This window comes from Convolutriloba macropyga, chromosome 6 (assembly GCF_964194025.1).
Source record: "Convolutriloba macropyga chromosome 6, txConMacr16.3, whole genome shotgun sequence".
Taxonomy (NCBI): Eukaryota; Metazoa; Xenacoelomorpha; order Acoela; family Convolutidae; genus Convolutriloba; species Convolutriloba macropyga.
This window is the reverse complement of record NC_134473.1, coordinates 30369289-30440047: the sequence shown is the minus strand read 5'-3', so window position 1 is coordinate 30440047 and position 70759 is coordinate 30369289. Positions and strand designations below refer to the sequence as shown.

Genomic DNA, 70759 nt, shown 5'->3' with positions numbered 1-70759 from the left:
GAATAATCAGGGATAATAATGTCGATAACTTTCCTTTCAAAGTGTTAAATGCATAGTTTTGCCGGAGGCAAGTTTGGAATGGTTGGTGTTCATTCAGTGTGCAAAATAGTTAATTGAGGAAAGGAATATATGAACATAGTCGTTTTCAAATTATTCAGTGTTTTATAGAAATAATGTTATAGTAATGAAAATAGGATAAGTATTTGTAAGAAAAACGTCTTAACTAGATTGAAAATGTTGTGTCTGCTTCCTGACACGACCATATTGTGAAACTGTGTTTGCAACTTGTGGTGATGGTTGTTGAACTTGTACTGATACAGTTGTTTGAACTGGTTTTTGGGCTGTTGTAAGTACAGTTGAATTACTACTACTCGACTGCGCTGCTCTTTCAGCTCTTTTTTCTGCAATTATTTTAGACAAATTCGATACAGGTGCTTTTGGTTCAGATGGGGGAACAATATTTCTAATATTGGTCGATTTTGGACTTGAAATTTCTGAATTTGGTGTTGAATGAACTTGATCGTTTCCAATTGATTCTGGAGTCTTAAAGATTAAATTTGATGATTGAGTACTTGATTGTGTTGCGCTATTAGAAACACTTGATTCAGTTGTTCTTCTTTCTGGAGTGTTTTCGTTTTGTTGCTCATTCAATTTAAGTTGTGGTATTTTTGTTTCGACTTTGGTTACTCTATTTAAATCCCATGGATTATAAAGCATATCTTCTAAACTATTGTCGAAAAGTTCTGGTTCTCGTAATGCTTCAGGCACTAATGGATCTGGAATAAATTGTTTACTGTCAATATTAGTAAGGTCTTTTACTTCATACTGTGGTATAATAGGTTTTAATCGAACTCTATGGACTATTTGCGTATGGTTGGTATTAACTTTTCTGACTACATAATTGCTTCTGGAAAAAACTTTCTCAATGCGGTATAATCCATTCCATTTACATTGTAAGTTGCTGATTTTCTCGTGTTCGTTAGACAGTTTTGGGCTTAGCATAACACAATAGTCATTTAATTTGAGTGGCACAGCTGCTGCTTTTCTGTCATAGTATTCCTTATACTTATTAAAAGATTTCACAAGTAATTCTTTTGTTTGCCCGAAAAGTGTCATCATTTTGCTCTGTAAATCTGATATGTAGTCATATTTGCTACTGTGATGATACAATGTTCTGTTGTTAAACCTAATATCTATTGGGTTTATTGGTATTCGACCATGAAAAAGTAGAGTTGGTGGGCAACCAATAGTTGTATGGTAACTAGTATTATGTTGGAATACTGCTAGATCTATGTGCTTATGCCAATCGTGTTGTAATTGATTTTCATAAATCCTTAGATAGCGTTTCAGTGGTCCATGGGATCGTTCGTTGACATATTTGACAAGTCGCAACCGAATTCGTATTTGCTCCAAGCATTTGATAATGTTGTTGTTAGATATTTAATTTGCTCGTCAATTGTTTCATTTAGTTTTGGCAAGGGAACCAAAAATTGAACGTTAATAAATTTTTCAGCTAACAAAAGTTTTTGTTGATAAACAAATTCTATGCCGTTGTTCTGATATTCGCAATGACTTGATAAAATATTTGCTGTAACTATTAGACTCAGGTAAACTATGGAAACCATTTTGAGAGATTATGACAGTGTTTTGGTAGGATTTAAATTTGATCCTTAGGTGGCCAGGCTAAGAAAAGTTTATGACCTACTGAGTTTTCATCAAGCCATTTTAATTAGAAATAATGACCTCAAACTATGAGACTTTCAAGAAAATATCTCTGGGCTCTGTTAATAACATCTGTAGGTGATCAGACTTTTTGAATAAATATCCTGCAGTATTAATTTTGTTTCCAAAATAGCTCTAGGATTAGTTTTTCGCATTCCATTTGCCAAAAGCCCTCTTGTTTAAGCGTAGCGTGTAACTTTGCTGTTTCGTCGAAGATGTTTAATCAGCGAATTTTAGTGTTTGTTTTTGTAGTATTCTAAGAATAGTGTTGGTCTAGACAAGACCTCACCTTGTAACATGTAGTTTGCACAAAAATCCAAATATTTTGTTAATTGATGAATAATACGTCTCTTTTCAGTGTCTTCTGTGTTGTAACGTAAAATATGGAATTATTTTGAATTCATCACTAAGGGTAAGTATGTTTTCAGTTGAAATATGTTTCGTTTCTTTGTGTTCTTCTTTATGTTGGCTTCGGCCTGTAATGAGATTAACGTTGATAAAGAAACAAAAGTTTTGTGTTGCAAAGATGCAACTATAGTCTTGGAGTCTGGGGTGGTTGTCTTCACCGCGAATAGCGTGGAGTATCCCTGCGTGTCAGAGGAAGTGGAGTCTTCTGTCTGGCAGTATTTGTGGTTGCTTTCTCTGGCCTGTGTTCTGTGTGTCTGCTGCTGGCCATGTTTAATTGCTGCCCTTTTGTTGTACTTTTGCTAAGTACCTATGAAATTTAATCTTTCAGTGGAACTCAAATTTTCTAGAGGTTTAGTGGTAAACAGCAATATTTTTTTTTGTTTTAATGAATAACTTTCTTTAAGATAAACTATGCCAAATACACGAACTTTTTCGCTGTCCTTGTACGAAGAAATCAAATTATTTAAGGACAATTTTTATAATGAATCAACTTTACAATCAATCGGCTGGAAACCTGTGCCAATTATTGATGTTCAAGGTGCTTCAAATTGGTCTGATGTTATGACCGAGTTTAATGAGCAAGGTGTCAATAAATTAATAAATAACGGCTGGATGAAATTACCCGTTGCAATAACAAATCACGAGTTATTTAAAATTGATACTTGCTTTCTAAACGATGTGGAGAACATTAGCAATGCTAATCAATTCCGTGAAATTGTTGATAATTATTACACCCTACCTTCAACTGTGATAAACAATTGCCGTGAATCACGAATTTATCAGACTCATTCATGTCCCGATTTTGATTTAAATGAACATTCGTTTTCTGTAAGTTTTTCTATGTTGAATTTATGTACTTTTTCTATTCCTGAATCGTTAACTTTTACTAATTTTGATGCTTTGTTTCAATTTAATCCGTATTATACAGATGGTCACGTTGAAACTGGTGGTAAGGATTCAATTTCATATACCCCTGTTGGTGAAAAGTTATTCATAATTTCTAACCATGGTAAAGAAAGTGTATTGTTAGAAAGGCAACTTAGAAGTGTCAAGAATTTCATTCAATTTGTAAAGAGTGGACCAGATACATACAAACATTCCATGTACTATTACATTCCAAACAAATCTCATTTCCTTTGCCAGCCTGCTTTATGCGCGCATGCAGTTTTAACCTTCACAACCGGTCCTTCACTTGTCTTGGGTTGGGAAGCAAATACCGTAAATGATACTAGTCGCGCACAAGAAACGCTGAGTAATTATGGAAATGGTTTGCAGAACAATGCCTTCAAAAGTCTAGTTATTATTCATGGCATAAAGGGAGCTACTGAATGGAGTAGCTTTCGAGATAAACAACATGGAAAGAACAGTGGAATAACTGAACATTTACAATCTTATGCTTCGTCTGGCCAAAATGTAGTTATTACCACTAGTACAAGTAAACGCGGCCGCCCTGCGGGCCCAAGCAAAAATCGTAAACGCAGTTTCTTCCTTCCTGGTCAGAAAGCCAAATATGAAGAAAAACGAAATAAAGAAACGGGTAAAATTTGATATAGCGGAATATGTAAGTGCATATAGGAATATTATGGTGGAAAATTCAATTTTATGCTGTTTAGAAAACCTCCAATTGAGGTTACACCGTGGTGTTGGAAGAGATTGTGCAGCAGTAAATGAACTGCATTTAGTCAATTTCTACCGCGTAGAGAATATGTGGACTGCAGATCAAACCTGTCGGGCTGGAGTTGAAATTCAACAGCGGGAAAATAACCAATTTTCTCAATAAAAGTACGTTTTTATAAAGTTTTATAATTTACGCTTCTAGCACATAAAAGTTGCGATAATGAGAATAGGTTCATTAATTGCACAAAACCCTAGGCTACAATCGTATGCAGGCGGATTTTTCATTTTTTTTATTGTAACTCGAGATAATTGAATTTTTGTATGTTTTCCCAATGGAACTTTTGTTGGAAACATGAATAATCAGGGATAATAATGTCGATAACTTTCCTTTCAAAGTGTTAAATGCATAGTTTTGCCGGAGGCAAGTTTGGAATGGTTGGTGTTCATTCAGTGTGCAAAATAGTTAATTGAGGAAAGGAATATATGAACATAGTCGTTTTCAAATTATTCAGTGTTTTATAGAAATAATGTTATAGTAATGAAAATAGGATAAGTATTTGTAAGAAAAACGTCTTAACTAGATTGAAAATGTTGTGTCTGCTTCCTGACACGACCATATTGTGAAACTGTGTTTGCAACTTGTGGTGATGGTTGTTGAACTTGTACTGATACAGTTGTTTGAACTGGTTTTTGGGCTGTTGTAAGTACAGTTGAATTACTACTACTCGACTGCGCTGCTCTTTCAGCTCTTTTTTCTGCAATTATTTTAGACAAATTCGATACAGGTGCTTTTGGTTCAGATGGGGGAACAATATTTCTAATATTGGTCGATTTTGGACTTGAAATTTCTGAATTTGGTGTTGAATGAACTTGATCGTTTCCAATTGATTCTGGAGTCTTAAAGATTAAATTTGATGATTGAGTACTTGATTGTGTTGCGCTATTAGAAACACTTGATTCAGTTGTTCTTCTTTCTGGAGTGTTTTCGTTTTGTTGCTCATTCAATTTAAGTTGTGGTATTTTTGTTTCGACTTTGGTTACTCTATTTAAATCCCATGGATTATAAAGCATATCTTCTAAACTATTGTCGAAAAGTTCTGGTTCTCGTAATGCTTCAGGCACTAATGGATCTGGAATAAATTGTTTACTGTCAATATTAGTAAGGCCTTTTACTTCATACTGTGGTATAATAGGTTTTAATCGAACTCTATGGACTATTTGCGTATGGTTGGTATTAACTTTTCTGACTACATAATTGCTTCTGGAAAAAACTTTCTCAATGCGGTATAATCCATTCCATTTACATTGTAAGTTGCTGATTTTCTCGTGTTCGTTAGACAGTTTTGGGCTTAGCATAACACAATAGTCATTTAATTTGAGTGGCACAGCTGCTGCTTTTCTGTCATAGTATTCCTTATACTTATTAAAAGATTTCACAAGTAATTCTTTTGTTTGCCCGAAAAGTGTCATCATTTTGCTCTGTAAATCTGATATGTAGTCATATTTGCTACTGTGATGATACAATGTTCTGTTGTTAAACCTAATATCTATTGGGTTTATTGGTATTCGACCATGAAAAAGTAGAGTTGGTGGGCAACCAATAGTTGTATGGTAACTAGTATTATGTTGGAATACTGCTAGATCTATGTGCTTATGCCAATCGTGTTGTAATTGATTTTCATAAATCCTTAGATAGCGTTTCAGTGGTCCATGGGATCGTTCGTTGACATATTTGACAAGTCGCAACCGAATTCGTATTTGCTCCAAGCATTTGATAATGTTGTTGTTAGATATTTAATTTGCTCGTCAATTGTTTCATTTAGTTTTGGCAAGGGAACCAAAAATTGAACGTTAATAAATTTTTCAGCTAACAAAAGTTTTTGTTGATAAACAAATTCTATGCCGTTGTTCTGATATTCGCAATGACTTGATAAAATATTTGCTGTAACTATTAGACTCAGGTAAACTATGGAAACCATTTTGAGAGATTATGACAGTGTTTTGGTAGGATTTAAATTTGATCCTTAGGTGGCCAGGCTAAGAAAAGTTTATGACCTACTGAGTTTTCATCAAGCCATTTTAATTAGAAATAATGACCTCAAACTATGAGACTTTCAAGAAAATATCTCTGGGCTCTGTTAATAACATCTGTAGGTGATCAGACTTTTTGAATAAATATCCTGCAGTATTAATTTTGTTTCCAAAATAGCTCTAGGATTAGTTTTTCGCATTCCATTTGCCAAAAGCCCTCTTGTTTAAGCGTAGCGTGTAACTTTGCTGTTTCGTCGAAGATGTTTAATCAGCGAATTTTAGTGTTTGTTTTTGTAGTATTCTAAGAATAGTGTTGGTCTAGACAAGACCTCACCTTGTAACATGTAGTTTGCACAAAAATCCAAATATTTTGTTAATTGATGAATAATACGTCTCTTTTCAGTGTCTTCTGTGTTGTAACGTAAAATATGGAATTATTTTGAATTCATCACTAAGGGTAAGTATGTTTTCAGTTGAAATATGTTTCGTTTCTTTGTGTTCTTCTTTATGTTGGCTTCGGCCTGTAATGAGATTAACGTTGATAAAGAAACAAAAGTTTTGTGTTGCAAAGATGCAACTATAGTCTTGGAGTCTGGGGTGGTTGTCTTCACCGCGAATAGCGTGGAGTATCCCTGCGTGTCAGAGGAAGTGGAGTCTTCTGTCTGGCAGTATTTGTGGTTGCTTTCTCTGGCCTGTGTTCTGTGTGTCTGCTGCTGGCCATGTTTAATTGCTGCCCTTTTGTTGTACTTTTGCTAAGTACCTATGAAATTTAATCTTTCAGTGGAACTCAAATTTTCTAGAGGTTTAGTGGTAAACAGCAATATTTTTTTTTGTTTTAATGAATAACTTTCTTTAAGATAAACTATGCCAAATACACGAACTTTTTCGCTGTCCTTGTACGAAGAAATCAAATTATTTAAGGACAATTTTTATAATGAATCAACTTTACAATCAATCGGCTGGAAACCTGTGCCAATTATTGATGTTCAAGGTGCTTCAAATTGGTCTGATGTTATGACCGAGTTTAATGAGCAAGGTGTCAATAAATTAATAAATAACGGCTGGATGAAATTACCCGTTGCAATAACAAATCACGAGTTATTTAAAATTGATACTTGCTTTCTAAACGATGTGGAGAACATTAGCAATGCTAATCAATTCCGTGAAATTGTTGATAATTATTACACCCTACCTTCAACTGTGATAAACAATTGCCGTGAATCACGAATTTATCAGACTCATTCATGTCCCGATTTTGATTTAAATGAACATTCGTTTTCTGTAAGTTTTTCTATGTTGAATTTATGTACTTTTTCTATTCCTGAATCGTTAACTTTTACTAATTTTGATGCTTTGTTTCAATTTAATCCGTATTATACAGATGGTCACGTTGAAACTGGTGGTAAGGATTCAATTTCATATACCCCTGTTGGTGAAAAGTTATTCATAATTTCTAACCATGGTAAAGAAAGTGTATTGTTAGAAAGGCAACTTAGAAGTGTCAAGAATTTCATTCAATTTGTAAAGAGTGGACCAGATACATACAAACATTCCATGTACTATTACATTCCAAACAAATCTCATTTCCTTTGCCAGCCTGCTTTATGCGCGCATGCAGTTTTAACCTTCACAACCGGTCCTTCACTTGTCTTGGGTTGGGAAGCAAATACCGTAAATGATACTAGTCGCGCACAAGAAACGCTGAGTAATTATGGAAATGGTTTGCAGAACAATGCCTTCAAAAGTCTAGTTATTATTCATGGCATAAAGGGAGCTACTGAATGGAGTAGCTTTCGAGATAAACAACATGGAAAGAACAGTGGAATAACTGAACATTTACAATCTTATGCTTCGTCTGGCCAAAATGTAGTTATTACCACTAGTACAAGTAAACGCGGCCGCCCTGCGGGCCCAAGCAAAAATCGTAAACGCAGTTTCTTCCTTCCTGGTCAGAAAGCCAAATATGAAGAAAAACGAAATAAAGAAACGGGTAAAATTTGATATAGCGGAATATGTAAGTGCATATAGGAATATTATGGTGGAAAATTCAATTTTATGCTGTTTAGAAAACCTCCAATTGAGGTTACACCGTGGTGTTGGAAGAGATTGTGCAGCAGTAAATGAACTGCATTTAGTCAATTTCTACCGCGTAGAGAATATGTGGACTGCAGATCAAACCTGTCGGGCTGGAGTTGAAATTCAACAGCGGGAAAATAACCAATTTTCTCAATAAAAGTACGTTTTTATAAAGTTTTATAATTTACGCTTCTAGCACATAAAAGTTGCGATAATTAGAATAGGTTCATTAATTGCACAAAACCCTAGGCTACAATCGTATGCAGGCGGATTTTTCATTTTTTTTATTGTAACTCGAGATAATTGAATTTTTGTATGTTTTCCCAATGGAACTTTTGTTGGAAACATGAATAATCAGGGATAATAATGTCGATAACTTTCCTTTCAAAGTGTTAAATGCATAGTTTTGCCGGAGGCAAGTTTGGAATGGTTGGTGTTCATTCAGTGTGCAAAATAGTTAATTGAGGAAAGGAATATATGAACATAGTCGTTTTCAAATTATTCAGTGTTTTATAGAAATAATGTTATAGTAATGAAAATAGGATAAGTATTTGTAAGAAAAACGTCTTAACTAGATTGAAAATGTTGTGTCTGCTTCCTGACACGACCATATTGTGAAACTGTGTTTTCAACTTGTGGTGATGGTTGTTGAACTTGTACTGATACAGTTGTTTGAACTGGTTTTTGGGCTGTTGTAAGTACAGTTGAATTACTACTACTCGACTGCGCTGCTCTTTCAGCTCTTTTTTCTGCAATTATTTTAGACAAATTTGATACAGGTGCTTTTGGTTCAGATGGGGGAACAATATTTCTAATATTGGTCGATTTTGGACTTGAAATTTCTGAATTTGGTGTTGAATGAACTTGATCGTTTCCAATTGATTCTGGAGTCTTAAAGATTAAATTTGATGGTTGAGTACTTGATTGTGTTGCGCTATTAGAAACACTTGATTCAGTTTTTCTTCTTTCTGGAGTGTTTTCGTTTTGTTGCTCATTCAATTTAAGTTGTGGTATTTTTGTTTCGACTTTGGTTACTCTATTTAAATCCCATGGATTATAAAGCATATCTTCTAAACTATTGTCGAAAAGTTCTGGTTCTCGTAATGCTTCAGGCACTAATGGATCTGGAATAAATTGTTTACTGTCAATATTAGTAAGGTCTTTTACTTCATACTGTGGTATAATAGGTTTTAATCGAACTCTATGGACTATTTGCGTATGGTTGGTATTAACTTTTCTGACTACATAATTGCTTCTGGAAAAAACTTTCTCAATGCGGTATAATCCATTCCATTTACATTGTGATTTGCTGATTTTCTCGTGTTCGTTAGACAGTTTTGGGCTGAGCATAACACAATAGTCATTTAATTTGAGTGGCACAGCTGCTGCTTTTCTGTCATAGTATTCCTTATACTTATTAAAAGATTTCACAAGTAATTCTTTTGTTTGCCCGAAAAGTGTCATCATTTTGCTCTGTAAATCTGATATGTAGTCATATTTGCTACTGTGATGATACAATGTTCTGTTGTTAAACCTAATATCTATTGGGTTTATTGGTATTCGACCATGAAAAAGTAGAGTTGGTGGGCAACCAATAGTTGTATGGTAACTAGTATTATGTTGGAATACTGCTAGATCTATGTGCTTATGCCAATCGTGTTGTAATTGATTTTCATAAATCCTTAGATAGCGTTTCAGTGGTCCATGGGATCGTTCAATTACACCAATTGTTTGTGCGTGCTTTACTGTACCGTGCTCAAGTTTTATTTCTAAAATTTCCGCAAGTTCTTGGAGTAATTTTGAAACACACTGGGTACCTTGATCTGTAACTACTAAAAGCGGAATATATGAATGTCGCATGAACCATTGTACAAGATATTTTGCTACTGTTTCTGCTGAAACTGAAGTTAGTGGTTGCGCAAACATGTATTTTGTGAAAACGTCCATTCCAGTCAAAATATATGAATATCCACCGCTATGAGGTAATTTTCCTACAATGTCTATTTGAAGCATATCAGCTGGTAGGCTTGTGTTGGAACTAACTGGATTTAATGGTGGTGTTAAGTATTTGTGCTGAGGATATTTTGCTTGCGCACATGTTAAACAGTTATTAATGTACACGACTAGAAAATCAATGAAGCCTGGAAAATAGTACTTCCTGCGGAATTCACGTACTGTTTTTTGTATTCCCTAGTGTCCCTTCATTTTACTATTGTGAACACGGTACAGTAACTCTGTTCGTAAGTGTTTAGGAACAACCAACTGTTTATGGTAGTTTTGTCCTGTATGATCAAAAAACTTTCTATACAGTATACCATGTTCTAGTATTAAACGGCTAAGGTGTTTGTGGTATTTCTTCAAGTCATACGTTGAATAAGTCGTTTCCGGTTTAATTTTGTTGTGTATCCATGTTTTCACTTTTACTATGTCTGGATCATTACGTTGCTCTCTCTCTCAATATTTAGTGGTACTAAGCTTTTTCTCAAATCTAATTTATCCAGTGGGTTTCTTCCGAGACTGTACAAATTTGACTACAATGTATTGAGCTCAGTTCTGTAATTTCTTCTTCAATTTCATCTGAATTTGTAACCGTGATTTCTGGAAGTTTGTAGTGACTCGATTTCTTCGCTATTATATACAGAGGTTATTGAATTATCTGGTGTATTTGATAACACTTCAATTCGTATTTTGTGTATTGGTATTTGATCTTCTAACTTAAGTTTCATTTTTGTTGCTGGGTTTATGTGTACGCGAGACAAATAATCTGCAGCTGCATTTGCCTTGCCTGGAATATGGCCTAAGACAAAGTTGAATGAAAGCACGTAGTCAACAGCGTTCCAAAGCTTGCCCGGTAGCCGCTTGGCTTGAAAGAAACGTGTTACGCTTTTGTTGTCCGTTAGCACTATAATGGGCTTGGTTGAGACTCCCCATATGTAATGTTCAAAAGTTTCAAAAGCATACTCTACACTAAGGAATTCTTTGACATAGATTGAATGTTTTAACTGTGCTGGGGAAAACAAATGTGAACCAAAGGCTACTGGTGCGTAAGATTTTCCTGAGCTGGTATTATTGGGCATAGAGTAATCTTCAATGAGTAATACAAATCCAGCTGCATAGAAGCTTGCGTCACACAAAATAACGAATTGACAGTTTGGTTTTGCCATCTTCAATGACAATGAACACGCATTTTTGAGGTCATCTTTCAGTTTCTCAAGGCTATTATGATGTTCTGATGTTAAAATAAATGTGCTTTCTTTTCGTAGTGGCTTAAAGAACGGTTGCAATTTTTCAGCCAAATTCGGAATAAACTTTTGGAAGTATTGAAGAAAACCAATTAATCTTCTTGTTTGTTTTACAGATTTCGGTGGTTTAACTGTTTTCAGAAATTTTTCTAATTTATCTTTATTTGGTTTAATGCCATCTCCTGTTATGGTATGGCCAAGGAAATTAATTTCAGGTATTCCGAATTCGTTTTTTTCGATTGACAATTTGAATCCCAGGCTTTTTGTTTTAATAAAAATTTGTTCCAAGTTTTCAATAAGTGCATCTCCATCGATTGCTCCTGAACCTAAATCATCGAAATGAACAAAGCATCTGTCGCTTGCAACGCATGCATGAAGGTGTTGGTTTACACAAGCACTGAAGGCTGTAGGCGATCTGCTTAAGCCTTGCGCAAGTCGCTTGAAAGCAAATGTACGCCCGCCAAAATTAAATGCGAGTAATTGAATACTCAACTCATCTGCCATTTGCATCGAAAAGTAAGCTTGGCTGCAATCCATTTTTGCAAAAATTGATTTACCTGCTAGATGAGCACTGGCATCAGCCATCGTCGGAATAGGAAAATTATGATTCGAGTAGTCATGTCGAAGTAAGTGGTTTATTTTTCTAAGATCAATCAGAATTCGCAGTTTTCCACTCGACTTTCGTTCGACTAAAGATTGGCGAAGAATACTTTGAAAATGGAAGCGTTGTTATGATATCGTAGTATTGCATAAGTGCGAGTTCAATAATTAATTCATCAAGTAAATGTATCGGAGTGATCGCATTAGGAGAATATACAGGACGGTTATGCTCAGGCGTTAACTTGACTGGAATGTCGGTGTTTTTCCCTAAATCTAGTCGGTGTCGTGCGAAAATTTTATGATAGCGCACTAGCAGCTCTTCCATTTTTCGTTTTTGGCTAATGTTGAATATTGACTTATCCCAACTGAATTTACTTAGGAATTTTTTTCGGCTGGCGTCATTAATGGTTGGGTCAAGCATTTCTTCTTCCCTAAACTTCATTAGAGATTCATAGATTTTTTTCTCTACCCCAATTAATTTTGAAGCGTCTTTACAATTTTCTGGTGTTGGGAACCAAAAGCCATCAGTCCTTTCGGATAAGATTTGTCGACGTAAGTAACTTGATGTTTTAAGATAATTATTTTCGTACTCGTTATTATTAATCAGACTGCAAAGTGAAGGGTGAATTGGTTTGATAAAAGATGCTTGTTTTGATGTTAGAACCTCAAATTTAGCTACTCTTGTTTTTGCTGTAATTGTGATTTTATTCGGATTGAGATTCATGATTCCAATGTGAGTTCGGCAATTTCCATCTAATATACTAATTGAAGACATTATACAAAGGCCTGACTTACTTTCGAATTGAATTGACGGTTCTATCAGTCCCGAAGTATATTCGTAAGCTCTGTCCGGGTTAATCAACTCGCATTCAATAATTTCCTTTTGATTTGGATGTATCGTTGTTTTCGAGACTGTGTGTAAAATCTGCGATTTCGAGAGTTTTTTATTCTTTATTGGCGAAGCTAATGAGATTGTTAGGTCTGGTAAATAAAGTAGACCCTTATAAGGATGTATCACAATATTGTATTTGCGAAAGAATGGAAGGCCAAGTAACATTGAAGTCATATTTTGCAAGATCAAAAATTCTTCTGTAAACTGACAATTTCCAATAGTTATTTGAATTTGAACACATTTTTCAACACGAATAACTCTTCCATCTGCCATTTTCACTGATTCGGGGAAAGTTTCTGACGATTTGAGGATCTTGCTCGGCTCCTTTTTCAATATCAAATTAAAGAGTTTAATTGGCAGTGCACTTGAAAATGCGCCTGTGTCTAATAAAGCGTTAATGTGGAAAGTATCAAAAATAAGCGGTACATAAAAAAGTTTCTCTCCTTGTAAAGAAATTTTGCCTGTTTTACATGCTGGGACAATAGCCGTTAGATAATGTGGTTGATTCAGTTTTTCGATGGGTTGTATCTGTTGAATGGGATGTTTGTCCCACGCTCCGGTAACGTTTTAAACCAACAGTCACTTTTTTATGTCCCGGTTGTCCACAGCAGTGACAGAATAGATTTCCTCTCCCTCGGTAGGAATTTGAAGTTTGATAGCGTTGTGAGGATTGCCAACGATTAATCCAATTACCTCTGTTTTTGTACGGCCGGCTAGCAAATGAGTTTTGCCCGTGATAATCGTTTTTGTTTGGTTGTCCCCTTGAGCGCATGAAGCCCCGATATGGCCTCCTTTGTATAATGCCCCTCGGTAATCTTTGCATATTATTTCCAAGTTCTTTCTGCGTTTTAACTAGTTCGCGATTTGTATCAGCAATTGAATTGAGCGCTTCCGTCATAGGATTTGCTGAGTCATTAACCGAAAGTGCGTTAAATGCTGTACTGGTTGCTTCTTCATCTGGTAGAATGCTTTTTAACGCTAACCTCTTGGAGACAAATGTGCATAGTTCTTGAACTGTCTTTGTATCTGGCTCCATCAATAATTTAAGTCGAAGTTGGGAAGGCATGCCTTATGAATGCATCACGTATCCTTCTGGACCTCTCCTGTGATCTATCGCCGCCTGTTGGATTTGGAAAAGCTAAATTTGCTAATCTCGTCAGATCTGTCAAATAATCTTCAGGGGTCTCTCTTGATAAGTTGAATTTTCGTTCTTGAAATTTCAACTTGAATAATTCTATCCTGTTTGCACTTAAATATCGATTTTCGAGAGCTTGGATTGCTTTATCAAAAGTGTCCTTGTCTGCCGTTGGTGTTTCCAAAAAGAAAGCTAGTGCGCCGCCTGTCAAATGAAGTTTAAGGTAATCCAATTTAGCGTTGTTTGGTACTTGCTCAAGTGAGACTGAGCTTCTGATTTGTTCTTTGAAAGTTCGAAAATCTTCTGTTTCGCCACCAGAAAATGGATTGAGAACTACAGTTTGTCCTGAACTTGTTCCCGTGATGCCTGTTCGAATAGCATTTGTGATGGTCGTAGCCATTGCTGTAACGTCTGCCATATTGTCAGTTGGATAGAAGTAATTTTTTTTTTCAAAAAGCAAAGTTCACTTGAATTCGGGGATGTAAATTAATTATGCAATTTGAATTAGAGGTAATAATGGATTTAATTTCTGTAAAGTCACTCTCAATTTCAGTTGTATAAAATATATGAATGCCAGGTCGACTGTTGATTTGGTAAAATATAAAAATCGCTGTTTCTAAATTATTTATTGAATAAGATAAAATTGGACCAATATCGTTGTGAACATTAACCTTGATATTTTTATCAAGAATATTAAAAGTGTTGAAATTCGAAATATCGAACATATTTAGTCTATCAAAAAATCAGAAAGTAAAATAAACATTTTGCGTTTGAAAAATGCTATTCTCTTATTTCTAACTGCTTTTTCCTGTCACCAACTTATATTTGCAATAATAAACTAAATTATTGTTAAGTATCTGATATTATTAAGAATATATTTCAGGTCTTCGGATGTGGTTCCTGCAGTTTCCCAAAACAACGAATTCTAATAATTAATTCTCTTCTACATTCCATCTAAACTTTCTTCTTTCAAATTAAACAATATCTTTCTACAACTTCACTTCTTCTAATCCAATCCTTCTAATGGTAAGCTATTCATTCAATAATAACTCATGCATTTTTCCACCAATAAGATTTAACTAAGTTTAAATAGAAATGGCTTAACTTTACATCCAATCAAAGTTTAGACATTACTCCGACATTGATAGTTTGATCTCCTGCCAGTGATTGATAGTTTGATCTCCTGCCTCTGTGAAGCTCTCTGTGCGAGGATGAGTGCTTAGTTGACCATATAGCTTTAGGTTGACCATAGCCTGAACAATTTTGGGTTCTATCGTGGTACCACGCAAAAGTTTGACGTAAAAAAGTGGCAAAACTTTCCAGAAAGAAAAGGAGAAAGACTGCACTGCATACTAAATGTCTAATGCCGCTTCGCTGCGATTACGCAGAAACAAAGTTTTTTTTTATTTAACTGCTTACCAGCAATAAGTTTCCTTTCTGAAATGTCGGCGTGTTTTTCTCTTTGTTTTGCGATTTCTTGACTGTTTGCAGAATCGCAATAGATAACTTTTCTTGTTATTAAACTAGGTGCTAGTTAATTATTTGGAAAAAATGGAAGTTATTGCACCTTCAGTTTTCACAAGCAAATTTAAGTATAAGTAATCCTGAAGCAAATAAGAACTTCAGGATCTATATGAGGCTCTTATGAATGGCAAAACATTTAAAATGCAGTTTTAACCTTTTGTTTCCAACTTTTTTAGATTACTTCTTTTTTAATCAATGAGTTCGCTTTATAAGCATTTTTGTCTTAATATATCTGATTCAAATATAAAATTTAACAGAATCAGTTTGCTGAATTTATATTTTCATCTTTTCACGTAAAATTTTCTCCGGAAAGATGCATTTAAATGTCGCTTTGATTGTGGATCTCCTTTTCATGTCATTTGTATTTTCAGAAACTTCAGAACCTGTTCCCTTCAGATTTTAATTGAAAATGTGGGTTTTTTAAAAGCCGCACAGCGTTAGCTGGGTCTATTATTGGCCGTCTCTTGGTTTTTACAATTAAATGTTTGAACAAAAATTCGCTAGTGGTTTTTTATTCACATGCGGCAATTTCACTTTAATTTTTAATATTTTTTGTTTTTGATCGGATTTTTTCTATGTTTTCGCAATCCATTCATAGTTCATTCTAGGCTTAGTTTTTTTGAACCAAATTCCTATTTCTCGCTGGTGGTTTTTTGTTCACATGAGGCGTTTTGACATTGAGTTTGTTTTTTTTGTTTTATATCTGATTTTGATTTGTTTGGATTTTGTATTCCCAATTCTTTCATAGTCCATTCAAGTTCTAGTTATTTTTAGTTAATGAAAATTCTTCGATCTGTACGTCAAGACATGTCCTGCTATGTTTTCTATTTCGTCCTCAAGAGAAATCGACTTTTTAAAAATTTAATCCAAAGAGATGAGGTCAAGTAAGCGTATGTCACTCTATTTGAAAGTTATTTTTGAGCAGCCTTTAGAAGCAGCTATAAATTATAGAGATCCTAATCAAAATATAACATCTCAGCATTTGATGAAAAGTTTCTTTTTTGGTCTTTATTTACTATCTTTTTGAGATCAGATCTGCGAAGCTATTGCAGCTGTCTTCTGGCAATCTGCCAATTATGTTTCATTAATGTGCTTGAGCAATAAGTTTGGAAACATTTGGAAAATTATAATTGTTTGTGAAGCCAAAAAATGAATTTTTTGGTAATCGATTCGGACTACCAAGAGCTGCTTGTTCATTTTTTTCATTTCAAAACGTTATCTCGCGATATTTTCAAATCAGCGTTTTTAAGTTTTCTATCTGGTCATAATATTGCCACTCAATATTTCCCCATTAACAGATAATAATAAAAAAATACCAATGGGTTTTTGCATTATTCTTGTCTTCTGACATATCTAGTTTGAATTTGAATTTTATTTGATCAGTCCAGGTCTATAAAAATATGTCATAGTTTGTCTGACCTTCTTCTTTTAAAAGATTTGTAATTTGATATTGTTCTAAAAAGCGGCTGTGATAAATCACAAGATCGATTAAGTCTTAGAAATTGGTCTTAAGTAATCTTAATAAAATTTGGGCAATAAAGTTTTAGATTGATTACAAACTCAAAATTGCTTGGTTTCACAGAGCTCAAAATTTATTGAATTTTTTTATTTCGTTCATTTGCCTTGTAATGTAACAATCTTGAAAGATATAAAAATCGCAGTTTTTGTTAGTACACATACTAGAAGGCATTGATTGGAGGAAGTTTTTGTTTTTTGAAAGTTATGCGAATTCGGTTTACTAAATCTTAGCAGGGTTTTTGATAAATTCTCAACTTTAAAATACTATTCAATTGAAAATTTTTTCCCTCACTCTGTTCACAATTGTGTCACATTTTGTTGATTTCTGACGCTACCAAATTTGAAAGTCATATGCAGGAGGGTAAGAAAACTTGTACTTTTTTCCAAATTAGTTAGAATTTGAGAAACCCAAAAATATTAGACTGCTGTAATTATTTAGTATATTACAGATATCCGTCTCGCTTGTTTGACATCAAGTGTGTGAGTAGTTTATGAAAGAAAAATTTCGAACGTTTTTTGAGGATTTTAAGTTCAAAGTATCCTAAATTCCTCAACGACTTCGACGCGCTCTTTCAGCTAGATGTTCAGCCTGATCACTCATAGAACTTTTCTGCTTGGAAACATTTTCGAAAATCAACCGCTACTCTGAGCTAAACTTCATCAATATAAGATGTAAAGATATTTTATAACCTACTTAGATACAGTTTTCTTTGTTGCATGAGCTGATTTTGTTACATAATCTTGTGCTATCTGATAGTCTCTCAGACGCATCAATTTCTTTTGAACGCATCTTTCTTTTGTTGTGTAATCATGTCTGTCTGTTGTTTGTTTGTTGTTGTTGTTTGTTTGTTCGTCTACCAGATGTAGCATGTGGGACAGAATTGTCTGTAGCTCTCCATCTGCCCTGTTTGTGGGTCCATTAGAGTTGTGAACACAGTCAGCTGGTTCAGCACTGGGTCACTGCTCAGCACGTTGAAGATGTGGCTTTTGCTTATGGTATCATACGAGGATTCGTTCATGCATTTCTCTCCAGGGGTGCGTCTGTTATCTAAAATTTAATTAGATTTTGTTCAAATTGAGGCAGTCTTTTTGCATCTGATTAAATTTTCAGTTATGTGCAACTTTGCGTTGCGCACCAACCCACTAATTCCCCTGGAAGTATCATTTTGATATATTGTGTCAATGCTCTGGTAAAAAGATAGCTTCTGCGCTATCTTCTGGAATTTTTTTTAACTGTTCTGGCTAAAAATTGTATTTTTGAATGAAATGGCTGCCGTAAAGTTAAATGAAGCTTTTTTCAATTCGCAGCATTTTTACTTGCACTTTTGGCATACTCATATTATTTTGTTCCCATAAACCTCTGTTATTTTTCCTCTGAAAATTTTCAATTGTCCATAAGTAAACGGACAACTTTTAATTGAAAGTTAATTAAATTCAATCAAAGACACCTCGGAAAATATTTTGACAACTCTTTCATTTCAACAAATCCTGAAATACCGACCGTACATGCTGTGAAAAATGTACCAAAAAAAACTCAAGCTGAGCTGTGCTAACCTAGAAAGAATGGCTTTTTCCAGTGATCGTAGTTGGTCTCCAGGAGGTACCACCTCCCCTCTTCTGCATTCAATTGTAGAGGGTACAGGGACTCATTCAGACCGCGTGTGATCAAATGACCTTGATTGTGTTCGATTCCACTCACAATGTAATAACCTGTTACAAAAATAATTATTCACGTGCAAACTGTCAAGTGTTTTGTCAAAGGAAATCTTAATTTTGTCACTGCTATGCATTTGCAACGAAGATTGTGATAATAAAAACAAGTAAAATAACCAGTAACTTAAACTTTGCTCAAACTCATATTTTGTCAAACTTTGTCGAATTCATATTTTTTTCGCTTATCATATTTTTTGTCACTTCATTAATTTGAGGAAAACAATTCAATAAACTTTCAATAGAAGAAGCTAATAGCTTCAATTGAAGATGAACACATCTCTTCCTCAATAAAAAAGAAGGGAATAAAAACTACTAAGCGCTTTTCTATTAAAATTTAATGCGTGAAAATTGGTATATCCGGCTTAACTCACAACCATAAATTTTTTAATCTGCAATTCGAAGCTCTGCGTTGATACTTGTCACATTTAATTTGCTTAGCTAGTCCTAACCACTGAGCTAAGTGGGGACTTGTGTTAATTACCTAAAAACTAGCTTAAGTATAAAAAGCGTGTTCACTAATATGGTAATTAGCAGTTAAAAGCTACAAAATTATGACGGTTGCATGACAAAATACCCTATGCCATTATACCCAATTTATTCCCTTTGATCTTTTCGTTCAATTATCCGATTACAAATTAGCACTCGGTATTTCAAGCATGTTAGATCACAATTAAGCTGATAGTTTAATCCCATGTTCGCGTGTGATAGTTTCATAGTCTCACGGCCCGTTGAGGTATGGCTCACCACACTTTTTGGCAATTTTGTAATTCCAATTCTATGGTTACATGACAATATACCCAATGCCATTCTACCCAATGCCAAAATACCCAATGCCATTATACCCAATATGCCAATATACCCAATGCCAAAATACCCAATGCCAATATACCCAATCGTAATAATAACAATAATCACTTTGATGCTAACTTTGATAAAGAATGCTCATTTTAAGTTCAAAGGCGTAATGGTATGGCCTAATTGTGCTTTAAAGAAATGACGTCAACTTTTAGAACGCTTGCACAGAAAAACATAAAAGAGAACAAACAACTTTGACAATTGAAATGCCGCTTTTAGGTTAAACCGCCTTTTAGGTCAAACCGCCTTTTAGGTCAAACCGCCTTTTAGGTCAAATCGCCTTTTAGGTTAAATTTGTTTAAACTTAACACATAAAAGATAACAAAAAATATCACTGCAAACATCAAAGCGGAATTGGCGCGGCGGTTAATGCATGCAACAAAAAACGGCGGAGGTTCGAATTCCGGCGATACAAAAATTTTCACGAAAAATTAAAAGTTGACTTAATAAAAAGATTGGAAACTAAAAAACTGGGAAGAAGTCAGGAAAACCTGCCGATACCAGCTATGGGTGGTGTTGGGAGTGCATGGGGAGTGGAAGGTAGAAAAGTACCCCACACAGAAATTCTACTGTCAAATTATCAGCTCTCTAGCTCTTCTAGTTTTTGAGTAAAGTTTTTTTACAAAAAATTTATTCAATAACACCACCAAACGCACGAATAACAATTATAAAAGCTCAGGAATGTGTATAGTAAGCAAGTGAACGTAAATATGGGACAATATCATCAGTTTTGAAGTTTTTTGCAATATTTTTGACGTTTTCATTCAGAACTCTGTACTTCTTTCGGCTTTTGTTCTCCTTTCCGCTTAAGGCTTTAATAATATTGTTCCAATATGTTAAAGATATTGTTCCGAGAAGATATTGATTGCCGCTTTTTCAAAATCCAGGAGAATTTTTTCCGGCCAAACTTCAGTGGTAATGGCCGTAACTTTACATTTATAAGAGCTCCATTTTGAGCATTTCCAATGCGTAGTAGTTTTTGTTTCTAACTTCTTTTGAAACTCATGTCCATCAAGGATTAAAGTTAATCGGTTCTGTTGGGACGTACCCCAAGTTATTTCGCTCATGTTTAGCGTCTATATTTGGCCAAGTTTAAAGACTAGAATAACGAGTCAAGTTTCTTTGAACAATTCAGTTTCTGTGATAATTTTGCGTCTTTTACTTAAATTGCGTCTAATTAGTTAATTTGAATTTAATGGTAGACTGGTACTCTAATTGTGGGATTATACCTTAATTTCAAGGTTATAACTATTAAATTATAAATAGGGTAATAGGCATTGGGTATAATTTAATTGGGTATAATGGCATTGGGTAATTTGGCATTGGGTATTTTGGCATTGGGTATTTTGGCACATTGGGTATTTTGGAATTGGGTATTATGGCATTGGGTATTATGGTATTGGGTATATTGTCCTGACACCCCAATTCTATATAGGGCAATTAAATAGGCTAAGAGAGCAGTAACATTTCGTATACGAACATGGTGCCAGAATAGCCCTTGTCTGGAGAGTGTTGAGAGCTTCATCGTAAGTGTGGGTCTCTGTCAAGATATCCCTGGCTAGCCAGGTTGGGAAGTAGAGGTCCTCGTGTTTCACAATCCACTCGTAAAGTCCCACGAAACCCCCTTCCAGTACAAATCTCTCATTCAAAGAGATGCTGAAGCACAACAAGTTGCGTAGGCATAGGTCATTCAAATTAACTTCGCAATAACTTTTGGTGACTCAGGATTCTGTGTCATCAATCTGTGAAAAAATTGCTAGAACTGAATCCATGGCTTATGAACCTGAACCCGTGATACATGTACTGATTTTTAGCTCAATGTGGAAATCCCTGTGGAAATTAATTTGTAATCCAAATTTTTTAATAAGTAAGTAAAATCACCCGTCTGGACAACTTTCTGGAGTTCTATAATGCATGCTATCTTTTCATCTTTTTTATGATTTTCTAAGATGGTTTTCGCAGTCTTCGTATACCTGTATTTGCCCCCTTTGACTCCGTTGAGGGTGCCAACATAGCCGGCAAAACTGGACATGTTGAAGAGGGGAGCACCATCTTTGATGAACTCCACATTGAACTCCATCCGCCTCAGAATCTGACTCACCTGTCATAACAAGCATAATATAACATGTGATGAATGGAGACATTGAATCTGTTTGCTCCCTCCTTCTGCTCATTGCTGAATAACTTTTTTGTCTAGTGTTAACCTCTCAAAAAACGAATGAGTTTTTTTGGGTGTCAGGACAATTTACCCAATTCCATTTTACCCAATGCCATTATACCCAATGTCATTTTACCCAACCTGCCATTTTACCCAATGCCATTTTACCCAATGCCAACTTACCCAATTTACCCCATTGCTAAATTAACCAGAACGACTATATAGCCGACTATAAAATAATTGGCCCGTGGGACTTGATATGAAACTATCACAACCGAACATGGGATTATATTGTCCACGAATATTTTAAATCATCCTTCTAATAGCGACTGCTAATTTGTAATAGGATAATTGAACGAAAAGATCAAAGAGCATTGGGTAAGTTGGTATTGGGTAAAATGGCATTGGGTAAAATGGCAGGTTGGGTAAAATGGCGTAGGGTAAAATGGCGTAGGGTAAAATGGCGTAGGGTAAAATGGCGTAGGGTAAAATGGCATTGGGTAAATTGTCATGTAACCGTTTTTTTGCATTGACAATAGTTCGTTCGAAGGTGGTAGAACTAGCTAATACAATAAAATTAGCTGAAAACTGTATCAAACGACTTCCTGTGATGAATAAATGGATCTTTTTCAATCATAGCCCTTTAACCCAGCTTACAGGGTGTAGAGCCTTAGCACCCTAACCCCCAAAATACATTAAATTGATTTATCACCCCCACAAGGCGGGGGCGATAAAATTTAAGGGGGGTGCGGGTGGGAGGCTGGAATGGTTTAATATATACATGTGTGCTTTGATAATAAATGTGTAAATAAGCACTTACAGTCCATGTGTGGTTCTGCATGTCCCATCCCATGAAGAGTCCAAAGTCCAAATTTCTTGCATGGAAGTGCTCGCCTGAACAAAAAATTTTAGCTATGCTATTCAACTGGATTCTGAATTTTTTACCCATACCCTTTCCGGGTAAAAAGTGCATGCACAATTTCAACAGATAGTAAAGCGAAATTAAACCAAACATAAATTGCAATTGTGTGACATTCATATCGGCGGAGGGGATATAATGGATCCTAACACCAATGCAGGAAGGTGCAACAAAGACTCGAGCCTTAAATGTGAAAATGATTAGATTAGATTAGATTAGATTAGATTAGATTAGATAAGATTAGATTAGACTAGATTCGATTGAAATTCAGATGGTAGACGATACAGAGAATTTTATACAGAATATTAAGTTTATTTCAATGAGCTATTAAACAGGTCTACAATATCGATTTCGTAGCTTAATCGCATCAAAATTCTCCTAGTTCAAGAAAATCTCTAGGATTGATTGCAGGATATGAAATTTTTCAAGGAATGTTTGTCTTTTTCAATTTTCGAAGCAAGAATTTATTTTCTCTCAAAATTCTTAATTCTTTTATTCTGCTTACTGACCCGTTTGGCCATTTTCGGCCACGATAGATGTACAGACTGAGAAGAGCTCGTAGAATATGTTGTACACTACAATCCTGCCCAGTTTCACCCCAGATGCATCTGCGATACCCTCAATCTCTTCCCTGAAAAGAACCTCGTAGTAATAATAATATTATAAATAATTACTGTTAGATGTTGGATCTATTCTCTTTCCGCCCAACACCCCCCCCCCCCAGCGTAGCGGGCATATAATTTTTACCCCCCAAGTGCACGTGCAATTTTTTACAGAGTAACGTTCTATATAACTAAACATCAGTTGTAAGGGGGAACACTGATGTATATGAAGCAGTATAGATTCAAATTATTTTCTGTAATCGAGAAGAGTCTCAAGTAAGCAGTGTTAATTTTAAAAATCAGTCAATTATTACAGAGAGATCAATATTGGGCCATGGATCTGTTCTCAAATATCTAAAAACATGTTTTTGACGGTTATTGATTTTTTAAGAATTTGTGCTATTGTGGCTACGAACTCCCCAACTGTTTCATATTCATTTTCTGAGTTTTGGGGAAAATTTTGACATTTTTTATTTTGAGATGTTAGGCGCTCTGGTTTCAGCGAGGAAGCATAAACTACATACAAATGAATTGGAATATCAGGTTGAGACAAATTGAAATGAAATGAGAAATAAAATTTTTTTTTGCTCAATCTTCCTTGGGATCTGTCATACTTGAAGTCATTTATGTAAATTTTCATAAATGTCACAATTAGTTCAATTTAGTTTAATCCCTAAATTTGTTGATAGAATTATTCACACTTCAGTGAATTATTCCTTCCTTCTTGTTTGTTTCCTGCATTACTGAATGATGACTCTGTAATCTTGAACAATTTCATAAATTGATTTTCGTTGCTCAAATTCAGTTGCTATAGAGTGTAGAGAATGGATATTTAGAGAGTTTGCAGCCGCGACTGAATCAATCTACATCGGTTGTGGAAATGATCCCAGACACAGCCAGTTAAGCCCCCCCCAGACTCAAATATTTCACTAATAATTGATTAAGTCTGCCCCATCGATCCGCGGGTCAGACTCAGGTCAACCAGCGCCCAATGATTCGCTCTCTCTCTCTCTCCTGGTTCGCAAAGAGGAGGCTCAAACTGATTACTATTAAACTGCACCACAAAAACATTTTAAAAGCATTGTTTAGCAATAATATTAACATTATCCACAGTAATATTACTTTTATTCACTGTAATATATTATTATTTGCAATTCACATTCTCATGAATTTCAATTCAAAAAACAAAGGGGATGTGTCATACGAGAGGTCATTGCAATAAAGTTTTGTAGACGTCATTTTTAGTTCATTTTAATTTAAACCCTAAATTTAATGACAGGTTTATTCGCATTTCAGTTGTGTTCTTTTTTCTGTTATCTCCCGAATTATTGAATATTACTGAATAAATATTTGTTCAGCTGATAAGCTGAGTCTGTAGTCTTGAACAATTCTTATATTTGATTTTCGTCAATATAATGCTGTTGCTGAATTGAAATCTTGACCAATTTGTAAAGGTAATCCTTGTTTCCTTTTTCAATATAAGTAAAATTGTCAAATTTTCTCTGATTTTTAAACAATTTTTTCTTAAATTGGCAAATTTTGATAGGAAAACCTTTATAATTGTCCTCAAAAATTAAGTAACTATATGTAAATTTCAGTTAAAACAAAGAATATTCAGTGGCGCTTCATTTAGTTTCAGGTTAAAAATGGTAATTGAAAATGAAATCGTAGCTCCATGAGCATCTAAAGCTGTTTCAACTTTTATTGATTTTGATATTGCCAAGTTTACTAAACCAATCAAAACCGCTTCAAAAAACGCTCAGCATTTTTTTGATTGATATGCGTGAAAAAACTTTTTACCATGGTTCTGCATTTAAACTACTTTGAACCAACACAAGAAGTTTTGACTCATCCGCAACAAGACAATATTAACTATAGCAGTCTGGAGGTTAATATATCTGATGCAACCGGCAACGCAGTAAAATATCTAATCTTTTTAACAGCAATTATTATAGAAATCTCTTTGTTATTATTAAAAAAGTGTTTCTGAGTCGTGAAATTTATTCCCAAAAACCAATTTCTTCGACTTACCTTATAACTCATGAAAACATATACAGTTTTTGGTAATAAAAAATGGCACCAAACCATCCAATAAGGTTAAAATACAGATTTGTTAGTAGCTTAAACAATTAAACTGAATGATTTCATGTTAGCTATTTCAATTATTCTGGTAGCAGCTTGTAGCGAAATACAACACTTGTTAACTTTTCTTTTTGGTATGCTGGTAAATACGAGTTTTGCAAATGACGATGGACCTATGTTTTCTCATAACCTTGTCGTCGTCGTAGTCTTATTCAGTGATCAGTTTGCAATAAAATTAAAAGATAAAAAGAGGCAATATGCAATTACGGAACTTTTCAATGTTTTGTGGTTATTAATCACACTCTGTCGATTTTGAAATTTTTGCCTGGGGGATTTTTAAATTTACCTAAAGATTGTATAGGCAATCAACGGTCGAGCGTAATTGATATCCTTAAAATCAAAACTTCTGTATATTAGATAATGTTAGAAGACTGAAAAAGAACACCTATTATAAATTGTGCAAAAGATAAGCTCATAGCTTGCCAAGAAGCTCTAATTGATCAGAAAATACTTGTCTATGGAGATGAAGCTTTGAGCACCAAGAAAGATAAAAGGATGGGCAATATACCTTTGCGTTGTTGTGGTGCAAGTTCAGACCAACTCTCTATATATTATGGTGTCCGCTAACAGCAGGTGCTTTTTGAGATAGGAAAATTACCTGTACTCTTTGGGGAATTTTAGCACGAGAGCGGGCATCATATCATCAACAATCTTGAGAATCGTTCCATTGGGGTCAAATATAGAAACCAGGTGGACCAGCTGCTCTACAATATCATTGATTGGCTCTTGATAAGTTGTGATAATCTCATCCCACCTGTGTCTTGGGTCTGCGTCCAGATCAACCTGAAAGTTCGCTATTAACTTCATTTCGAGGCTCCATTTTCATCATTAAATGGTTTAAATTTTTGTCGCAGATAGCTTTCATGAAAATACAAATGCACCTTTTGACCATAAACAATAATTTGTTTATCTGTTTCTTTTTCTTTTGGCGAACAGATTTTTTCCCTATGCATGTATGAACCTTTCGGCTTTTCGCTAATGGGATCTGTGGCCTAAAAGGAAGTGTTAATAAAAATTGCTTTACTAAAATTACAATACTAAAAACTAAAAAAAATCTGTATACAAAATTAAACAAATATGTCGGCTGTGGCTGACCCTATCTCGTAACATATATTTCAAAGTGAAGCAGGCGTGCAATTGTCTTTTATGATTTTCTCGAAATTTAATGATATCGAAATAGTGTCGATTGATTTATTTTTCATTATTACCTGATTATGATTCAAAACCAACTTCTTAAAATTATATGTATTCTGTTTTTGTATTTAATTATTTCTGTATATGACTTTCATTTTCAAATGTCTTATGCCCCTCATGTTTCAATAAAACAAGGGTACCAGTAGAATGTCACATACGATATTGCGCTTATTCAGCAATCCGAGCTAAAAACTGATGACAAATCTCAAGTTGATATATTTATTATCGACAAATAATGTCAAATTTTGGAAAGTTGCAATGCAATACCAAGTTTGCAAAATTTGAGCGAGTTTTTGGCGCCATTTTTGTTGGTTACTCTCCGTAAATTTGTGATCTGCAGCTGCTCACATTTGACTGCATTAAAGACACAAATTATATGATATATAGAATCATCAAATGTTGTTTCACTAATCACTTCAACTCTTTAACAGAAATTCGACAGGGCTGCTTTAAATATTGAGCTGGTTTCAAAGTTGATTTAAGTACGCATCCGTCAATTGAATTCAAATATTGAAATAATTCTTTTTATTTTATGCATATTTTTATCCGACTACAGTTATTTCCGGATTATAAAAGCTACGTACATGATATGTACATTTTCAAGCATTATTTTTGCTCAAAACATTTCATGTGCGCTAAAGCGTGAAGAAAAGCGTGAAATTTTGAAGCTTTGAACGAGTTTGCATTCTCGTTTTTACCGTGTAAAATTGAACTAACCGTATTAGGATGACCATAAACACAAAGGCCGACGGAGTTGTTGAGGAACCAACAATAATGCAAATTTGCTGAGTTGTTTACTTAACACCAAAACCCACCATAATTTGACTCGTAATATTGCAAACTAGTAAACTGTATTGAACGTGAAAATGAATAAAGGTGCTCGAAGAGGAGTTAAAATCATGGAAGTGTTAAGGACAAGCCGGGAAAGGAAATTAGCAGACCGGGAACTAAAGAGGAGGATGAAGTCGTTAGACATGGAAGCGCGTGTGCTGATCCGTATGACACAGATAGCACAGGGGAGGTTGTTTGCTGCAAGGGGAGAAGAATCGAATAGTGGAAATGAGTCGGAGGAGGAATGGCTAAGAATAATGAGGGCGGAAGAGAGTAAAAACTAAAACTGTATAGACTAAACTTAAACTATTATCATCATCGCATCATCATCGCATCACCATCGCTATCGTATTGTATATTTGCCTTTGAATTTAGTTTATTGTGGTTTCGGGACAACTTTCCGCACCGGGCTAACATGACCCGTTCCGTCGTCCGTGACCGAAAATGCAAGGTAGATTGCGGGAACCGATGGGCCAGCGTGCGTGCCCGTGTAACATTCCCATTGACCCTCTGATTGTCCAGGGGAACTAATATACACGTAAATATTCGCTGATAATGACCGGGCAAGCATCCGTAGGTCGGTCGAACTCAATTCGGTAACGTCTTCGACCGATTCACTCGAACGAACCCCATCGGGGAGGTCGAACAAATAACGGTCTGGTCCTGATTTTCGCAGGCGTTTCACCCAGTCCTCGATAATTCCGCCAGAGTTGCGGGCACCCGTTAGTACTACTGATAGAGCCGAGCACACGCAGTTGTACCTATGATGACCAGTACGCAGAGTCTCGATTCGGAACTGGGTGACGTCAAGAGATTCCGAACTAAAACGATGCAGTTATTTATTTATCATCGTATTTAAACGTAGCACGCGATATATACTATAATACTCGCTTTTTGAAAGCTGGAGAAAGCGGGTGGGTACCGTTAGAAGGTATCCCCAATTGTTTGCACAGTCGTTCTACCCGCCGCTTGTCGAGGTGAACCATAGGTCCGGTCTTGCGAACTCCGACACGCTGTTGGCACTTCCGACAGCTCGCCACCACCTTCCTGCAGAATTGTCGTAACCGCTCGACGTGGTACTTCGTGCGGGTAAAACTTTCCAGCTGTAAACGATTAGGGTGATTTCTATCCCGGTGTTCCATAATCAAAGTAGCTAGCGCGTCTTCGCTATGGAGGACTCGTCTTCCATCTCGGTAGAGTTTCCCATCGCGAATTGTGAATAGTCGAAGCTTTGTTCGGAAATGTCGTTCTGCACGAGTAAGAAGCTTCGAGGATGTCATAGAGAACTTTTTGTAGTGTAGTAACTTGTTATATTCGTTAACATCCATTATAACTGAAAGAAAATAGAGTTTTACAAAATTCGTAATTTTGGCCAAATCTGAAAATTTTTACAAGTTGGGACCGAAAATCTGTCCACCCCCCCGATTTTATGAAGCCGATATGGCTGAACCAAGCTGGGGTCACCATCACCCTAGGGCACCCCTAAGCTATTTACAAACCAGGATTGGTGGTGCCAGCTTTACCCAGTCCGGAGCTATTAACACTTATGAGGGAAAAAAAGTGATAATTTTGGGGAAAATCCGAAAATGCTGATTTTTGAGTTTCATGGACTCTAGTCATACTAGGGGGCAATAAGGCCCTGAGCCTACGCCTGATTAGGCGGAATACGAACCATACCCCCCAAACCGCCCTAAGTAAACAAAAGACCCGGAAACACATATTTCGTAGGTAACTAAGTATAAGTCGACTTGTCGGCCATTTTGAACTTTTTGCTTGTTACGGACGTATGACGTGACCGGACCGTAACCCTATAGCGGACAAGCGGACATGCGGACGGTACCCCAGGAACCCCCCTATGTAAACAAATCGCACGTAAGAACGGAAAAATCTGGAATTCGCATATATGTAAATTTGGCGGCCATCTTGACTGATATCTAATAAGTAAGTTTGGTATTTAACACGTCACCTTATTACGGCAGTGGTATTACGGAATGTAAACGAAGTAGCCAACCGTGGTATAGAAGGCTGAAAACCTTGTGCAATAATGACGGTTATTTGGTTTGAGTAAACAAACTGTTTGCTCGGCTCAGTATATAAGCGGCTTACACTATAAGCGCGGCGCAGAAGTTGCAAATCGCGAACGAGTTAATTATCGATTGTTTGGCATAGTTTGCCGGTATTATTGAGCGAGAGGCTCTTGTTAATCGTTATTAAGCGTCGTTGCGTTAACTTTGCCGGAGCGATTGAGCGAGAGGCTCTGAATAGTCGCTGTTATAGAATTAGAGTTATTTGGCTAAGTTTTGCCTGATTTGATTGATCGAGAAGCTCTGATTAGTCTTTGCGGTGCGGTTACATTATCGAGCACCGATTGCTGTTGCAAGTGAGCGAGAGGCTCTGGAACTTGCGTTATTCGATCGAGCAAGCGGCTCGGATTAGTTATAGTTGGCAGAGTTGCCTGTACCGTCGAGCATCGAGCTCGGATTGTGGTCTAGCGTGTTTAAAATCGCTAGACGGTTACTTAAGTAATAGAGCGATCGCTCTGATAGTTTGCGGGATTACCGACGTTTATAGCGGGTAGATAAATGCGTAGAATCGTATCGTTCCGTGGGAATTTGGCTAAACGTAGAAGTTTGTTGTGCTTAAAGATTACCAGTCAGTACTCTGAGTAGTTCTTAAGTTTATTATAGTTAGTGCTGTAAACTGTTACTTTAGTTGGGTTACCATTGTACAGTTTGATTGTTTGTTGTTATATTTACTATTATTCCATTAGTTACTTACATATTTAGTTATTAATTGAATGGTTGCACTAACTGTTTTGATCGAGCCGGAAGAGCAAATAAACGGGCAAATAACAAGAACGAACCACCAAATAAAAACCTTTCGAATTGTGAGATCTGGGCGCTAGTTCCCGTTCTAGGCTGCCTAATAAAGTTCAGAATCTTACATACCGCTTACAGAGAAAAGGTGGCTAGGCTGCTTTGTTGTTTTATTGTTTGCCACGGTGTTTCAATTCAACAACAGGGACAAAAACTAAAAGAAACTTATCCTGAAATATGAATACCAAAGCACTTGGCCCACAGTACCTCTAGCGAAGAAATTGTCTGAAATATATATGAATATATGAAAAATTCGAAGAAACAGAACAAGATTTCTTGACAGCAATAAAAAATTCGAGTTCGGAAAATCGATCACTTATTTGTTGGCATGCAATAAAATCAGATGAAGGAAAATTGTTTTTTAGATGTTCAAAAATGCCAACGGTACCACATTACTTAGAAATTTTGAAATCCTTCGACTAAAAATTGCGTTTTCAAGACCTTATTTTTCGACAAGATGATGCTCCTGTGCATGAATCGAAAATTGTTATCATATTCTTAAAAGAAAAATAGCTGTAGGTACTTGACCGGTCATCATACAGTTCCGATCTGAATGGGATTGTAATTTTATGGCAATTTTGTAGCAACATTTACGAAAACAATTAAATACACAGTTCTTTGCCAAAATTTGGAAGAAAAATGCGTGTCGAAATGTATGTCAGAAATTTGGTGTCAAAATTGATGCAGATGTCGTTAGAAATGTGCATTAAAATTAAGCAAAACGTCTGCCAGTGGTGCTAACGTAAGCTAAAGGTGTAATGACGCGCTATTAGAGAAGAAGTTTGAGCTCAGGTGTACGCAGCTTTTTGGCACTATAGTGTATATAATGAACATGAAATTCACTATTTTTGTAAAGAAAATTGCTTTCATTTTCAATAGTTTTATTCATTTGATCTTCAATTTTGAGTGGTGGGAGATGCAAAAAGCAATGACTTTGTTTTCTTTCAATTTTTGTAAAATTTAATTGTCTCTGCAAGTCATTCGTACTGGTAAACAGTTTTTATTTAAATCTAGGAAACCTTTTGAAAAGCCAAAATGGTCAAATTTTTAAAATCATGCAAAAGTTGTAAAGACTGCTTGCCAATTTTTGCGAATATAATAGATTAATTTTGTTTACAAGTTTTGCAAGCCAATTTGCCAATATTTGTAAACTTGGCTATGAAATTCAGTTAGGGGAGGTTGTAAGATTTGTCGAAATGTCAAAATTTTTGCAATTTTTTTGAGCCATCACTGATCTTGAGAATAATATGGTCATATATGGTCGAAATTTCATCGAAAACGTACGAAAAGCGGTAATTGAAAAATTTCCGCAGAGTAGCAATTTGGCTTCTTGATAATTTACCAAAAGTGATGTGTGTTAGAATAGCAATGATCTAGCTGTAAAATTCTCGCATTTACGCAATAATAAGCTTTTTAGTCCTACAAAATTTCACTTTTTTCACTGAATATGCTACGTGTTCAGCAACTTCCACCGCTCACTTTGACCCGGTTGTGATGGTTAGGCTATATTTGGTCAATCGAGATGATATGTGAAGTCTTATTTGTAAACAGGTTTTGCTTAGCATGAAATTATTTTTAATGTCTTTTTATTAAAAGTCTTACCTTGAACCAGGGCAACTTGTACTTCTCCTGCGGGGGGTAAGCATCTGTCACACATCCATATTGGGGGGTAGGGTCAGGAATAGACGAATAAGAGTTAACTATGTACAACACAATTCCCACCACAACCATAGAAAAGTTGAGAAACCGTAGAAACACCATTTTGAACAACAATCGACTTAATTTTCGAATTACGAAAGCTTACAGAGCAACGTTGTTGCTGCTGTGGTATCTTATGATAACAATGAAAGAAAGTTGACAATTACGAGCAAGTTATTGTCATCAGTGAAATTCTTACGCAAATGTCTTATTTGCAGTAGATACTTCGACATATTGTATGTTGTTTGTGCAAAACGGCGTGATAGTATTCTTTGGTGCCATATATGAAGTATGATGTTGAAGCGATTATGAAGAATTCGATGTTTGTTCGCTTTTTAAATGCCAAATGCCTACATTGGCGCTTATTAATATTAATATTAGCCCAGAGTTAAAGGAGGTGGCTTAAGGGTGTCCCATTTTTTCACCCCTATTCATTTAACCCCCTATCATTTAACCCCGATTTATTCACCCCTGTATCATTTAACCCCTCTATCTTTTAACCCCACTATCATTTCACCCCGATTTTAATCCCTATAAAATAATGATTATTAAATTAGCAATAAAATCATTTGGCCATGCCTCGCGGGCCATGGCCATGCCTCAGCGGCCCGTGGGACTTGATATGAAACTATCACAACCGAACGTGGGATTAATCTATCCACTTAATTATGACAAAACATGCCTTTAATGTCGACTGCTAATTAGCGGTATGAAATGATAGAGGGGTGAAATGATAGAGGGGTTAAATGATAGAGGGGTGAATAAATCGGGGTTAAATGATAGGGGGTTAAATGAATAGGGGTGAAATGAAAGAGAACCGGCTTAAGAACGGAGTTTCTATTAAGATTTCCTAATAAGATTTCCTAATAAGAGTTCCTATTAAGATGCGCTATGTTTCTTGAAGGCAATGAACAAAGTAAAATGAATGAAAGAATTCTCTCGGCTTTCAAGTTTGCGCATGTATTGTGTAGAAAAAATTGGTTCATACGTACTGACCATAGTCGAAGTCTGGACTTATGAAAAAGACGGTCTTCAATCGATATGAACTAGGAAAAGACTTAATTGAATGTTTTCACTGTGTTTTCACTGAAAAACAATGCCCTTGACGTTTGCTAGAAAATGAAAGATGTCTTTGACTGTTATTACTTAACTTCGACAGAGGTCTTTTTGGCCCCGAAAGACTGATCATAAACACGTTAAAATCGAATATCCCAAACTCTAGTTACTTTACTTTGAATATCAATTCAGAACTAGTAGAACACTGTCCGCTCTAAATCGTCAGCTAGCGGTTTTAACCTTCGTTATTTGTGCACGAGCTATTTTTAGCAGACAATACTAAACGGGGGGCTATAACGGAAAATATCTCATTCTTTGTACACCTATCGGAAAAATTTAATCCAACACTGTCTCGAAAAGATCTATTATATACGATTGCTGAATGAGTTTACAAGGATGTTATTTAGCAATTCAATAAGCGTAGCTGGTCCCAGAATGAGTTTTTCCAACCATATACACCTACAATATTTAGATTTTAACTCCTTAAATCTATTTTATTTATAGACAGTTACTACCCGCACTGAAATCATTTCCTTGCAAAAGATTTGGATTGTATTGCTGTGCTGTCGTTTTTCAAGATCTCATTATACTTTTTTCGACTTTTTAATCTCAGGGATAAGTCAAACTAGAGTGGCGATTTTAATCACGCTGGAGCAGAAAAGCGAGTAAAATTTAAGCCTCTTTTGTTTTCAAATTACCTTTAACGCTGAGTGAGAAATTGGCCTTTTAACCAATTTTTGTTAACTGAAAGCAGTTTTTCCCACTTACAACAAATTGATTTCTATTTGTCCTGTTATCCAGCCGATTTTCTTAACTAATGATTTCGAAAGGTCGTGCAGGCACTCTATCAATGCATATTTTTGCTTCTTGAATTCGCCAATGTGCAGTCAATGGTTTATATGACTAAGACAATGTTCGTTTGAATATCAAATCATTAATTTTGTGTTTTGCGCGTTTTGTAGTTCGTTTGTTGTTCCCATCCACAGTCTCATTAAGGACTTGTGTCATTGGCACGCTAATGAAGCTTAATAGATGCTATGTATTATTTTTTAACCTGATATCGAAAAGCTTTGATTACTTGTTTTTAAACCATTAAAGTTTCTTTGATTCTCGAGAAACTTTACTGCACAAACTTTGTTGTTTTATCTCTTAGTATCATCAACGGCAGTTGTCATTATTGTTTGCTCATGAGGCATGATTGCTCATGAGGAATGTTTGCGCTATTCATACAATGATTTGAGTTCTTAGTTTGTGCATTTAATGGCTTTGATATTTTTAAATATTTTTAGAGGCATTTTATCTTTGCGCATTTTCATGCGCTTTCTGTTGGCTTACTATTAAATTTGGCGAGTGACAAGTCTCATGAGATTGAAACTAACCGCAAAATTGTTTCAGTTCATAGCTAAAGCTCTCTCAGATTTAGTTAGAATTTGTTTACAAAAATAGCAACTTTTTGAAGTTCTGCTACAGTTTATTGTTCAATAAAGTTGTCTAATAAATTAGCCTCGTGAACAACAACAATGATATTTGTTGCTAATCAGCTAATCTAATTAAAGGATTAAGCTCATAGCAGACTTTCAAATTTTTCCTTTCTTCTGAGTTTTTGATTTTTTCCAGTTTTTGTTGCTTTTTTGTGACTGTGTTGTTTGTTCTCAAAAGCAACAGTTCTCATTGGCCTTCTAGTGCGGAGTGATGATTGACATTTTTTATCGGTTTAAAGGTTCAGTTTTTGTGTAATGACAGATACCAATAACTGTTGGTGACATTTGGTGAACTTTGGAATCTTGACTTCTTTTTCTGTACTTTTTGTACTTCTTCAACAATCAGAACTGCTACTGGTTGTTTTCTAAAGTTGTATATTGTACTCCGGTGAAAGATATAAGTATGTTGTTTTGTGATATTTACTTGACGTCAAGTAAATATCACAAAACAACATACTTATATATTTAACCGGAGTACAATATACAACTTTAGAAAACAACCAGTAGCAGTTCTGATTGTTGAAGAAGTACAAAAAGTACAGAAAAAGAAGTCAAGATTCCAAAGTTCACCAAAAGTCACCAACAGTTTTTGGTATCTGTCATTACACAAAAACTGAACCTTTAAACCGATAAAAATGTCAATCATCACTCCGCACTAGAAGGCCAATGAGAACTGTTGCTTTTGAGAACAAACAACACAGTCACAAAAAAGCAACAAACACTGGAAAAAATCAAAAACTCAGAAGAAATGAAAAATTTGAAAGTCTGCTATGAGCTTAAACCTTTAATTAGATTAGCTGATTAGCAACAAATATCAGTTGTTGTTCACGAGGCTAATTTATTAGACAACTTTATTGAACAATAAACTGTAGCAGAACTTCAAAAAGTTGCTATTTTTGTAAACAAATTCTAACTAAATCTGAGAGAGCTTTAGCTATGAACTGAAACAATTTTGCGGTTAGTTTCAATCTCATGAGACTTGTCACTTGCCAAATTTAATAGTAAGCCAACAGAAAGCGCATGAAAATGCGCAAAGATAAAATGCCTCTAAAAATATTTAAAAATATCAAAGCCATTAAATGCACAAACTAAGAACTCAAATCATTGTATGAATAGCGCAAACATTCCTCATGAGCAATCATGCCTCATGAGCAAACAATAATGACAACTGCCGTTGATGATACTAAGAGATAAAACAACAAAGTTTGTGCAGTAAAGTTTCTCAAGAATCAAAGAAACTTTAAAGGTTTAAAAACAATTAATCAAAGTTTTTCGATATCAGGTTAGACAAAAATACATAGCTTCTATTAAGCTTCATTAGCGTGCCAATGACACAAGTCCTTAATGAGACTGCGGATGGGAACAACAAACGAACTACAAAAGGCGCAAAACACAAAATTAATGATTTCATATTCAAACGAACATTGTCTTAGTCATATAAACAATTGACTGCACATTGGCGAATTCAAGAAGCAAAAAAATGCATTGATAGGGTGCCTGCACGACCTTTCGAAATCATTAGTTAAGAAAATCGGCTGGATAACAGGACAAATAGAAATCAATTTGTTGTAAGTGGGAAAAACTGCTTTCAGTTAACAAAAATTGGTTAAGAGTCCAATTTCTCACTCAGCCTTAAAGGTAATTTGAAAACAAAAGAGGCTTCAATTTTACTCGCTTTTCTGCTCCAGCGTGATTAAAATCGCCACTCTTGCAAGGAACAACAGTCAAGGAATAACTTTTGCAAGGAATAACAGTCAAAGACATCTTTAATTTTCTAGCAAACGTCAAGGGCATTGTTTTTCAGTGAAAACTCAGTGAAAACATTCAATTAAATCTTTTCCTAGTTTAAATCGATTGAAGACCGTCTTTTTCATAAGTCCAGACTTCGATTATGGTCAGTACATATGAACCAATTTTTTCTACACAATACATGCGCAATCTCTAATCTTCCATCGAACTCTGATTTTGGTCAAATTTAGATAATGTTCCTCAATCAGGCTTCCTAAAAAATATGTTTTGAAAATTGATTATATGAAATTTGTTTTCTTTTCTCCAGACAGGATGTGAAATTTTGACTGTTTGAGGTTTGACAAAAAATTTGCTTGTCAGGTCGCTAGTTTTTTCAGTTGTTTTGATTATAATTGAGGCTTGATCTATCTCCTGCTATGTTTTATTTATCATATCTTACAAATTTCTTGACAACTTACGTTAAGCACGCTGGGACTTCTCGTTAACAAAGCCCGGCATTATAACAATCATAATCATCAAACTGGACGGAAGTAACTGACTTCCAGAAAAACTGGAGCAACAAAATCAAGCGAAACAAAACAAAATGAATTACATTAATCAAAACCGTTCCAAAATCATAAGATCTAATCAACCCCCTCCTTCCCTTATTCAATAACATTTTGGCACCCAACAGTTTCGAAACCGCACCTAAAGCTAAGTATTGTTTTCAAACAAAATACACTTCCTAATGAGCTAGACCGATGTGTACCTTGATTTTTTCAATGTTTCAGGTGACTATGATGGGGTAATCACACAAAACACAAAGACAAAGATAAAGATTGCAACATTACAGATTTCGATATTGAACTTTGTTTACTTCTTTCCGGTTCTTCTGGGGTTTTACCCTACCTAGGACCCCCTTCTGGTTGGTCGTTTCCACAGCCCCCCGCCTTCTTTCCGGTTCTTCTGGGGTTTTACACACCCCAAGGACCCCCTTCTGGTTGATCGATTCCCCAACCACCCACCTTCTTTCCGGTTCTTCTGCGGTTTTACCCACACCTAGGACCTCCTTCTGGTTGGTCGTTTCCCCAACCCCCCGCCTTCTTTCCGGTTTTTCTGGGGTTTTACCCACCCCAAGGACCCCCTTCTGATTGGTCGTTTCCCCAACCTCCGCCTTTTTTCAGGTTCTTCTGGGGTTTTTACCCACCCCTAGGAGCCCCTTCTAGTTGGTCGTTTCCCCAACCCCCCGACTTCTTTACGGTTCTTCTGGGGTTGTACCCACCCCTGGGACCTCCTTCTGGTAGGTCGTTCACTCAAACCCTCACCTTCTTTCCAGTTCTTCTGGGGTTTTACCCACCCCTTGAACCTCTTCTGGTTGGTCGTTTCCCCAAACCCCCGCCTTCTTTCCGGTTCTTCTAGGATTTTACCCACCCCTAGGACCCCCCTCTGGTTGGTCGCTTCCCCAACCCCCCGCCTTCTTTCGGGTTCCTCTGGAGTTTTTACCCACCCCTAGGACCCCTTCTGGCTGGTCGTTTCCCCAACCCCCCGACTTCTTTTCGGTTCTTCTAGGATTTTACCCACCCCTAGGACCCCCCTCTGGTTGGTCGCTTCCCCAACCCCCGCCTTCTTTCGGTTCCTCTGGGGTTTTTACCCACACGTACGACCCCTTCTGGTTGGTCGTTTCCCCAAACCCCCGCCTTCTTTCCGGTTCTTCTAGGATTTTACCCACCCCTAGGACCCCCCTCTGGTTGGTCGCTTCCCCAACCCCCGCCTTCTTTCCGGTTCTTCTGGTGTTTTTTCCATCCCTAGGACCCCTTCTGGTTGGTCGTTTCCCCAAACCCTCACCTTCTTTCCAGTTCTTCTGGGGTTTTACCCACCCCTTGAACCTCTTCTGGTTGGTCGTTTCCCCAAACCCCCGCCTCCGTTCCGATTCTTCTGGGGTTTTACCCAACCCTAGGACCCCCTTCTGGTTGATCGCTTCCCCAACCCCCCGCCTTCTTTCGGGTTCCTCTGGAGTTTTTACCCACCCCTAGGACCCCTTCTGGCTGGTCGTTTCCCCAACCCCCCGACTTCTTTTCGGTTCTTCTAGAATTTTACCCACCCCTAGGACCCCCCTCTGGTTGGTCGCTTCCCCAACCCCCGCCTTCTTTCGGTTCCTCTGGGGTTTTTACCCACACGTACGACCCCTTCTGGTTGGTCGTTTCCCCAACCCCCGCCTTCTTTCCGGTTCTTCTAGGATTTTACCCACCCCTAGGACCCCCTTCTGGTTGGTCGTTTCCCCAACCCCACAATCTCTCCAGTTCTTCTGGGGTTTTACCCGCCCCAAGGACCCCTTCTGGTTGTTCTCATTGATACTATCTGCCTTCAATAGGTATTGGTAGGTTCCAGTTTTTGGTAGGATTTGCTTTTGGTAGGTTCCAGTTTTTGGTAGGTTTTGGCTTTTGGTAGGTATTGGTAGGTTCCGGTGTTTGGTAGGTATTGGTTTTTGGTAGTTTGATGAGCTCCGGTTTTTCGTAGATAATAGTTTTGTTAGGTATTTGGTAGTTTCCGGTTTTCGGTAGGTATTCTTAGGTTCCGGTATTTGGTAGGTATTGTATTTGGTTGGTATTGTTTGGTTCTAACACTTGTAAGGCATTGATTTTGATAGTTATTGTTAGATTCCGGCGGTCATAGCTACTTTAACCACCAAATTTTTCTGAATTTACTCGGTTTGTCTTAACAACCCTGACTTCTTATTGATGGCTGAGACGAGGTCAACCTCGAACAATACAGTGCCCAAAATGAGTACTAGTTCATCCGATTCCCCAGATGGAACCATGTTGACTCAACAATCCATTGGCACCTCAACAGCAACCAAGTCAAATGAACAGAAGCGCTTGGAAACCTCTAAACTTATGATCGAAAATGACATCAAACTCTGGACATTGGACTCTGACACTATATCGAAAACACGTTCAAATAGAAAAAGACGCCTCTTCAGCAAACCTCATCTGGTGGATTATCCTTGAATTCCATCGAGAACGTAGAAACACATGACAACACCTTGTCACAATTACAACAACGTTGCACTCGTTTTACCTTTGACGACACTTTTTCGACTGATCACACCACTCAAAACAATACCTCAACGCCCGCTTAGAGTTTCCGTTTTGTCAGTTATGGTTATACTGCACCCGGTGGTACAACTCTACCTGTCAACAGCACTTCATTCACCTCAAGTTTTAAGTTACCAGCTGCACCCTTCAGTGCATTACAGCAATCGTTCTCAATTTTTCCTGATGGATTTCTCTCAACTGATAGCAACTCACTTGGTCAAAATAACTCTTTTCCATTAGCACAGTCAAGCTTCAGTAATATTCCTAACACATCATTTACTCAGAAGCCATTTGCTTCTATACACAATTTCAATGTCTACTTGCTTTCAAAAATCCAAACCCAAATTGCACGCGGACCATTTTTATGGTGACCCAATGAGGTTGATGAAATGGTACAGCATTTTTCAGGCTACTTTTGACAAGGCACCAATGACACCTTCTGAAAAGATGATTCACCTACAATCACTATTAACAGGTGATGCGAAAGCCCTGGTCGACGGTTATGGTTGCAACGGTGACTTATTCGCTTCAGCACTTCAGCGCCTTCAAGAACACTTTGGAAATCCAAAGCGAAATGTAAACGCTTTCCTTGAGAAACTGAATAGATTCAAATCATCCATTTTGTCCCATCCAGAGAGACCAGATTTTGTCCCAACCTACACACGCTTCTCTTCTTTTCTTTTGGAAACTTTTCAGCAACTAGGATTCATTAATGACCTTCATTCAACTACAAACTTGAATGAGGCGCTAGCAAAATTGCCCAATCCCCTACGTCTTGAATGGAACAAATTTGTGTTACAAAAAGACTTTCAGCAACCTTCTCTACGGATACTATCTGACTGGCTTCTGAACTTTGAGATTTAAACTCTAGCCTCCAAACTTTTCAATCAAGCCACGCACAATCGTCCTGGAAAAATTCCCCGATTGTACAAAACTACACAACAGCTACAAATGGATGGGAAAATAATCCATCTGAACAGTCAACTAACAGCTCTAGCAGGAGCTGGGCAGTTGAAGGCAGAAAGCCCCCGGTGAAACTTTGCCCACGCATTGAGAGTTGCCATTTCCTATACAAGTGTACCCATTTCCAAGCTCTCCCAGCAAGCATTTGCAGGGAGAACATAAGAAAACTTAGGTTATGTTTCATTTGTTTTTGAGACCATCACTTCGGAAAGCACTTCCAAAAGCGTTTGCCGTAGAAACAATTGCGGTATGAAACACTACACTCTTTTGCACGATAGTTTTGCTACTAAGTTCAAAAAAAGTTCAAAAAAATCTATTGTGAAAATTTCAAACTTACAAGGAACAGGACAGGTGGCTGTTGTTCCTGTACAACTCAAAAATGGTGATAAAATTCTGGATACGTATGCGGATTTGGCCAATGGTAGTTGCCAAAGCTTGTTGCTGAGGTCAGCTGCAAAAAATCTGAATTTAAACATGAATACTATTGGAAAAATGCCAATTAGTGGCTAGCATATGACAAAAGAAATCAATTGTGCACCAGTAAAACTTCAAATTAGACCCTTACAAGGGGAACAGTCATTCGAACAAATAGACGTGGTTGCCGTTCCAGATCTCAATATGTCAGCCGTTGATACAAAGAAACTGAATAGCCTCTGTGATTCGTTTGAACACCTCAACCACATATGTTTCCCAGACAAAGGGGTCAATAATGTGTCCATCATTCTCGGAATTGAAAATCCAGATCTGATACACTACAAACAAATTGTAAAAAACCCAAGACTGCACCATGGGGAATTGAAACCCAACTTGGTTGGACATGTGCTGGGAAAACGGACTTAATCCCAGATGATTGCAATCCAATTTTGTTCACTAAATTAAACAGCAATTCTAACATGGACAACAGCATGTTCAGGTTGGTCTGCAATTGGATGAAATTTCAAAACTTAGGCATAGCATCCTCCAAGAAAGCAATGTCCAAAAATGACAAAAGAGCCTTTTAAAAAAATACGAATAAACTCGTCAATGGTCATTATGAAGTTGATCATCTCTGGAGAGAGAACGCCAATCTCCCAAATAACAGATGGCTTGCGGAGAAACAACTTCAACAGCTCAACAATAAACTTTCAAGCAATCCAGAATTGAAGCAAAAACACGAGGAAACGCTCGATGCAGAACGGCTATGCAAAAAAAAATCAAGCAAAAGAACAACCAGATGAAAAAATTTCTTTCCTTCCTCATCAGCCTGTTACTAATGAGAAAAAACCTCGAAAAGTACGCCTTGTCGCTAATGCATCAAGTGTGTTTCAAGGTCAAGTTTCAAATTCTAATCTTCTGAAAGGTTCAGATTTGCTGAGCAATCTTACTGGTGTAATTTTGAGATTCCGGGAGAACAAAATAGCGCTTTCCGCTGATATTGAACAGATGTTCATGCAGGTTAAAGCTGCCGTTGAAAATAGAAATTTCCTACGCTTTCTTTGAAACAATCATGGTCGAATTGAATCTTTCGAGTACAGCAGTCACATTTTTGGAGCCATATACTCACCATGCATTGCCTCATATGCTTTGCGAAAAACTGCTCGTGACAACGAAGAACAATTTCCTGAGGCCCTCAAATTTGTAGAACGCAACATTCACATGGATGATCTCTATGTCTCTACAAATTCATTCGAAGGTGCTCAAAAAATACTGCAAGGAATGAGAAATTTTCTCTCTAAAGGAAGTTTCAACCTAAACAAATGGAATTCAAACAGTCCCGAATTCCTAAGTTCATTAGAACCTAAAATCAAATTGCATCCAAAGAACGCTCTCCCTCAGAACCAGAAGGTTATTGGTTTACCATGGAACGCAGCATTAGATTGCTATGTGATTGAAAGTAAACTAATACAAAAAATCCAGATTAGAGGCCACGTAACTCAAAGAGCTTTACTCAAGTTGGTGGCGTCTTTGTTTAATCCCCTTGGTTTCATAGCGCCTCTAACAATTTGATTACGTAAAGTGTTACAAGCCGACTGGAACCATGGTCCAAAACGGGACAGGCCCCTTTTACTTGATAACATCCAGGATTTCAGTAGTTTAAGGGAAGAAATTCCGGCATTTAAGGACGTCGAAATTCCTAGGAATTATTTTCTAAATAAAATTGTTAGCTCAATTGATATTCATACCCTTACTGACGCTTCCGAATACGCTCTATCTGCCGTCTCCTACATGCGAATTGAGAATTCGGATCGATTGATCTCCGTTAAACTTGTTATGGGCAAGGCTCGTGTAGCCTCAATAAAAAGGATGAATATCCCCGACCTGGAATTGCAAGCCGCTGTATATGAAGCTCAACTCGCCCAGTTTATAAAGCAAGAACAAGATATAGAGTATTCAGATTGTGTTTTTGGTTTGACAGCACTACAGTCCTATACTGTCTGAGAACACCTGAAATGCGCCATAGAATATTTGTTGCAAATCGAACAGCCAAAGCTCTAGATGTCTCTTCCGCTTTTGATTAGAAGTACGTTCCATCCAGAGCTGACCCCGCATATGTCGGAACTCGAGGATATAGAGTTGAGCAAATCTCGATGGATTTCAGGACCGTCATTTTTGAGTCAAAAAATATCTGAATGGCCAAAACAAGAAATTTTGCAGGCCAAACATGTAAGAATTGTTTCATTTTCTTCAGTGAACCCAACTGTCTCAAACTATGTTGACGCGACAAGATTTAGCAGCTGGAATAAAATAATACGTGTGATAGCACACTGTATCTTTTTTGCAGACAAGTATAGGAAACGCAACGCAGAAATGAAACTAGCACATTTCACCAGAGCTTATCTGCACGTTATTCACAATATTCGAAGACAAGATATTAACCCAGAATACATGTCGTTAAAAACAGGAATTGAGGTCTTTAGTGCAAGCCGTTTGAAAGCACTATCACCATTTCTAGACGAGAATAAACAATTAAGAGCACGTGATCGCTTGAAAAAAGCAAGTCTTCTGATGACCGCTCGTCATGCCATAGTACTTGACGGTAACAATGCTGCAGTTAGGCTGCTGGTACAACACACAAACGAAACTAATTGTCATTGTGGTCCCGAGCAGACTTGAAACACTCTCATGGATTACTATTGGATATTTCGCTGTACAGCAGTTGTTAAACAAACTATACGTCACTGTTTACCATGTCGTAGAATGCTGCAGGATGTTAGCATCCCCCAGTTGGCTGATTTACCCGCTGAAATATTACCCGTGAAAAATCAGTTTTTCTTTGAAACAACTGGTCTCGATTTCATCGGACTTTTTCCTGTTAAAAACCATGGCAGATTATCTAGCCGATATTTTTTGCTCTTCGCCCGTCTTGTTGTTAGAGCAGTACATCTTGAAGTTTCGAATGATCTCACAACAGACTCGGCAATCAACTGCATCAGGCGTTTTATTAGCCGTAGAGGAAAACTCAACAAATTCGTCTCCGATTCTGGCAAGTCATTTGTTGGTTCAAACAATGCCCTGCAATATAGCTTCGCAGAATTGAAGGAATCAAAAATATTTGCTGCTCAGCTACATTTGATAAATGTGGAGATAGATTGGAAATTTAATCCCCCAGCTGTTCCCAATTTCGGTGGAATTTGGGAGAGATTGGTACAAATTTTTAAACTATCCCTTTACAAGATCATTGGTTCTAGAACTTTAACTGAGGAAATTCTGAGTACAGTTTCTTGTGAAAAAGAGGCAAGCATGATCTCCAGGCCTCTCACAAATGTTCCATATGATATAAACGACCCCTTACCACCGACTCCAAAATATTTCCTCCTGGGTTGTTCATCCAAAAACTTGTCTCTTTGCGTCTTCATTGGTAAAGAGAAGAATCTTTCAAAAGGGTTGGCGTTCATCATAACAAATTGCAACTCACTTTTGGAATCGTTTCCTACGGGAGTATTTACCAACTCGACAAGTACGATGTAAATTGTATAATACGTCGAAAAATTTAAAGGCTGACGACTTGGAATGGATTCTAGATGTTTTCATCCCCCGTGGCCTCTGGCCTTTGACTAGAGTCATTCAAGTTATCCTGGCTTAGACGGGATGGTCCGATCAGTTAAACTGAAAACGTCATTCGGAGAACGCATTAGACCCGTTGTGAAACTGAGCAAAGTTTTCCCCGATTGAAACTCAGAGGTCAGTCTCTCTAAAGACAGGAAAACTTAGGGACAACAATTTGCCCTTCTATACAAAAGGACTTTCTTTTTCTTAGCTGAGCCTATCTTGTTTCATCCCTTATTGAATGCCGTTTACAAACCAGAAGACCGATTTATCCCATCTTCATGTTCCAATGATCATCCTTTATCAACAACTCATTTCAACTTGTTATTGATTTTTTTTCTCACAGGTCTAAGACCCAACCCTCTTGCTTTCCTTTGACAATTGTTCTTTTTGGTTAGAATTTCCAATTATTGATTTAGTTGGCTCGTGTTTACGAACCATTGACTTAAACTTGTACCCTTATATTTCATTACAGTCATTTTTATTTTACTTCTTGTTTCAGCCTTACGGATGATTCAACACGTTGCAATCCGACAGTTTTATTCTGTCTTTGCAATCCTGCAAATGGGGCTGGCGATGTCAAGGACACTGTGACTTCTCGTTAACAAAGCCTGGCATTATAACAATTATAATCATCAAATTGGACGGAAGTAACTAACTTCCAGAAAAACTGTAGCAACAAAATCAAGCGAAACAAAACAAAATGAATTACATTATTAATCAAAACCGTTCCAAAATCATAAGATCTAATTAACCCATTCCTTCCCTTATTCAATAACAACTTAATTGCAAAGGAGATTTTCAGTGGCCGCCATGTTATCTGCTGATTTAAGTATCCGTCTCTGAATAATTTGTTTTATTTGCAAGTATCCACTTATAACAGACTATCATATAATTATCATTAATTAATTAAGGGAAATTCACAGCGTTTGCTGCTTTCAGCTGCAGATTTCAAGTGGGTCAACCTCTTGATTGCTTGCCACTTTATCGGCTTTTACACATTGGTTGTAGTTTTCAAGTTAATCGCTCGTTAGTATCTTGAATATTGACTCCTTGCACACACACTACGTGATATCAATCAAAACCTATATATCATCAAACTGCGATCAAAACAGGAAATATGCAAGTTGCCAGAGTTTTCGGTAGAAAGAGTAAAACAACTTTATTCGAAAACCTAAGTGAAATTTTATTTATAAATAAGTGTCCGCCAGATGGGCTCAAATGCGGTCTCTTGTACTTTTAGCAATATCACTTTCATTGAGTTTATTTTAAATCTCGGAAAATAAACATTACATAGTTATGTGGCGGTGACGATATTAGTATCATTAGGTCCACTAGGTTCCTTTTAAAAATATTACTGATGATCTCCCGTCATATAACCAATTTAAATGTCATTTTTAGTTTACGTTAGTTTACTAAGATTCCCATCAGAATTTTGGGTCAAGTAAACATTTTTGAGAGAAAATGAGACATTTTGGAGCAATTAATGCTCATGCATTTCCAGCAAACCGAAGGAACCGAAGAAGCGGACACGTGAAAAAGACGAGCAACTGTCATTAAGTGCGCCAAAATACATAACTGCTGAAGTTATCACTCTGAGGTTGTCACTGATTGAATTGAGAGAATGGAGTTGGAAGGTAGAGTTGTAACAGATTGTTGTTCCAAATTTTAATGCCTGCATGTTGTAGGAAAAGCGTCAAATTAGTCAATTCCATCTTCTCAATTAAAGGGATTTGCCACATAGGCTTCGTTTCCCTACATTTTTGGGCGCATCTGTCCGAAACGGAATGACGTAACTGACTGTTGGTTGTATCATTATTTTTCAAGTCTGATTATAATGTAGAATTACTTCTTTGACCCCCAGTGGCCTTCGGCAGTTGTCACAATCATCTGTTCGGCTCCTTTGGTGTACAGATCTGGCTTCATCATAGTTAATATCGGTCACAAAATCTTTCATGACTACTTCATATAGATGCATGCAGATTATTTCTTGCTTGTGTGCCTCGTCTGAGCTCTGCTTTGCCAGCTTCTTCCTAGGCACAATCATTGCTTCTAACTTGTTCGGTGTGTGACATGTCATCTGTGTCAATAACTACGTGCAAATTGGGTTTTGTCGCCTCTGTCTGATACTATTCTCCAATGTTGTTTTCTTCATAATCTAATCCCCTCTTCGCAGTGATGTATCTTGATGAATATCCACGCTCTCTTCTTCATATCACTTTTCGATTGCACAAATTTCTTCATGATCTGCACCTTCATCGAGTAGATCACCTTTAATTATTGTGTGATTGCGTTTTGTGCCCACTCCAGATTACGTGCTGATCAAATCTCTAACCGTCATGACCATGCGAGAGTGGAAGTATGCAACAGAGGCATCTGTTGTCATCATTTGTGATACCCACATACACAGCTGGATCTGTGTCTGGTTAAAGTTTGCTGGCCCCCTGTTTCAGTTCCTTCTCACAACTTCACCATTAATTGAACATAGCTGGCAGATTGCCAGAAAATAGCCGCAATAGATTCGTAGATCGGCAGTCTAAAAAAAACATTAAAAAAGACAGACCAAAAAAATTCGTCTTTCCATTGAAGGCTGATCTGTTATATTTTGATTAAAAATCTGCATAAGTTATTGCTGCCTCTATTAGCTGATCTCAAATAACCTTCATTTAGAGTGACACACACCCATTTGACCTTATCTCTTTGAATTAAAGTAAATAAAAGTCAATTTCAAAGTGAGGAAGTCATTTTTGAGAGTGAGGTAAGTCAAGTGTGACCAAAAATTTAATCACGCGCATGAACAAAAAACTCGCTCCACTAAGAGCGAAAAATGACGTCACACATGCAATTCAGTTGAAATTGCATGAACGAATGAACAAAAAGTGGCTGTGACGTCATATGGTCGTAACAAAAATCATGACGACGAAATAAAAAAACATAGCCGGAAGAACTCCGGAGCGTAAAAACTTGACAAAAACCCTAATTGCAGCTAAAACCATTACCTTTTTTAATAAACCATGAACTTATTGCCCCCCTCCTCCCCCGGTTTGATCTAAAAATTGGTGAAATTTAAACCACTGTCACCAAGAGAAACAAAATGCGGCAAGTTATTTATTATTGAAAACGTTTGGTAAGGATAAGTGCAAAATAATTCGGATAGTCAAAACACTGATAGTCTCAAACAGCTGACAGGGCTATCAACTGCCCTCAAATAATTGATGATGCTAATCTCAAAAAGATCGCTAAAGCAAACGGCAGATAAAAATAACTTAGAAACTAAATTAAATTTTCCAAAAAATAATGCTCAAAGTTAAGAATCAGAAAACTACTACAGTTAGATTTCTCATCACTGCAATTAAGACAAAAACAACATATTTTTCTTCTTCTTGTATATATGCTAGACAACATGATTTCAAACTAACTCAAAAATTAAAATAATCATAGAAAAGCAACCGAGTAATATTTAAAGGCAAAAAAATGTTTAAGAACAATACCAAGGTCGGAAAAAAATACAAAAGAAGTAATGAAGAGCAATTCTGGAACGGAAAAGGCTTTCTAGTAAACTCTTAGTACTGCCTTATGTTGAACGAAATCAATTGCAACCCAAAGAAATGACGAAAATCTAAGAAAAAGCCGAAATCATTCAATTTGTTAATAACTGAAAAAATCAATAAAACCTGTATAAATGTAGGTGCCAGGACAGAGCTAGAAAGATACGAGCTAGAATGTGAACAATATGGACACAATGTAAGGAACACCGTAACAAACACTAATTTATGATTGTTGAAAGTTCAAATCAAAGTTTAAAAGTTTTGAAAGTTCAAAAATCAAATTTAAAAAAACAAGAAAAACTAACACCATTTCATTTTTCAGCATTAAAGACATAGAAAATACAACGATACATCCGAGTCAAAAATCTATCCTCCTGAACAGATAAAAAAAGGAAAAGCAGAAATCAAACATACGAAACATTGAAACATTTTGCAAAAAAGGTCAAAAAATTTTTAGGACTGCATTTATAAAAAAAAAATTTACTGTTTTTCAAAAATTTAACGCTAAAAAATTATTGACGTTTTTATCGAAACAAAATTAAAGCCCCTCATGTTGCACAAAAAGAATATTGCTAGGAATTAAAACCAAAATACAGACAAAAAACTGAGAAAAATAGGAAAAAAACTTCCAAAATCGGATTAGCATATGTACAATTTTATAAAACAAAATTACATCGAGGTAAAAAGAGGCATCGAGTATATGAATTGCCAACGAGAAGTTGTCATATTGACTGATTTTTGACAAAAAGACGTCTAAAAGATCCAAAAATGAAGAAAATAATAGGAAAAAAGCCAAAAATTAATTAAAAAATCAAGAAATTTATGCCAATTTTGAACTTGAAACGCGTTTTCAGGCTCTGCAAAACACTGTGCTATTAATTTCCAAGGTTTACATTTCAATATAGCATCGAATAAAAATCATTTCTACAAAAAACCAAATTACAAGCAAAAAAAATAGGCCACTTAGACGAAAAAACGGCTAAAAACGGTTATCTATATGTGCCATTCAGTCAAAAACTACTTTTCAAAGTCAAAAAGTCATTCACTAAACGCAGCGCATGATCAAAAAACTTCTCTCGCTCAGAAAAAAATAGTTCACATGGCAATTTTACTCGCTTTCGCTTTTAGGTCAAAACATCGTCTGAACGAATAGTACTTCCGGTAAAAAAAAACCTTAAGAAAACCAATACTCCTCTTCGAGTCGTAAAAAAACCAAGAGAAGGCCAATAATAGCCCCAGCTATCGCTGTGCGGCTATTAATAACTAATTTACAAAATGAAATCTGACATTTCGAACCTTCCATCATCTCTTCAGGGCTTCTTTTTTCTACTAAAAGCGCAAAAAAGTCTCTTGATACTTGTGATTCCTCGCTTTGTTTGGTCTAGTCCTGATTCTGTGTGCAAATCTCCTGCCATCATCAACAAGTCTCTGCTGACATTCCCAACAACCTATTCTTTTGTGGCGTCACTGGTATAGTAGTGTCTTCTTGACGGCTTGCATTGGAACGTCTTGTAGAAATTTGAGAGAAAAAAATTTTTTATTCTGATTTGCCTCAGTTTTCTCTGCGTCCACACACACTGAGAAAGATCAATGGCAGACTGAACAGTGTTGCACTCTTTCTCTTTAGCAAGTCACAAAATGCCATTTAAACAAAACAATGCAGATGTGGAGTCCCGACGGAGACATTACTCTTTAACGACCCCGCACCTATTTGAAAGTTCTCTCCACCTTTCCCTCCGCTTTAGCACAATTGGCATATTACATCGCATTTCCTTTTGCCATTATGTCTGAAACAAATTTGACTACATCAGTTTGCTTCAAATGACATAGTAATCTGTGCCATTTCCTGTCACAGTGTATTTTTCGCTGTTTGAACTTGCCTTGAACTATATATTGCTGCTGTGTAACAAACAAGTTTTTTGTCTTGTTTTAGATTTCTTTTCTTATGGTGTTTCATCTAACTGTCTCTCGTAATGAAAACCAGGTTCCCACTCTATTATCTTGAAATTGTGACAAAGATGGTTCAACGGTCAGGTAGAAATTAAAACCTTGTTACTAAAACCTTATTTACAAAGATCAAGTGTTGTTTCCTTGGTTATCGTCAATTATTCTCAATGTGGTTTTTTATGCAAACTGCGGAATAATTCATAAAAAAACATTCGCTCGAGACATGGCGTTTTCTGAGATCTAATAATAAAGAAAAACATTTGAATGCGTCTGGACGGGTTTCGTTTTTAGTTTTTGTTGTTGTGTTCAAAAAAGTCTCTGGGTAAAGCATTAAATATTGACCAGTAAAGTAAAACACTAAAAACGGCCTGGCACGCATTTCTTTTGAACTCGATCAAAAAGGTTAGATTTCGACTAATATAAAATTTTTTACTTTGCGTTTCGTACAGATTGTAAGTTATTGTTGGGCTGAAGGATCAATGTTAAAGTTTGGTATACTTTTGTACCGACCCGCGCTCATTTACATTTTTGACTTGTCTATTTTTTGACTTACATTTTTGACAAAGATATAATCAAAAATAGATGTTTGAGTTTTTAAAAAAATCGTTACACAACTAATAATTGAATTAAATAATGCCATGCCTCATTACAACGAGATCTGCATTGAAAAGACTACCAGAAAAAAAACAACAATTTCAGACAAAACCCTAATTACACAAATTTAATTTTTCCTAACTACACAGCAGATGGGATTTTTCTTTAGTGAGACTAGGGAACGCAAAGTTAGAAAATCAATCAACCTTTTTAAACCAAATAATTTCAAGTTCTGAAAATCATTAGCTTTTAACAAAATAATTCTTGATAAATTTACTAAACAGTCACAGTGAAACCAAAGCACTTGTCTTCTGTCAGACTAAGTCATAGAAACGGAATATACATTCAGAAAAACTCGAGAAATTACGAACAAAAAATTAAAAACATTGCGAAAACACGAATTAGTGAAGCCATTAAAATCATGAGATACAATCTGAATATTATGTATTTTTTATTTAAGTTTCTGTATATACTAAGTCAACTAAAGTTACACTGAATGTATAAATAGGTTCAATTGAGCCACATTTGAAAATCATTGGGATCTCTTGTTACGCGACTTGCTAAAGCAGGAAAAAAAGAAACAGAAACACACCACTCACATAGCTTTTCATCAAAACGCATAAAATCAAACAAACAAATTATCAGTTACGACATAACATCCTTAGCATCGTAAGTTTTAAATTACAGAAAGTTGCATGGGACCTCTCATTGATGAGACAAAGTTACAAGTTGACGATAACAACAAAAACTGAAACAATTGAAAAATCCTTAAAATCTTAAAAATTATTATTATTATAAAGTTTGATACTGTTCGCTATAAACTGATTGCTTCGGTGACATTATTCAAACAATCTTCAATTACAGGTTTATGAGACAGGTCAGCATTTTACGGCTACCTAACAAAAAAAACAGGCTAACACAGCAAAGTAAAATAAAAATTTAGCGAGAAAAGTATCGAAGTCAACAAAAAAATAAACTTTTCAGCAAAAATTTTTCTTCTTTCAATTAAATTTTAACAGCAATTGGATTCTTGTTTTTAACAATTTGACTCCAAAGAATCATTAAATATGAAAAATTACATTAAAACAACGTTTTTTTTAGAAGAACTGTAGTGTCAACGCCATTAAGATAATAATATTCAACGGAAGCTGATAAATACGCTAAATTATGCCTCGAAAAGACGACACAGATATTTTTCTTTCATAGCTCATTTATAAGAGATTTTAAAAAGTCATTGGCCATGAAAACAACAAATAAACGCAAAATTAAAAAAAAGTTTTAAAAATGCGAAAAGAAAGTGTCGAAGCTGTTTAAACGCTTTGCTTTTCTCTGCAACCTTTATGTTAGACCCAATGAACGTCTGCTTTAAGCCAATGTAATTATCAATATTAGGATACAGTGTTAACATTCCAAAAGGAACCAAAACTACTACAAGAACTATCCAAATAAATTAAAAAATATATGAAAACTCGTGCATCGAAGTCATAACACCAATGGTTAGAACCTAAACCGCTAACTAGATTAATTTTGGTTGAAGTAGAAAGGAAAAGTTTGGTTATTACTGATACTGATTTACATTTCACGAAATGAAGTTCAGATCTTTTAATAATATAAAAATTTCGTGAAATTTTTTTCTAAAATCTCAACAGCCACTAAATTCAATATCTTTCAATGAAAGTCAATAAATACGCTCAGTTATCCCTCTATTGGAGGACCAGAATATTTTGCATGCATAGTTAATTAATATGACATCACAATAAGTCTGATGACTATGGAAACAACAACAACAAAGGCAAAAACCAAAAATGCATAGTAAAACTGCGCGAAGAAAGTGTCGAAGCGCCTTAAACCATAAGCTTCTCTCTGAAAATTTAATCCCTGATCCATTGAACATATTCTCTAAGCCAATGGGAGATATCAATATCAGGATAATGTGGTAGGATTTCAAGAGGGACCGATAATAAGGAAATATCCAACTACTTTTCAAGAAATTTTTGAAATCGTTTGACATTGAAGTCATATAACAAATAGTAAGAAGATAGAACCACTAACCAGGTTTTTTTGGGTGCCGTAGAAAGGAATGGGGTCCTGTCATCACTGAGACTGACTTACAATTCACGAAAATAAGGTTGTGATTGGATATCAATAAAAAAATTTTTCGAAAAATCATTTTTTAAGTCTTAACAGCCGTTAGCTGTCCACTCAAAGCTCTGGATAATTTCACTTAATGCTCATAATGAAACCTAATGCACTTTAAGTCAACGAGTCGATGCCAGATGACTCCAAAAATTTGGTAAAACCTCAAAATATGAAAATTTCATTTAAAATTACGAAAACTCAAGAGTTGAAGCAAAAAAAAACGAGCGATTCCTTGAAAACGAGTTTTTTGTTCATTGGACTTCATTCGACTGTAAATCAGTTTCTCCATTAACGGAAATAACTTGGTATGAAAAGTGACTAGTCTCTAGGTGACTTAAGAAAACAAAAAAATCTGAAAGTTTTCTAAAAAAAGAGCTCTCAAATAGAATTCTAATCTTTTTAATAGTAAACTTCCCTATGAGACCAGAACTAGTCTTTTTTATCGCCTTTCGTCTATTAGGAACTCAAAATTGATTCTTCTTGTGGCATGAAATGTAATTTTGATTCAATACTTTAATAAAAAGTGTCTTAATTTGAAGAAAAATTACACTAAAAGTGAAAACCCTTTTGAGTATATATTTCCTCCGCCCACATGTGGGGTCGAACAATGAATGGACTGAAAAAGATGTGAGAGATTTTTTTGGCGAATTCCCCTAATTGATAGATGCATCTTAGTTTATATCTTTATTTGAAAACAAAACTTACTCCAGAAGTTTTCTCAAGTTGAAATATTTAGTACTTGATTGTGTTTATAGGCTCAGGGCCGTTGTTTTTTCATCACAAAAAGTCGCAAATTTGGAGGTTTAAACTGTTAGCATAGTTCGTTCTCATCATTATCATGTACAGTTTTTAAGCAACTCTGCATTCTGAGTCCAGTGTCAGGCTTAATTGAATTGATGTGTTAAAACGAGTCTTTTCAATTTTTCCGCAATTCAGTTCGTATGTTTATTTTCAATTCAAATGTTTTTCTGCAATTTTTTTTTCCAATTGTGTTAAATTTTTGTTTCATTAAAAGTACCAATATATGTCACGATTCAGGTCACTGAAGGAATTTTTTGTGTTCGAATTCAAAAAATTAAACAAAATTTTTGAATTTTCTTTAATGCGGCCTCTAAAGAGATGTGGAGGTTTCCAGGAGATCGAATTAGGTAGGAATTTGAGTTTCACGCAAAATAGCAAAAATCAATGACTTTACTCAACTCAATTTTTTATTACCAACACACCTTGGTAGTCTGTGAAAATACTTCAATTTGTCTACGAATTAGTTGTTTTTCGGTGCCGTGCTTTTACGTCGCATTGTTCTGAAATCAGGGAACATTGTCTCTGGTTATTTGTTTTATCCATGGTTAAGAAATTTTGGTGCATGGATTTCCCTGGGGAACTGCCTGATATATACGGGTTCAACAGAATTCTCAGAAACAGTTCCGAGCTTTTCAGTTTTTCATTACACTGCGTCGTAATTTTTACTCCAATTTTTATTCAACCGGCGGAAAAGTGAAATAAGAACACAATATTGCCAAGGGAATAAATTTTCAATTTGTTAGATTTCCTTTTTAGACTAATTTTAACTCAATTTTTGCGCTCACAATTTTTGCAACTATTAAATATTTTGTTCAATAACTTTTTATGATTTATAAAATCAATGTCAAGTTTGTGTGATCAATTTTTTTTCAAGCCGGGACTTTTTTGAAAATGGTACTGCAATTCTTCTGGCAAAATCTGCAAGATTTAACTTCACGTTGCAATTTATATTTCTGTTGGATGAAACTCTTTTTAAACCCTGCTTCATTCTGCTACTTTGCAGTTCGGCTAGTAGTTTTTAAGGTTGTGTTTGAACAAAGGTGTGTCTCTCTTACCATGTATAGCAGTTCTATTTGGTTCGGCTTTTCTTCTATAGAACGTATATACTACCATAGCACACGCCACCACGTACGTTTCTTTTTATGCATTGCTGACCGTATAAAAGTAGAGAATGGTTAGAGGTATAGAGTAAAAATAGCTCTGCGGTCATCTATTTACTTGCAAAATGTCACAGGATGCAGAGTTTTTAGGGATCTTTTCAAAATTTTAAGAGAATTTCACATTTCTCCCTTCTAAAATTTTTTGGTAATTTTAATGTTTTTCTCATTTGTAAAAATTTAGAGTGAAAATCTGCCGATTTTTTATTTTTAAGCAATCTATGCTCAGCCTGAGCAAAACTAAAAAATTGTGTGCCTATATTACAGTTATCATGAACTTCTTTTTTGTTTTCTTTTTTACATCATTGTAATAATAGTGATATTTTGAATGGCTTTAACCAGTTATACGTAAATTATATATGTTGAATTTTCAATCCCTCAAGTGTATTTACTGATGTTGAATATTATTCCTGATAAAAGTAATAGCATTTTAGCTTTGAATTTTTGAGAAGATCGCTTTCATATTACTTTTTAACTCGAACTTCATAGCTATGCAGCTGAAAACAGTAGAGAAGATCAATGAATTACGAGCCCTGCACAATGCTGCCCCTTTGACCTTTGACCCTTCGAGTGACCTCACAGTTAGGGCACAAGTCTGCGCAGACAACACAATAGAGACAAAGTGTTTGAAACATACGACTATGTCCGATATGGGACAGAATATATTTGCAATGTCAGCCGGCTTCAACCTAGACGGTGAGTAGATAATTGAATTAAATGATAATTTATCCATTTATTGTGTAAAAATTAAAAACGCTCTCTGGTGCTTCTTGTGCCCATTATGCTTCTATTTTTTTGCTCTTTTTTGAAAAAAAAATAATTGAGAGATTTACTCTCAAATTTGTGTTCGCTCATAGAGGGTGTTCATTGAACAAAACAATTTATTACTTTTCTTTAATTAAACATTCGCTTTCCAGAGGCTTGTCTGGTTGCTTTTCGTTTATAAAATGGGTCAAATTCCTATGGCAGGATATTCTTTTGGCAATCTTTTTGCAACATCTAAGAGCCGGATGAAAAATAGGTAAGCTATTGCAATAAATATTTAACAAATTGCGATGCAAATGTGAAATATGATTCATGTGAAAATCATTTTGATTTTTGTATTGACCTCTGTGTTGCTTGATTTCATCTTCTGTGCATTGAAAAGCAACGGATCACAGTGTTGGTTTCGTTCTAGCCGCCGATTAAAAGAGACAGCACGAAAGCTTCAATTTTTATTAAAGAGCAGTCAATTGTATCATGAAACGTAGACCTTGATGAAAGAAGCTTGTAAACTTTATGAGCGCGTGAGAGCGTGAACAAAGACCATCAGAAACAGAAGTATTAAACCTTCTTTGGACTGACACGTGAATTCTTATGCTTATTTAGTGATAACCATACAAAAACAACCAATCTGTTCATGCATGTTTATGGCTCAAACAAAAAAAAACATAGCTGGAAGACTTGCGTTAACGAACCATAGGGACAATTGACTGGATCCATCCAAATAAAGTTCTGTAAAATTTATTAATCACAACCTCTGAATTGTTAACCTAAACATGGAACACAAAAAACACAAAATCTGAACAAACGTTCTCTTACCAAATGAAACTTTAAGATCAGAACAAAAAGAAACGAGTTTTGTAAGACTTGTTATCTGAATTCATCTATAATTTTTCTTCGAGAAAAATGAAATAAAAACTATCCGATAACGTTGCCTGTGAAAAAGGGAACAGACATTCGAAACACGTTCTGACAATATATCTGTTACATACATTCCGCCGAATTGTGAATTTGTAAAATCAAATTTAATACCAAGAACAGATTTTTGGATAATTAATGGCCAATTTGTAGATTTTACGAAACGGGTTGCTTGTTTAGGTTTCGCTGCTTTCGCAATCAAAACCGATTCAAACACAATCAAACAAGGAGGCCCGGTAATGTGCGTGTGAACATAATGTTCGGATCGTACTCAATCGCATTTTGAATTAATTGTGTACCAATTACGGGAGAGATAAAACATTTAAAAATTCGCATACTGTACGCAACAATTGGCGTATGACTAGAAAGATTGTTTTAAAGTCAAACGTTGTTAAGGTTGAAATAATGAAGCATTAGAGAAACAGAATCAGATAAAACCAAACAAATCTAAACAAATTAACTTGTACTTCACAACAAAGCTGATGGGGCATGTCCTCAACGGAACGAGGTGAAAAGTCAACAAAAGCAATGGAAGGCGACACAGCGACACATAAAAAGGAACAGAAGGAATGGAAACCCATTATTGTGTTTTTTTTTTGCAAAAAAATCAATTAATATCAAAAATCATCATAACCATCAGCATAAAACTCAAAAAACACTAAGTACATTCACATGTAGTTTCTTTACAAACCAATGGGCATTGGTACATGACATTAGAGAGACTCAGTCATAAGACTCCAAAAAAAGAACAAACACATGAAAAACAAATAGGCACAAATAGTTTTTAGAAAAGACAGTGATGAATCCATAGGCTTTTCAGTTTACCATAAACAATTCCAAAAGCTACTTCATAAGCTATTTGGCGAAATGATTATATATGATCAGTTGATTTGGCTTGCTTGTATTTTTAATCGGGCTAAGTGAAAGGACAGCAAAGGAACCGAAATTAAATATCAGTATTACAATTTCAACTTTTATGAAAACTCATAGTGTCAAAGTCCAGAAACGATCGGTCAAAACAAAAGAAAACTGGAGATAACTGCTTGCTTTGCAGAAATGCGATTGGGCAGGTCTTTTTTGAGACTACATTACAACTTGTCAAAAACAAGAACAAAAAGGGCAAAGCTCTAAAGCACATCATTTTTTAAAAGCAATTCATCTGAAAAATCTTTAAAATTTTGACTATCAACGATGAATGAAAAATAAGTTAACTTCGAACCTCTATAAAAATAATTGAGCTTGATCTTTTTCAGAATTTGTCATACGACTCAAAATTGAATCAATTACAGGAAATCAAAAAAAGTGATTGAAAAATTGTAAGAAACTGTTGAAGCTCCATAAAATTTTTAATGAAAGCTTTGAATATGTCTAAAAGCTCTATATATGTTTAATTGGGTTTCCTTTCAATGCTTTTTCAATGGGCGTTTTTGTCGGTGTTATAATGCGATGGTAGTCTGGGAAGAAAAAATATATTTTAAAAACGAAAAACAGAACTGTCTCCGCTCATTTGCGAAATCGAAAGAAATCAAAAAAGAATTTAGTGAGTGTTGTGCCTTATGCTGAATCACTTTACTTCAGTCAACCACGAGTAGAAGCCTAAATTCAAGACATAATTCAAGCTGAAGAAAGTTTCCTCAACTAAAATTGACATTACAGGCAACAATACTGTTTGGTTTTGTGTCTCCAAACAATGTGAAACATATGCGATGAAAATTGAAACAACAGAAAGCTTAGCAAGGAAAATTTGGATAAGGGAATGAGCCCTGAATGTTTTAGAAAAATTCTTTTGATGCCAGATTTCTCGTATTACTGATTGAGATTGCACAGTTTGAACACTTTTGTAAGAGGCATAAAGTACCATGTTTTCGTTGTCTAAAGAATGTGCTAAGTTGTTAATTCAAAAGGAGCACTTAACAAGGTAAGTGGTCCAAATAGAAATCCGAAAGGCCAAACGTGAACACAGTAGACAACTTAAACATTGCGCTCATCGGGAAACGAATGAAAAAAACTGTAGTCAACTTATCTAAAGATCAGTTAGAATTTTAGAATGCACAGCAAACTAAAAGAACATTATAACCGTTTACATAAGCGTTTAACAGAGGGAAAAATAATGTTGTTGGCAAATGCAATCGATGTCAAATACAGCGACAAAGTTAAAAGGAGCTAGCGAAACAAAACATGCGGTAACGGCAGGAACTAAAATAAATCAGGCTTAATTCTTGTTTTTTTGTAAGCGAACCAAAACAGAATGATAAACAGTATCAGCGAAGTAGGCAAACCAAATACATAAAAAACAAAGTCTGCCCTGTTTGCCTTGTTACAACTCCATAAGAAGTTTTTGAGTCCTGTCGAGCCGCAGAATGTCAGACGAATACAAAAAAGCAAATACAGAGAATTTTTTTTAGAAAACTAAGGAAAGCTAGCGGAAGCTATTGAAACCATAACCTGTTCACTAAAAACAATAAATATAAATCATTGTGCTATCTCTCAATGCCATTTAAGTGAATTATGAAGTTTCATTATTGTGTAGGGTGCCCTTAATGTGATAAATAGACAAACAAGACAGTAAAAAATTTCAAAAATGGGAAAATGTCCGGAAATGAAAAAAAAATTATGAAAACTTGTAGTATCATAGCCAAACAACCATTATTTAAATAATAAGACAGCAGTCAAGACTACTATCATTTTCAATGAAAGAGGATTTGACCTCTCTCTCTCTCTCTCTCTCTCTCTCTCTCTCTCTCTTTGCTGAGACTACGCTACAAGATGACAGAGACAAGATAAAAAGTGACAAAGCTGTAAAACCCATGACTTTTTTCATTTTTTAAAAAAAATCATTACAAAAACTTTTTCATTTAAAAGAAACCAAACAGAGTAACTTGTAACAGATTAAAATAGCCCTAATAATGTCTGCACTACCAGTTATTTTGGGAAAAGGGGGCTAAAAGAGCATATTTGACTCCATTTTTCGAGGAAAAATGAACAAGATCGTTGAGTTCTCAAAAGTTGGCAAAATTTTAGCCCTTCATCATCTATCCTAGCCAATAAGACTATCGTTTACAATTTTATCATATATATTCTCATCAAAATCGAGTAAATTTTAATTAAGAACTACGAAAACTGTGAACAAAATAATGGAAGTGAAGCTTACGTTCACGAACTTTTAAGCCTTTTGTAACTTCTTGGATTACGCATTTTTTTTAAAAAGTCAATTTTTTATTCTACGCTCTGCAATCTTTAAATGATACTACTCGAGACTGTGCGATAAATATATCGATCGGCGAAAGTTCACAAAATCCAGTTGAGCATATACTTGCTTCCAACTACAATGGGTGGGAACAAAAATGATGCTTAAAAAGAGTTAAGGCATAAAAAAGTCGGGTATACCCAGAATATCTCAAGAAATAGTAAAACACCGATAACAGATTAATCGCCAAAGGAACTTTGAAACTACTCATAAGAGCTGATGACATCACAAAGCGTATTAAAAGAATAGAGATATTAAATAACAAAAAAATGGTTATTGATTTCACCGAGAGTCAATTTAACAGAACACGTTTTGAATTCAGGATGAATAAATGCAGCTCAAAAGAATCGATTGGGAAGGTTAGAGGTTAGCCTGCAAGCCTCACAGCTAATATCCGGATTACCAAAACCCCGAAAAACGATGAACATATTAAGAGCAAATATACATGCCGATACCTAAAAATAAAACTATAAAAATTAAAGAAAACGAAAATAACAGCTAGTTTGCGATAAAAAAGATGAAACAAACCAAAAAAAAATATCTGACAACAGAGGTTCGCAGAAACAAACGGGTTGAAAGTCCTGAAAGTGCTAACCCATCCACAGTGAAGATAACTACAACGAAACATAGCAATCGCTTTAAAACAGCCTTATTTCCCGACCATTTACGTAAGCAATTTCTACAATCTATTAACTACGCGGGCCGAGGCAGGGTGCTAGTGCTACTTTGTGGAGTTATTAATAAAATTATTACTGATCACATTTCCTTTGATTACCTTGATATCGTATATGAAAATTTTAATGAAGTGGAATTTACGCGTTTTAGGCTCGTGCTTTTAATTATGCGTGAGATTCATGAAAATAATTACTTCTGAGTATTGTTCATAGAAAGAAGTTGCAACACAGATGCCTATTTAAAATATATATGTTTTTAAATTTTCTTTGTTGATTAAATATGAATTTAATGTATGATCTTTTTGCAAAACTGCGCGTTATTATATTAAGTTGATTATAAATACTTGGACTTTTTTTGGGACCGTTTTTATATGCAAAATTTTGCAACCCGGACAAAAGTCTCATGCTAATTCAGTACTGAATCGTAAAAGTTTCATGATTTTTTTTAATCGCCAGAGTTCTGATCATTGCACTTTAAATGCCATAGTTCTGATCATTGCCATAGTAAAATTAATTGTAAAATTTTGAATTTACTATGAACATTATGAACTCCACTCCAATTCTGTGAATACAATGAACATCATGAAATTTTTTCTGAAAGTTTCTGAACTAACTACATGAAAAATTCCATTATATGATACTTGCGAAGAACCCGATCAGGGATAGAAAAAATTAATTCAGCAAAAATAGATGAGTTAGGAGGTAAGTTAATTAAGTGGAGCACAGTTATTGGGGGGGGGGGTGCTGATTGAAGCTGGGGGGGGGGGGGGGTGCAGATTGAAGCTGGGGGGGGGGGCGGCTTGGTTACGGGGTCCAGGTAACCGAAATGCCTTGGCTTCTAAATAATTAATTAGTCTGGGATTATTTAATTAATCGCTTTTTGGTATAGATAATGAACGTGCCTGAAAACATTAGTCAGAATTTTGGGATCGTTTGTTTACCTTTAAGGAGACATAAGAAGTTAGAGCAGAACTCACAAATTTGATCATTTCGAGCATTATTATTCGATTTGGCGAACACAGTTGATTAATAATAACTTACAGATTTCAGCATTTTCTAGACATTACAGAGAAATATTGTGAAACCAATAGAGTTTTACCGATGCAGCTTGCTGGAGTAGTCTAGATCTCAATGTGAAATGCTGCAATTTCATTAAATGAAACGCTATATCATGCTGCTAGGGCGTCATGTAAGAATTTCCACTCGTTTTTGAAATTTTCAAAATTTCTATGTTTTTATTATGATCATTGAAAAAAAGCTACGTTTATTAAGTTCATGATAGTTTCATTAAAAAACTGATTCTGCATTTGGTCTGAACATAATGCAAGGTAAATTTACCATGGGACACTACCCAGGTTTATGTATAGACCGCTCTGATCAGACCATTTCCCAGATTTGCCTTCTGATCAGACAATAGTGCGACCCAAGGCCCTCTGATCAGACGGTAGTGCAACCCAAGAAATTGTGCGACCATAGTGCGACCCAAAAGACTTCTGATCAGACCATTGTGCAACCGAAAGCCCTCTGATCAGACCGTATTGCGACGATCAGACCGTAGTGCGACCCAAGAATTGGTGCAACCATAGTGCGACCCACGCTCCCGCTGATCAGACCATTCCTGAATACATGTCATAATCCGTTGTTATTTGTTTAAATTATTCAATTCGAACCTATGTACTAATCAGCTTAAAATTTAATAATTTAGTATATCTTGTTAAGGTTAGGACAAAACTAATTGATAAAAATAAAAACAGAAAGTCATTTTGAAGTGCCTGTAATATTTCTTTTGAGTCATCAAAAACAATGAAAAAATAAATATCAGTTAATGCTCTGTGGTCACATTTTGGGGCAACTTATGTCCAGACTTTGGTCTCTGATCAGACCTTAGTGCGACCATTGTCCTGACTTTCTTGCGACCTATGATCAGACTATAGTGCGACTTTGCCCTCTGATCAGTCCGTAATGCGACCATTCTCCAGACTTTCGTGCGACCTATAATCAGACTATAGTGTGACTTTGACCTCTGATCAGACCGTAGCGCGACCATTGTCCAGACCATCGTGCGACTCAAGAGTTTCCCAGACCATGTATTTTGGGTCGCACCACGCCACCAGTGTGCAACCCAATTGGTCTGATCAGAGCAGTCTAGGGTCGCGCACCTAAACTTGGGTATGATTCAGTACTGATTTAACGTTTTACTATTGGAATATGATGATTCAGTACTGATTTACTATGGCACTCGGGTCCGGGAAACAGTCGACAAAATATTTAAAAACTGCATTAAGATTAGCTTTCTGTTCTCGAGATCTGATGAGGATCGCTTTGTTTGAATTCCAGCTACTCAGGGAGTTGTGATGTGGTACAATGAAGTAGATATTTATGACCCCAAGGCACCCGGATGGCAAGATGGCTGTGGACACTTCACCCAATTGGTCTGGAAAGCCAGCCAACAAGTCGGCATCGGACTGGCCACCAGGTATTCAAAGATTTTGAGCCGGAAAAGGGCTTCGAAAATGTGTGAAACATTTTTCCAAAAACCACATTCCTTTTTTTGCCCCGCGCAGAATCATATCCATATAAAGTGAGAACTTGCTGCATACAAGTTTGATGTTTTCTACAAATTTTTCACGCTAATGCAAAAGAATCAAAAATGGTAGACGGTTTCGCCACTCTGAGATTTTGATTGAGGTTTTACCGGGTCGAGGTCCCAGATTTTTGTTCAGACAATTTTCTGCAGTCGGAAAAAATTGAAAAAAAAAAGATCTAAATATTTAACATTCGTTGACAAATTTTAAAACGCTTATGAATCACATTTTTATGAAAAGAGTTATTTGTATGGTTTCTCTGGATAAATTTACTTGTTATTTGGGTTCTGGACGCCTGGAAATATTCAAGCTGTTTGTTGATGGTTAATTGGTTTCTTTATTGCCAGGGTTGTCCAGGAGGTTTGGAGTTGTTTTTCCTGTCTGAGAATGGCTAAACCTTGACTTTATTGACTAGTTTGTCTGTGTTGTCTGGAATTGTTTGATCGGTATGTTGTTGTCTACGTTTTCAGCAGACGGTTAGTTGTTTCTGGATTGTCTGTGAGGTCTGGCTATTATTCCGGGTTTTAAGACATAAAAATTAAAAGTATTCACCTGTCTGTATTATCTTCACATTGCCTGGTTTTTCTGACGACTTGTCAGCAACTTGATCAAAGTTACAGTTCAAACTGAAAATTTAATCAGTGGTACAAATTTGAATCAAGATCATCATCAAGCAAAACAATGATATGTTAAATTTATGTTTGAGATAAGACCTGCTTTTGCAGGTTGAGGTCATCGTTCAAAATTACCTTTAATTCTAACATTCCAGATTGAAATGTCGTGTGGTCAGACCAATCCAACAACTATGATCGGACTTTTAACTTTAAAAAAGTGTATGGCGCATTTATCACCTTTTCAAATTTATGTATGATAGGATAGAGGCTCCTCCATTTTTGGTGTCTTTCGTCTCGTTCAATTGTCAGATCTTTAATTAAAACACTCACGCGCATATTTTAAAATCCCGAAAGTATGCAGTGCCAGAAGTTGCTACTTAGCCAGAAGTTGACTTCCGTTGACTTTCGTCATTTTAAAACGTGCGCGTTTCGTGTTCTAAGCATGGTTACGTGACTATGCAGAAGTCACTTCAAAATTTTGACGTAATATCTCAAACCGATTCGTGGTTCTCGATAAACGCCAGAAGTTCTCCGTGACTGAGTTCTCCGAGCAGAGCCACGTAACCATTACTTAGGCTGTAGCTAATTATTCAAAATTATTCATAATCAGATATTGCAACTACAAACTATTAATTTGTTCTAATTGAAAGGCAACAATCGAGAAAACACCAAAAAATGGCAATAAAAAGTTTTGTGGAATGACGATTTTGATCAAAATCGAGGCTTGCGCAATGGAAACTAAACAAAAACGTAATGTAAATTTGCTTAGGGTATTTTGAATTCAATTTGATTATGTTAAGGTAGGGCTACTTAAAATGTTGTTAGTGCTTTCCAGTAAGGAAAAGTATTGTTTAAAAGCTTTTCTTTTACCTAAGGCTTGAAACTGACATAACATAATGAAACCGCGAGATGCAAGGTTTAAAACGCTTCTTGTCAAAATTTATAATTTTTTTGTAATTTGCACTTTAATATGAGCAGAGTCGACAAAAAAAGAGATCAGACAAAATATTATATAAAATAAGGGGCTGGTTAATTATATTATGACACAATGAAAACGTCAAATTTTAAAATAATACTGACAAAATATGCGAGTGGTTTGTTTTTATATGTCAGTGAAATTCAATTTTGTAACATTTTTTGACCGTTTTTTTTTTAAAAAAAAAACAAGGAATAATGAAAATGTTTCATTTTCAATCTAAAATTACATTGAGCAGCTGTAATAGAATGAACACTTATTTGGAGTAAATTTTAGAGAAGCTAATGCTCATTTTTAAGTTTTCGCGTATATCTTCTATGCCAATATTTGTGTTTCATTTCCAATAACTACCATTGTATTCTATTCGAATAATAATCTATAGATCTGAAAAAAAAACTATTTTGCCGTCCTGGTTCGAACTCGATAAGCCTCCATGGTGAACCGCTGAAAATTCCAAAAACTGAATAAAAAACTTGGAGGGGCTTAATATAGAAGAACGTCATCTTTTTTGCATTACGGTTACCACATATTCTCTAAGAAAATCTGTATTAAAATGTCTTCTCAATGAGAAAGAAATAATTTTGACCGTTGGGTTTCGAAATATCTGCAAAGGAATTTTTTTGGGGTTTTGGCGCAACATTTTGAAGAGGCGAGAAAATTGGACTTTTTTAAATTCTTTTTTTGTTTCTTTTCCTTATCTTATGACAAAGCCGCAAAACATGCAGAAGTTGAGGAATATCAGGAAAATTTTGAAAAAAGAGCCAGCAGCGCTGCTTTTGATTTCCTTTTTCTTAGAAATCATATTACACCGAGCAATTTTTGTGAGGAGAATGTGTTTCTTGAATGTTCTGAACAGAATTTTTTTCAATTTATATCAAGTTTAATTTGAATCATTTTTCCCAATGAATTTCTAAATGAAATCAAGTGCAACTTTCTATTTTTTAAGAGCCGCCTCAGCTTCTCAGCTGGGTATTATAGCGCTCCTTTTTTTACAATTCAAAGAATTGAATTGTATTGGGACGCTTTCTTTTTTTAAGATCTGTTCACACATTTTCATGATTTTTGAACTCAAATTGGAGTACTGATTTTGGTCACGCCGAAACAGGAATTGGAGCAAACAAGTGAGCGGTTTTGCGGCGTGAAAGTTTAAAGTAGTGTGAGAAAATGGTGTTTGAATAAAAATGCGCTTTCTCGCTAAGGATTTTTTGTTCACATGCAGCAATTTCACTTTGATTTTCTCGTTTTTTTATTTTTTAATCGGATTTTTTTTCTAAGTGGTTTTTTCAACCCATTCATAGTTCATTATACTTTTTGATTGAACAAAATTTTCAATTCTAGCGTATTTTTTTTTCACATGCGGCATTTTGACATTGATTTTCTGTTTTTTTTACAATTCAATCAATTTGAATTCTATTGGGGCGCTGTCTTTTTTTTTAAGATCTGTTCACACATTTTCATAATTTTTGAAGTCAAATTGCAGTAGTGATTTTGGATTTTGTTCACTTCGAAACAGGAAGTGGAGCGAAAAATCGAGTGTTTTTGCGGCGTGAATATTATTCGCTCTAATTTTAAAGTAGAGTGAGAAAACGGTGTTTGAACAAAAATTCGCTTTCTCTCTAGTGGTTTTTTTTGCTCATATGCGGCAATTTCACTTTAATATTTGCGGTTTTAATCGATTTTTGGATCAGATTTATTTCTAAATGGTTTTCCTAATCCATTCATTGTTCATTCTACGCCTAGTTTTTTGTTTGAACCAAATTTTCATTTCTCGCTAGTGGTTTTTTGTTCACTCGTAGCATTTTGACATTGAAGTTCTGTTTTTTTTTTAAAAAATTTTTGATCTGATTTTTTTAGAAATGGTTTTCCCAATTCACTCATAGTCCGTTCCAGGTTTAGTTTTTTGTTTAATCTATGAAAATTTTTTGAATTGTACGTCAGGACTTTTCCTGCTATGTTTGTTTACTCCATCGAATAAAATTTTTTCGCTTTACCTTAGTTCACAGCTTGTTCAACATTTTGCGTGATATCTTTTTGGCTTCTCTAGGCTAGTTTTACTCTTCTCTCATTCTGCTAAAATGGTTTTTAGACAACAGGTGCTCAGCAAAGCAATTCAGAGTGAACAGAGTCAGTATCAAAAACTGAAATCAAAAATGGAATCGGGATAAACCAGTAGAGTCCAATTTTAGATGCCCTTTACACGAACTTTGTTCTTTGTCACCATCTCTAATGCTTATTGGTATTGATACCAGCCCTTGTGTGGTCTCACTACGAAATAGGAGTACGTTCAGCTCTAAGATGACATCAAATTAGTTCGCACTTTAAACTTGTTTGTACAAAAATCATTTTTTCGCTAGTTTTGTCTCTTCTTTCAATCCCAATCATGGATATGGGAATCAACGGCAGCTATTTTCCGGCGATTTGCCCTGTATGTTTCTTATGGACTGCATGTTTTAACTTTTGTTAAACTTAGTTGTCGATTTGTATAATGGGGCATCTGAATTTATCTTTTGTACCTCCACAGACTCAGCGCACGTTTTTAAATTTATAACTTACTCTATGGCAATTTACACGTTTGTAGTTTCGTTTTTACTAATAGTAAGGCGAGGGACAAAAATGCAAAGTAGGGGACAGATTAGATCCAAGTATAGAAACAACAAACACTGTTTCTCAATCGCCTATAATTTTTGAGAGCACGTCAGTCTTTTCAACATGCCACTGCTATATATTTGCTATTATTAACCGTTTAAACATCAAATTAAATGGAAAATAGTGGCCACAATGAAGATAAAATATTTGAAAAACCTTTAAATTATACGGAATTATACGGAATATAACTTTAAATTATACGGAATAAAAATGAAGATTTCAGGACGGTACATTATTCCAATTGATAAATTCTTCACAGAATTCGGTGAAAAAGAAACAGATGTGTGTTTTTCCCCGATTATAGTCCACCCATTCTGATGTCCCAGTCTGAACAGAATCACCTCTGATCAGAATCAGTCAAGCGCACACTTGTGCATTCTGAGCGCGAAATTACATGGTCTGGGCGATCTCAACAACGCACTTGTGTCTGATCAGAGCGGCTTTGAGCGCATGTTAGTTTTCTGTTACACTGATCAGAGACAGCTTGGAGAGCTTTTCGAGCGCAGAAAAAATTTCGAGCGCATTTGGGTCTGATTAGAAGTGACTTCGGTCTGGGGTGGTCCGGTCAGAGCTGATTTCCTGATTTCCGTCTGGGATCTTGTATAAGATAAGCGTCTTGATTTCCGTCTTGTATAAAATAAGCGTTATATTTAAAATCGTTTAAATATAACGTTTAAAAATTTTAGGAAGTTAGACTATAGAGATTGGTTATTACATCATTTGGCTACGGTACCGTTGAAATTATTACCGCCTTATACGGCGCGTTACAAAACTTTTTAAGTTTTTTACGGCACCGTATAAGTCTTAGTAAGTTTTCAAAGTTCCGTCAAAGTTGGGCAACCTGGGTATAGTTCGGGAGGGGGCTATAATGGCTATATTGTTGCCTATTTTTAGCGACGAGCTCATTTGTCTAGTGGCCAATTTCTACCCGAAGGGTAATGTGTACGGAGAGTATGAGGAGAATGTGGAAAAAGACAACTCAATACATAAAAGCATTCCAATGGATTGTGATAACGATGATGACAATGAATGAACACAATTTAGAGACGAGGAACGAGTTCATAGATGGATGGATACTTATAATATACGGAGAATGATGTTTATCATACTAATCCCTGCCAAGAACAATGCCATTGCAAACTATTGCAGTGAGGCAAAGAGAGCATCGAGTTTTCCGCCCAACTCAACTCAAAATTTGAACCATTTATTACACTATTATGGACCATACATTAATTTTTAGACTTTTCGGATGTACTCCCCCATCTTAGTAGGCATACAATTTTACGCCCCCCCCCCCCGGGCGCATCTGCTATAAGTTTTGAGGGTAACGTGCTGTATAAGAACACTAAATTTGTAAGAGGGGGTCAAACACTGAGAGGGGGATTAGATCCTATTTTTGTACCGAATTCGCGATATGCGGGTATATAATCGGAGAGTACTTTTATATCAATCAGTCAAATTGGCCAATTATAAAAATGCCCATTTGTCCAAAATCATACTGACAATCTATCAGATCGAACTATCAATGAACTAACTGAGCTTTTGCAAAAAAATTTTTAAACAAGAAATTACCTTGGTTTTATATTGATGACAAATTTCATGATTTCTTGAGCAATTATGTGCAAAATTTGATATTCTTCATGTTGCTTCAGTTTTATCTCAGATTATACTAGAAGGCTCGATATTTTACGTTTTCACATAAATTTTTGACCATTATAGTTCACAAATATGTAGGCCCGAAAAGTTTTATTCAACTTTGGATTAATATGGAAACAGACAGGCTTTTAAAACTAACAAGATTTTTAGTAGGCAAAATTAAATCAACTTCGAGAATTTTTTTGAACCAATTCCTACTACGTTGGTTAAAAGAAATTGCGAGGTTCGTCAGAGCAAAAGGTAAAACGAGAAGAGATGCTTTTACCTAATCATGGTTGGAAATTTCAATAAACGGAAGCGACCTTTTTAACTTGTGAAACAACTTTTCAAAACTAGAAAGAGTGCCCCCCAGTACGTTCGCCACCAGTACATTCTTCTTCTTCTTCTTCAGTACATTCACAGGAGCAGATAGATGTGTTTCCAGATTCACGTGAGCGGCCATTTTACTCATCTTCACAGATTTTCGAAAGTTTCATTTATCATGTGTTATCGTGTTTTATCATGAAACTGCACTGTACCTTCTGTAGAACTGATAAAATTGACGATTTTACTGTCCACTTCACCGTACAGCGGTGCCATCGGCTTCATCCTGTTCAGACTAACAGAGGTCTAACACTCATCCTGTTCAGACTAACAGAGGTCAAACACTCATACTGTTCAGACTAACAGAGGTCAAACACTCATCATGTTCAGACTAACAGAGGTCAAACACTCATCCTGTTCAGACTAACAGAGGTCAAACACTCATACTGTTCAGACTAACAGAGGTCAAACACTCATCCTGTTCAGACTAACAGAGGTCAAACACTCATACTGTTCAGACTAACAGAGGTCAAACACTCATCATGTTCAGACTAACAGAGGTCAAACACTCATCCTGTTCAGACTAACAGAGGTCAAACACTCATCCTGTTCAGACTAACAGAGGTCAAACACTCATACTGTTCAGACTAACAGAGGTCAAACACTCATCATGTTCAGACTAACAGAGGTCAAACACTCATCCTGTTCAGACTAACAGAGGTCAAACACTCATACTGTTCAGACTAACAGAGGTCAAACACTCATCCTGTTCAGACTAACAGAGGTCAAACACTCATACTGTTCAGACTAACGGAGGTCAAACACTCATACTGTTCAGACTAACAGAGGTCAAACACTCATACTGTTCAGACTAACAGAGGTCAAACACTCATCCTGTTCAGACTAACAGAGGTCAAACACTCATACTGTTCAGACTAACAGAGGTCAAACACTCATCCTGTTCAGACTAACGGAGGTCAAACACTCATACTGTTCAGACTAACAGAGGTCAAACACTCATCCTGTTCAGACTAACAGAGGTCAAGCACTCATCCTGTTCAGACTAACAGAGGTCTAACACTCATCCTGTTCAGACTAACAGAGGTCAAACACTCATACTGTTCAGACTAACAGAGGTCAAACACTCATCCTGTTCAGACTAACAGAGGTCAAACACTCATACTGTTCAGACTAACAGAGGTCAAACACTCATCCTGTTCAGACTAACAGAGGTCAAGCACTCATCCTGTTCAGACTAACAGAGGTCTAACACTCATGCTGTTCAGATTAACACCAGCATGTAGATGTGCTGGATAGACTGATCGATATACAAATATTCAAAGATGGGTTAAATTGAAATTCTATGATTCATCAATGAAATGCACTGGGACCTCGACCCGGGTGGTTCAATAAAAATTTATGGAGGTTCCCTTGTAAAAGCCATTGTTTAATATCTTTTTGAGATCTGAAAACGTTTCTTTTCAGAACAAGACCCACAAGCAATGTTCCTCTGCGAAAAATATGTTTCATTTTGAGGTTAAATAACAGCCTTCAAAAAAAAATTTTGACGTGCAGCTGCATTTTTCCAAATCTTTCTTGTGCAAAAATAGCGCAAAAGAAAAATGCATAATTTTTTCGGAAAATAATTTTTCTAACTGTCTGATAAAAGCGTATAAATTGGATAGATATTAAGTTTTTTTTGCCGCACTAAATCAGTACTCCTAGTACTCCTATTGTTTATTTCAGTAACACCGCCACTGCCGGTCCCCAGCCCGGAATGAAAAAAGAAGAGGGATGAACCACAAAAATCATAATGGAAAATCTTGAAAAAGTCGGTGTTTAACTAGCCTAAGTTTGATTTTCCGGCAGTTGCTTAACTATTTCAGCCCATTCAACCACCAAATGCAGCCAGGTAACCCGGTAAAAAAAATATCGAAGAATTCAAAATCTTGCAAGAAACTTGCAATATTAACTCATAATCTTGCAAGAATCTTGCAAGCAGATTGCAAGTAGCATGTATTCCCCTCCAAAATTGCTTGCAAGACTCTTTCATCGTTTTGAATTCTTACATCTCTGGGGTTCAAACTCAG

The 70759-nt window shown here is 35.9% G+C and overlaps 2 protein-coding genes across 3 annotated transcripts; one reads left to right on the top strand and one right to left on the bottom strand.

The window, feature by feature from the left end:
* Positions 1 to 14641: 14641 nt before the first annotated feature.
* LOC142341616 (acid ceramidase-like) lies at positions 14642 to 31965 on the bottom strand. 2 transcript variants are annotated; one of them, XR_012759115.1, is made up of 9 exons: positions 31658 to 31965; positions 25753 to 25937; positions 22920 to 23041; positions 22312 to 22385; positions 21307 to 21434; positions 20814 to 20989; positions 18320 to 18475; positions 17460 to 17813; positions 14642 to 14976 (listed from the first exon to the last, which is right to left on the bottom strand). XR_012759115.1 is itself a non-coding variant. In XM_075392704.1 (8 exons), exons 1-8 carry the CDS (start codon positions 31814 to 31816, stop codon positions 17620 to 17622), a joined length of 1194 nt encoding a protein of 397 aa, XP_075248819.1. In that variant the 5' UTR covers positions 31817 to 31965; the 3' UTR covers positions 17389 to 17619. The 2 variants fall into 2 exon arrangements, 1 of the variants encoding a protein (XP_075248819.1); XM_075392704.1 differs by lacking the exon at positions 14642 to 14976 and having other exon boundaries at positions 17389 to 17813.
* A 22281-nt stretch (positions 31966 to 54246) lies between these two features.
* On the top strand, positions 54247 to 67996 carry LOC142340925 (Golgi-associated plant pathogenesis-related protein 1-like). The gene is made up of 4 exons (XM_075391704.1): positions 54247 to 54259; positions 54778 to 54984; positions 62227 to 62365; positions 67605 to 67996. The coding sequence occupies exons 2-4, from the start codon at positions 54780 to 54782 to the stop codon at positions 67741 to 67743; spliced, it is 483 nt and encodes a 160-aa protein (XP_075247819.1). The 5' UTR covers positions 54247 to 54259; positions 54778 to 54779; the 3' UTR covers positions 67744 to 67996.
* The last annotated feature ends 2763 nt before the right edge of the window (positions 67997 to 70759 follow it).

Coding starts and splice junctions, on each gene's coding strand:
- LOC142340925 (XM_075391704.1), top strand. CDS start 54,780: ATGCAGCTGAAAACAGTAGAGAAGATCAATGAATTACGAGCCCTGCAC. Junction 54,985..62,226: donor AGCCGGCTTCAACCTAGACG/GTGAGTAGATAA, acceptor TTTGAATTCCAG/CTACTCAGGGAGTTGTGATG. Junction 62,366..67,604: donor GGCATCGGACTGGCCACCAG/GTATTCAAAGAT, acceptor GCCTATTTTTAG/CGACGAGCTCATTTGTCTAG.
- LOC142341616 (XM_075392704.1), bottom strand. CDS start 31,816: ATGGTGTTTCTACGGTTTCTCAACTTTTCTATGGTTGTGGTGGGAATT. Junction 25,938..31,657: donor ACAAGTTGCCCTGGTTCAAG/GTAAGACTTTTA, acceptor GCGAACTTTCAG/GTTGATCTGGACGCAGACCC. Junction 20,990..21,306: donor GTCAAAGGGGGCAAATACAG/GTATACGAAGAC, acceptor GTTGTGCTTCAG/CATCTCTTTGAATGAGAGAT.